Source organism: Aotus nancymaae, unplaced genomic scaffold (assembly GCF_030222135.1).
Source record: "Aotus nancymaae isolate 86718 unplaced genomic scaffold, 86718_ANA_hifiasm-v0.15.2.pri h1tg000006l, whole genome shotgun sequence".
NCBI classification, from domain to species: domain Eukaryota; kingdom Metazoa; phylum Chordata; class Mammalia; order Primates; family Aotidae; genus Aotus; species Aotus nancymaae.
In genome coordinates this window covers 95,320,589-95,392,677 of record NW_026988417.1, presented here as the reverse complement: position 1 = coordinate 95,392,677, position 72,089 = coordinate 95,320,589, and the positions used below count along the sequence as shown (strand labels likewise).

Genomic DNA, 72,089 nt, shown 5'->3' with positions numbered 1-72,089 from the left:
CTGCCTGCACCTCAAAGTGCAGGAAGCAAAGTAACCTCTTTTCTTCACATTTAGGAACAATTGCCTATTAAAGCACAGTCCCGGAGGAACACCTACCAGTATAAAGGTGCTGGATAACGTGGAATCTGGATTCTCACTGAAGCCTTGTGCACTTTCAGAGATTGGTAATTGTAGGACGACTTCACTTTGTGATTGTAGCAGGCAGAATAAGAGCCCCCAGAGATGTCCCTGCTCTAAGCCTTGGAACCTGCACCTGTGTCCCTACAGTTAGCAAAAGGGCTTCTGTCAATGTGATTCAGTTAAGGACTGTGAGATGGGGAGATTACTCTGGATTTCTGGATGGGCCCCATGTACTCACAAGGGTTGAGTACTAACAAGGCTTATAAGAGAAAGAGAGAGGCAGAAGGGTCAGAGCCAGAGAGAGAGGTTTGAAAGTGTTACACTGCTGACTTTGAAGATTGTTATATGTAAATTTTTGATGCCACAAAAGAAGTAGAACTCAAATATTAATTTTCTCAGCAAGGCAATTTACTTCTATAGAAGGGTGCATCTCACAGATGGAGCAATGGTGAGCACACAACTGAACAGGGGAGGGGAAGAGGTTCTTATCCTTGATGCAGCCCCTACTGCTGTGTCATTCCCTTATTGGCTAGAGTTAGACCGCATAGTCAAAGCTAATTCCAATTGGCTATTTTAAAGAGAGCAGGGGGATGAGCCAGATTGGCTGGGTGAGTGGTTTAGTGGGAAAAACAGTTATGGCAGAGCAGGTGACCGGGGGTGATTCAGGTCAAAGCAGGTGACTGGAGCAGGTGACCAGAATGAGTCAGGACGGAGCAGGGGACTGGGGGAACAGATGTGAGAACTACTGATTAGAACTGGTGGGAAAGTTGTTTACCAAAACTGGAGTCAAGTGAGCACAGAGTACCAGGAAATTAAACTTTAAAATGGAGAATTAAAGAAAAAGAGAGCTGAACATACTGACATACTGATTCTTTGAAGAGAAACTTGGAGTTCACTATATCTAACAATCCCCCATATTGAATATTTATGGTTTTTATTTTCTCTTCAAAATTCCTTCACATGTCTTGGCTTAGTTGTTCTTCTATCTCTTTGACAGCATCCCTGGTGTAATTAATAAACAGCTGCTAGTCATAATACATGTAATTTATTTAATTTACATTTTTATTAATTGTCACCTACAAAAATATTGACTCAAATCCTGCAGCTATTTGATCTCTGGCTTTAAATTTATCTGGTAACTCCAATAGTGTTTATATAAACATGGGGGTTAAAGGACCCATTTGATGCACTTCTTTTTTTTCAATTTTTCTTTTTTTCTCTCTCTTTTTTTTAAATCATGTTGATGGAATGCTAGGGTGAAAGGGATGGCCAATTGGACTAGGGCACAAGTACTGCTCTAATTACCTGGCAGAGTACACAGCAATAGTCCCCTGCAGTACCACCACACATCTGCTCAGGGAAGAACAAGGGCAGACTGGTAAGCTCTTGAAAAGGCTCGGTTTCACTGCACCCTGTTCAGCTGGCATTCCTTGAATGCCAACTTTCCCCCCACCCACATCGTGAAAGGCACGAGGTGAATTAACATTGGGGGCTGGAGGCCAGATGGCCCTCGGGGGCTGACCCACAGGGCTCTTAACCTTAGGGAACAGCAGTGAAAGAGTCTTGCATGAGTCATCACCTCAGGCGGTGGGGTTCTGAAAAAGGGCTACCATAGAGCTCATGCCCTGTCGTGAGAGAACCACCCAAGTGGAAAGGACAATCTGGGTCTCTGCCTGCCTGTCACACAAGCATAACAGTCACTCTTGTTTAGCATATGAACAGAATATCGAATCCATTCCAGCCAGCCGTTTGTATCCTGATACCCTGTTTCGATTGCTATAGCTTGTTTTAAATCTTTAATCTCTACAACAACTACTTAGGTTTTATCATTGGGTAGATAACTAGAGATGCTTTGGTTAGTGGAGAACTTAGGAGAGAGAGAAGTGGGTGCAGGATGTGAGGAGGCAATAAAGCACATTTCAAGGGGTCCTGTGGGGTTATTCCCTGAGACTTCTGCTCCTATACCAAAGAAATGGCTCAATGAAGAGGAAGATCTCTACTGAGTAGCGATGGTGATCTGTGCTGGATACATTGGTTTAGCTGACAATGGGGAGGGGTAACTCCTTTAGCAAAATGAGTGCATGGTTTTAAGAAATGGCAGGTACTGGTTGGGGTGGTCCATCCTTGCTCTTTAACATTTTATAGAGTGTTGGACCAACTTTGGCAGAGAAGCTCTGTTCTAAAAAGGACACGATTTTCAGTTTATACTGGAATCTTTGTCAAACTCTTCTCAAAGTAACTTATTCCACTTAACAGATCTTTTTTTTTTTTTTTTTTTTTTTTGTCTGAGAAAAGTTAGATAGGGTAAAGATACTTTTCTGAAGTGGAGAGTTGCCTCTGACTTGGCAAGTCTCCGCAGAGTATAACAAGGCAAGCATCAAATGTAATAGTTTGAGGTGAAATTGACTTGGTTATATGAAGAATTAGATGGTCAGCAATAGAGCAAGCAAAGAAGAAGGAGTAATAGAATGGATGAAAGAGAGTTAGATTTTCCTTCGCTTTAGATTGATAGGATTTTCCCCTGGGACTATGGCTCATGACTCTGGAGGGCTTTCTTGACTTGGCTTTCTTGACTTGGGTGTGATGGGTCCATCCTTTTTCTGCTGCCTGGACTGCAGTTTCAGTAGTTAGGGACACTAGGTAACATCCTACCCAGGCTGGTTCCAGCTTTTCCTTCTCTCCAACTTTTGACAAGGACGTGGTCCCCAGGCTGATGTCGCTGTGCTGGAAACTCTAGGGGCGGCACCTGTGCTAAAAGACCTCTAGTTCTGAGGGAAGGGAAAGTGGAAGATAAACCAAGTACATAATTTCTGAGAAACTGATTTTTTTTATTTCAAGTGTAGAAACATTGGTAGTAGCATGTAGATAAGGCAATTCATGAAGCATCTCATAAGGAGATGGGCCGATGTCTTTTTGGGGAGCAGTTTGGACTCTTAACAGGGTAATAGGTCTTCCTGCTTTTCCTGATGAAGGTAGGTGCCAGGGAGGATGATATTTCCATGGTATATCCAGTACCTGAGCTAATTTCTTAATGACATGTGCAGTGAAATGAGTCCTATTATCTGAATGAATGTTCTCTGTTAATCTAAACTTGGGTATAATATTTTCAACATATGCCTTGACAACATTATTAGCAGTTAGTTGTACTTAAAAAGGAAATAGCTCCTACCCAATGAGTAAGGTAATCTCTTATTACTAATAAATACGACCAATTAGAGGCATCTTTGCGTAATCAATCTGGATATTTTGGAATGGCCTTAAGCCTGAATTACTGCCCCCAAGGGTTAATTTTTTATAGCTTATTTATTACTTTTCTTACATACTAAGCAACTGTCTGTAACCCATTTGACCAGGGTATAAATTCCTATGCACCCATAAACTCTGAGGACTGTGTCACACCGGCTTGGTGCCCCCAATAGGGGGGATGTTCCTGTTCCTCAGCTCCCATAGCAGCTCTATGGATCATGCCTCTTTCTTCCCCTGAGAAGAGGGGAAAGGGAAGTTCTGAATATCCATTTTACATTGCTCTATTTTACGTTGGAGTCCTTTTAGGGAAGGGTGCTCAGGCTGGTAATGAGTGGGCTCTTGGAACGATTCCCAAGAGGCAGAGTTATAAGGAGGAGGGACAACAGGGATAGGAAAAGGGTTTGGGACAGCAGCTGCTTTTTCTTGTTTTTGGTCCTTTCATTACTCTTCTGGTATTTTAACATTAAGGCAAGGGGATTATTAGCGGGAATATTACTGTTGCTAGCTTTATCCTTTTCATCCCTTACCTTACTTGGGGTATTTCCCATTTTTGGGGTAAGGCTTACCCCGTTTTGGGTTAAGCAGGAGACCAGAGCAGGTGATCGGGATGAGTCAGGATGGAGCAGGGGACTGGGAGAACAGATGTGAACTACTGATTAGAACTGGCGGGAAAGTTGTTTACCGAAACTAGAGGCAAGGTGGTGCAGAGAACCAGCAAGTTAAATTTTAAAATGGAGAATTAAAGAAAAAGAGAGCTGAACATGCTGACATGCTGGTTCTTTGAAGAGAAACTTGGAGTTCACTCTATCTAACAAGATGAAGGTCCATGAGCCAAGGAACGCAGGTGGCCTCTAGAATCTGGAAAGGGCAAGGGAACAGTTTCCTTATGTAGCATCCTGGAGGAACAAAGCCCTGCTGATGTCTTGATTTTAGCCCAGTAAGACCCATGTCATACTTCTAATCTCTACAATAGTAAGATGACAAATCTGTGTTGTTTGTAACCACTAAGTTTGTGGCTATGCACCTGTAACAGCAGTTACAGGAAACTAGTACATTGATATTGTAGCGAAACTGTAAGGTCATTCCTTGGTCGTGTCCCTATCTAGTGAAATGACTCTACCATGGGGAGGGAATAAAGCTGTCATTTCACACATAAAGGTAATTTCAGTGGAATTACCCAGAAAACTGCCATGACATTCCACCTGATTTAGCATATCAGGATGTTAATGACAAGATGTTACCGAAACCAAATCCCTTCTAGTCAGTTCTCCGCAGTACTGGGTGCTGGCTCTGTGCTTGGCACTGTATTGGGTGCTGGGCTAGGATTTCCCTGTGTAAGATTGGGAAGGTTGGTTACAAGGCATCTGTTTGCCTGTCTTCTCTTTGCCACAGCACACCTTCCCCATAGTGTGTGCCAGGTTGATGGTTCACATGAACTGATGATTTAACTTTAACATTCATTTTATTTTTTTCTGGGAGAGTTTTTAAAGGATGCCAGGAGGCAGGACTCTATGCCCAGCTGATTTTTGAGTTTTTAGTAGAGATGGGGTTTCACCATGCTGGTTAGTCTGGTTTTTAACTCCTGACCTTGTGATCTGGCCTCTGGGCCTCCCGGAGTGCTGGGATTACAGGCGTGAGCCACTGTGCCTGGCTACAGCCAGGATTTTTATCATTGTGTAAAGGCTATTTGACCAGATTAAATCATATGGGAACTCACTGCAGTTTAACAAGAAAGCAAGTACAGAGATTAGACATCCACGGTGCTCTCCCGGGTGTGGACAGCAGAAATGACAGCCCAGAGCTGTGGCCTGAGCTTGCCTGTTCCACCGAGGGCTTCAATCTCTCTACAACCTTAACAACACTTGTTATTGCCTTTTTCATTACTGCCTTTCTAGGGAGTGTGAAGTGGTTTCTCATGGTGGTTTTGATATGCATTTCCCTAATGACTAATAATGTGGAATATTTTCTCATGTGCTTATTAGCAATTTGAATGAATTCTTTGGGGAAATCTCTGTTTAAATCTTTTAGCCATTAAAAATAATTGGGTTATTTTGTTTTCATTGTTGAGTTGTATGAGCTCTTTATATACTCTGGATACTACACTCTTAGACCATATATTATTCGCAAAAATTTTCTGTGCACCTGCAGGTCATCTTTTCACTTTATTTATGGAGTTCTTTGAAGCACAGAAGTTTTTAAACTTGATGAAATCCAGTCTGGCTCATGCTTTACCTAAAACGCCAAAACGTAATTCATGGTTATGAAGACTTTTGCTTATAATTTGTTCTTAGAGGTTTATAGTTTTAGCTCTTACGCTTAGGCATTTGATGCATTTTGAATTAAATTTTGTATATGGTGTAAAGTAGGAATCTAACTTAATTCTTGCATGTGGATATTCAGCTATTCCAGCACCATTTGTTGAAAAGACAGTTCTTTCTCCATTGAGTTGTCCTGAAATCCTTTTCAAAAATCGATCACCTATAATGTGAGTTTATTTCTGGATCATCAGTTCTAACCCATTGACCTATATGTCTACCTTAACTCCAGTTACACACAGTCTTGATTACCATAACGCTGTAGTAAGTTTCGAACTCAGACAGTCTGAGTGCTTTAATTTTGTTCTTTTGCAAGATGAATTTGGTTATTCTGGATCTTTTGCATTTCCATATGAATTTTATGAAGGTTGTCAGTTTCTGCAACAAAAGGGAGCAGGATTTTGATAGAGTGCATTGAATCTGTAAACCAATGAGTACCAATAGAATTATCTGTTATCAAATTTAGTAAACTGCATAAATGATGTGAACACAAATAAAACAAAACAGGATATAAGATCATATGAATATAATGATAATAAAAGTGGATTGTCTGTTCTAATTTTGATGGGCACAAGGCATTTTGTTAATCTCTTCTTATTAAATAACTTTTTATAATGTATTCAGGAAAATACAACAAAAAAACCTTACATTCCTAAGTCCTCAGAGTCAGAGTAATATAAAGGAAACATAAACACACACTGAGTAATGTAAACATTTGGCATTGGTGGATAATGGAGCTAGGAGCACAGCTTTTATTTCTCTGACACAGGAATTTGCCCCTTAGAATTAGACTAACTTTGCCTTCCTCTAAATGGCAAACAAGTTTGAAGATACTTTAACAGACATTTTTTAACTTAAGATGTTTAATACTGTGAATAATAGTCACAATTTCCTTAATTATGATGACAAAATATAAAGAAATTTAGCATCGTGTCATTTCCTAAGGAACATCTTCTCTCTGAGTTCACAGGTTGCCACATGGACATCTTCCAACACCTTGCGTTCTCAGATGTGGATGTTGCCAGGGTCCTCACTCCAGATGCTTTTGTGTGTAGGACCATCTGCACCTATCATCCCAACTGCTTCTTCTTTACATTCTATACGAACTCATGGAAAACAGAGTCACAAAGGTGAGTATGCATGGGGAGCGCTTGCTGCTGTACCTTCATCGCTCTTATTTTATCGTCTGAGTTTTAAAAAGTTTCATTCATTTCCCTCAAAACACTTGAACCTGCAGTTGAAGTAGGTACTTTTCTGCCAGGTGCAGATCAGTTAAGAGATTAGCAGACTTCTCTGCCTACCTTCTCTCACTTTCAAACAAATGTTACCATTGAACCAGTGAAGCATAGCCATGAGAAAAAAGAAGGAACTGATGCCTTTGAATGAAGATTCAAAACATGATCTTGATGTTTTGTATTAGCTTGGAGTAAAAGCCACTCACTGGCAGTATATTCCTTAGGCTTGTTGGCTCTTCTCTTTGTTTCAGACACTAGAGCTCTGTTTATTCTGATCAAGGCTCTGGCCCACTCTCCTTATCTCAGATAACCCACCCTCTTCTACACACAGCCTGGAGCTAAGAGAAGGGTGTCTAGTTATGAAATATCATCGGCAGCATAAACTCCCCGAATTTGTTCTTTGATGCTTTTTGTTGTTGTTGTTGTTTCCAGTTAGAAGGTGGAACTTCACTATTGTCCTCTTTGCAGGTTGTCTGTGCCTATTCGTTTTCTCCAGAGGGAGATGAGGCTTGATTTACATTTAATCTCTGCAATTTATTAGAGTCCTGTAGTCTGATTTACTTTGAAGACAGTTTCCCAGAAGAATGAAATTTGCTGAGTTGCTTTTTGAGTGTAAGCTGCTTTTGTATTTGTTTAATGCCTCTAATGCAAATTTCTTTCTTTCTCTCTTGCTTTTTTTTAAAAAAAAAAATAGAAATGTTTGTTTTCTTAAAACATCTGAAAACGGCACACCAAGTTCCTCTACTCCTCAAGAAAACACCATATCTGGATATAGCCTTTTAACCTGCAAAAGAACTTTACCTGGTAATGTGATTCGATAATAATATAACATAAAATGTAACATATTTCATGACTTTTAACAGCAACAATGAAGAAAGAATCCTCAAGGTAACAGAAACTTGTGTAAGTGTTGTTCATTGCTTTTCTCATTTGATATGTTTTTATGTTTATAATTGACCACAGAGCCCTGCCATTCTAAAATTTACCCAGGAGTTGACTTTGGAGGAGAAGAATTGAATGTGACTTTCGTTAAAGGAGTGAATGTTTGCCAAGAGACTTGTACACAGATGATTCGCTGTCAGTTTTTCACTTATTCTTTACTCCCAGAAGACTGTAAGGAAGAGAAGTGAGGGAAATTTTATTTTTCAAAGACAGTTGAGATGATCACTTGATATTCTTTCTCCCTCTGTGAAGGCTTACTCTTTCTACTGTTCATTTCATCTAGGTGTAAGTGTTTCTTAAGATTATCTTTGGATGGTTCTCCAACTAGGATTACGTATGGGACACAAAGGAGCTCTGGTTACTCTTTGAGATTGTGTACAACTGGGGACAGCTCTGGTGAGTAACCTTGCTTTTTCGTGGAATTTTAAGGATGTCTGTCATGTTGATAGCTTGCTTAGTCTTATGGAATTATATGTCTTGTTCTTTTTGGTTGGAAGGGACTTTGATTCACTTTTAATTCCAACCATTATCATTAACACTCTCTTTTCAGTCTGCACAACAAGAACAAACGCACGCATTGTTGGAGGAACCAACTCTTCTTTGGGAGAGTGGCCCTGGCAGGTGAGCCTGCAGGTGAAGCTGACAGCTCAGAGGCACCTGTGTGGAGGATCACTCATAGGGCACCAGTGGGTCCTCACCGCTGCCCACTGCTTTGATGGGTAAGTGTTGGATACACCTCATCCAGAGTCTTATCTTGACTTTTCATTTTCAAGGATCTATGATCAGCTGCTCCATCGTCCTGTAACTTTGCAAATAGAGACGTGTTAAAGCAGGGATGGTATTCACACCATTTAATTAGTAGGGTCCAAGCACTGACCAGTCTGACCCATCAGAAAAGCGTGTGGTCTCTGTACAGGACTGATGCCCCTGGGTGGGTATTCTTCCAAAGAAAGAGAAGCAAAGTCAATACCCAGCTTCTCCAACCCATCACCCACCACCAATCCCTGGTGTGTTCTTCAAAGACTTATTTGTCAGGCCCATAGAAATTTTACTTTTTGCTCTTTGATTCATAAATATACTAAGTAATAATAATTTTTAAAAGTGAGAGTTTTGTACTCTGTGTATTTCAATGTATATAATTTGATATATTTCTATTTTATTGGTCAAAGAGATATGTTAGGGTTTTTACGTGTTAAAACACTGAAGCTTTGGAGTTAGACAGAGCTTGGCTTGAGTGACAGCTTTGCTGCTTATTAGAGTTGTAGGAGATTTTCTCAAAAATAAACACAAACTATCTTTGTTTTAGCTAAATTCATGCTTAGATGCTGTGTACTGGGATTGAACACACTGTCGCCAAAACATCAACGCAAAGTATCTTTGTTTTAGTGAAATTCATGCTTAGGTGCTATGTACTAGCATTGAAAATATTGCCGCCCAAATCTAGCAGTCAGTGGTACACGTGGTGGAGCCAGACCCCGCCACCTTGTCATCACAGGAAGGGGCTCTGCCGCACGGGAGCTGGCATGTGGTTTTGTGGTCGTTGACCTGGAAGAAAAGGCCCAAGATGGGAAATAGAAGGTCTCTTTTTTAGTAAGTGCACTACAGTTTGGGACCAATAATCTTCATTCTTGAAGGCTCAGCATTGTGAGTTTATTAGAGATTTCACTGAAAACAAAAAGGCCCCTTTGCACCTGATACCGGCATTATTCGTTTCTAAATTTTGTGCCCGCCTGTCTTGCATCACTTGGTGATGATAAAGATTTCCAGATCTTTGTACAGAGTGAGGCTTTGCTTTAGGTCATAATTTTGGATATACTTAGTATACGTTCATCTTTTAAACAATCAATTTAAATTTTCATACTTTCCAAAATATAGATTTATTTTATTTTATTTATTTATTTATTTTGAGCTGGAGTCTCACTCAGTCACCCAGGCTGGAGTGCAGTGGCAGGATCTTGGCTCACTGCAGCCTCTGCCTCCCAGGTTCAAGCGATTCTCCTGCCTCAGCCTCCTGAGTGGCTGAGATTATAGATACGCACTACCACACCCGGCTAATTTCTGTATTTTTAGTAGAGATAGGATTTCACCACCATGTTGGTCAGGCTGGTCTCGAACTCCTGACCTCAAGTGATCCACCCACCTCTGCCTCCCAAAGTGCTGGGATTACAGGTGTAAGCTACCACACCCAGCCATATAGAAATATTTTAAACAACACTAAAGTCCTTCTACTTTACCCAATTAGAAGGGCATTAGAAGATCAGTCTGATTTCTTGATAGTTCTGAATTTTTTTTCTTTTTGTTTGTTTGTTTCTTTCTTTTTTTTCTTTTTTTTTTGAGGCAGAGTCTCGCTCTGTCACCAGGCACTGGGCTGGAGTGTGATGGCGCAATCTCAGCTCACTGCAAACTCTGCCTCCCGGGTTCAAGCAATTCTCCTGCCTCAGCCTCCCAAGTAGCTGGGACTTCAGGCACGCACCACCACACCCAGCTAATTTTAGCATGTTTTAGGAAAGACGGGGTTTCGCCATGGATAGTTCTGAATTTTAATGAAGCCATTAGGTTCAGTTTTGTTGAACTGAGCTTAATTTTCCCATGATAAATTGCTCGTCTCTTCCCACTACAGTGGCTCTCAAAAATGAGGCAACAACATTCTTGTGTTGCCACTTGCAGTAAGCATGATATAATTACATAAATGTACACTTTTCCATTTTTTAAATAGAATCTTCAGAGATTCTCTGCTGCTGCTATTGGTGATGACAAATTACTGGAAGGCGGAATTAGGTAGAAAAAAATATGTCCTATGTAGCATTTCCTTCCCAATTCTCTTTGAAAGAGAGTGCTGGGAGAACAATATAGAAGGAAGGACTTCCCAGTGTCAAATAGGTATTTATTCTTCTCTCCTAGGCTGCCCTTACCGGACATTTGGCGCATTTATAGTGGCATTTTAAATCTGTCAGACATTACAAAAGAAACACCTTTTTCGCAAATAAAAGAGATTATTGTTCACCAAAACTATAAAATCTCAGAAGAGCATCACGATATTGCCTTAATAAAACTCCAGGCTCCTTTGAATTACACTGGTAGGTAGCATGTGTAAGAAGAAGGTGGATGGCAGAATGGTACTGGTTTACCCTTTCATATCAGTTTGAACAAGAGGACAGATCTGGAGAGACTGTTGTTATTTTCTGACTGGTGGAGTTGAGGGAAAGGTGAGGGTTGCATGGGAAGCGAAGACCCTGCGGCTGGCCATGAAATCTCTTCTACTTAAAGAGCAAGAAATGTGAATCCGTTCTTTCAGGGAAGAATACAACTGCATGCAGGTTATTGAAATAATGGATGTAGGAAATCTGGGCTTCCTTTGATAAGAGTAGCATAACCGTCACTGCTTTGGGCTTAGGGATATTAGAGGTGTGTGAGGGCAGTGGGACCAGATATCAACTTCCAGGTGTAATTTGGGTAGGAAAGAGACTGATGCAGAAAGAAGCCCAGGAAAGGCGAGAGCATCGTAATCAGAGGTGCTGCCTTTGGAGGTTCATTGCTCCCAGGAGCTGAATGCCCACCGTATCTAACAACGTTAATGGCCGGGCATGGCGGCCCACACCTGTAATCCCAACACTTTGGGATGCCCACGTGGGAGGAATGCTTGAGGCCAGGAGTTTGAGACCAGCCTGGGCAACACAGTGAGGCCCCATCTCTACATAAAATTAGAAAAAAAACAATTAACTGGGTATGGTCGTGTGCACCTGTAGTCCCCGCCAGTCAAGAGGCTGAGGCAAGAGGATCACTTGAGTCCAGGAGGTCGAGACTGCAGTGAGCCAAGATCGCGCCACTACACGCAAACAATTATGTGACAGCTTGGGCAAGTTGCTTTATCTCTTCACACCTCTAATTTCCCCGTCAGTAAAAAGAGGATGATAATTTCTTCCTGGATTTGTTATAATAATTAATACATTAAAGCACTTAATGCCTGTAGCAGTGAAGACACTCTGCTATGACTGTTAAGGATAGCACACACGGAGTAAGATTCAGGGACTTCTACATGCTTTCGACTGTAGATTTAGGTTCTGAGTTTTAAAAATTGAATTCAGGAAGTTGTAACACCAAAAATGTCATGTGAGAAATGGTGGTGACAAATTTTCTTGAGTCATTAGCCTTAGAAGTTCAGCAGAAAGCAAAAGAGTTCTTCTTGGTGCTACTCTATAGAAAGAGAAGACAGAAAAAGAAAAAGATGTGTTTTTTAAAGTCTGTATCCATAACTTTATTTGACCAAATTCTAATTTAAAAATTATGTTTCAGAATTCCAAAAACCAATATGCCTACCTTCCAAAGGTGACACAAATACAGTTTATAGTAACTGCTGGATAACCGGATGGGGCTTCTCGAAGGAGAAAGGTACAGCAGGTCTTACCTGTTGAAATACACGGAGTGGGTCGTTTTAATCGGCTTCTGTCTAAAATTATATCTAAACTCTTAATCTTTCCTACCTATTTATTCCCAAATATTTACTGTTAATTTAAAAAAAAATTTTTTTTTGCTTTGGCTTGCAAAACATTTTTTAGGGAGACTTTTAAGCATCTTACTTCATTATAAAGACCATGTGCTAGACTTTGCATGAAGGGTTGGTCCATCTAGGGCTGACAAGCCTGGGCAAGCCCATTCGGTCCTCAGTGTTAATAGCGTTCCCATCTCCCAAAACCACGTTCTCCCCTGATGCTAAGGGCCAGGAGCACAGGCAGCTGTACCATCTCTCTTTGTGGCCAGTTCTCCATCTTTTTGTTTCCATGCGCCCTTCCTGCCATCTGAGGAAGCCTGTGAACTACTTCCCTAGTAATGGTTCTAAACATTTAAATAAAATATGCAGGATCACAGAGGAAACCAAGGGAAGTGCAAGATAGTTATCAAAATACTTTTAAAAAGTGATACAGTAATGTATATATATGCCTCTCTATTAATCTATTACATAGCAAGTTATTCTAATACCAGCCATATTTTTGAAATAGTGGTGAGCATAAATGTCATTTTTACTCATCTGCCACAACTGAAATGTGATCTGAAATGATCTGTAATTTGTTGATTTGTCATCTGCTGATGGCAAAGTCACAGGTACCACTAATACTGCTCTGTCTGTCATCTACATTCCTAACTGAAGGGAAAGGCAGGCTTCCTTTGGTGGTTAGTGAAAGTAAATAATTTTTCTCTACTCAAATTTACAAACCATGTGAATTCTGTCTGTAAACCTTAGGTTTACAATTCCTGTTTATGGGTGTTTGGAGTGTTCCAATTGCCCTTGAACTTTTTAGGAAACAGACCAGTCTCCCTTTCCAAAATTATGTTCACAATAGACACTATGGAGAGTAATATTTGTGAAGAGAGTCATTCTTTACAAAAGAGGGTAGATTGCCAAACTCCATCTTTCCTGATTCAGTCCTTTTTCAAGTAAGTCACATTTTTAGATTTTTTACAGGTAATTTGAGACAAGAAGAAATTAAAAGTAATCTTAACTAAGCAATGAAAGCTCCCAACATATATCCAAGGGAAACCTGAACATGGGTAGCATTTAAATGATCTGTAAATTAATGGTTCTCCAAGGGAAATGCTCACGTGCATTTACTCAAAAAACAAAATACCCCTCAGTTGCCAAAGGCTTGAGGGCTTTTTCAGAAATGATATAGTCTTAAATTATAATTTTGAATATATAAAACAAAAAAATGAAAAGTAAGAACTTCTAGAGTTTTGGATTGTTGTAGGTGATAAATATAAAATGGGATTTCTGGGGGACTGCTACTGAGAGGAGGGGGCTGCGGAAAACATGGAAGGAGGCTTTCTGGTAGCCCAGGGTGCTGGGCTTGTCCCAGTATCACATAGGCAATAAGAGAACAGCACAGGATGCCCTTTCTCTCTCTCTCTCTTCGTGTGTGTGTGTGTGTGTGTGTGTGTGTAAAATACTACCTTCCCAATTTTTACTAATTGTATTAAAAGATATAGCCCTTATGAAAAGTGCACCACTCTGATTCACTTTAAAACTTATTTCCATATTTACTATTTATTGTGTTTCCTCCTTCTGAAGTTGTATATTGGTTACTTCACAGGTGAAATCCAAAATATTCTACAAAAGGTAAATATTCCTTTGGTGACAAATGAAGAATGTCAGAAAAGATATCAAGATTATAAAATAACCAAACAGATGGTCTGCGCTGGCTATAAAGAAGGGGGGAAAGATGCTTGTAAGGTAATGCATGAGATTATAAAAACACAATAGGCTGCCTGAGAAAATTCATTTCAAAATATATTTTCCAATAGCATAATTTATTATAGTTTTTAAAAAATTCAGAGACAAATGATTGGATAAATTATAAGCAACATTTAACAAATGGGATATATATAATACATTTCATATTTATATTATTTATCATAGGTGTCACAATCTATGCATGCACTAATTTAAGAGGGACAAATACACATGCAATAATTGTACTAAAATATAAAAATGCTAGATTTCTTTGTTGGAGGATATACAAATTTCTTTGTTAGATTTTTTTCAGAATAGAAGAGGGGATACAAAAAATGCAGGCACATGAGATACTTTAAGAAAGTGTGGTGGGGGTTGTGCGCGCATGTGGGGGGTTCTGTGTGCGTGTGGGGGGTTGTGTGTGGGGGGGGTTTGTGTGCATGTGGGAGGGTTTGTGTGCGTGTATGTGGGGGTTTGTGTGCGTGTGTGTGGGGGTTTGTGTGCGTGTGTGTGGGGTTTGTGTGCGTGTAGGGGGGTTTGTGTGCGTGTGGGGGGGTTTGTGTGCGTGTGTGTGGGGGTTTGTGTGTGTGTATGTGTGTGGAGGGAGTTTGTGTGTGTGTGTGTGGAGGGGGTTTGTGTGCGTGTGTGGTGGGGGCTTTGTGTGCATGTGGGGGGGTTTGCGTGCGTGTGGGGGGGTTGTGTGTGTGTGGAGGGGGTTTGTGTGCGTGTGTGGGGTATTTGTGCGCGTGTGTGGGGGGAGGTTGTGTAGTGGGCTACAGAATTTTAGAGGTGGTCACTTATTTGAATCTGTTCTGTCGTAACATTTTATTCTTCCACTGTGACTCAGGGAGATTCAGGTGGTCCCTTAGTTTGCAAACACAACGGAATGTGGCATTTGGTGGGCATCACCAGCTGGGGTGAAGGCTGTGCCCGCAGGGAGCAACCTGGTGTCTACACCAAAGTCGCTGAGTACATGGACTGGATTTTAGAGAAAACGCAGGGCAGTGATGGAAAAGCTCGGATGCAGTCACCAGCATGAGCAACAGCCCAGAGTAGAGGCGATTTTTACAACCTGGGTTCAAGTAAAATTCTGAGCCTGGGGGTCATCTGCAAAGCATGGAGAGTGGCATCTACTTTGCATCCTGTCATAAGGACAAAGGCGACAGTACACTCAGCTGCTGAGGACGGCGTCTTGCTGAGGCCAGCTCTCAGCATTCAGTAACTGGGAGCTGGTACTGCGAGGTTGCAACTGAACGTCTCCATGATTGCTGAAATAAATGGTAAAAGATCATGATTAGCAAGTGTTTTCTTCTGGTTGTGCAACAGAACTGAAAGTAAGTGGTTGCAGACTCCAGCACGGTGCCTGGGATCACTAATTGCACTGCTTCCTCTGGAACTCAGTATATCTCAGAGATGTAATTTCCGTTCTGTGCTGCACCTGCTTGGCCACTGAACCCCACTGGGGCAAAGAGCTAGCAGGCTTGGGTTTTGTTCTGCTGAGTGGAAGGGAGGACACCTGTGTCACACCCACTTTTATAAGAAAGAGACCGGTTAACCTGAACATGGGAGAATTGGGCGCCTTTGCGTCTTGGCCTCCTAACTTGGCTACCGGGGCATGCCGAGGAGCTCGAGGGGCTGCAGCATTGCACAGCCTTCGTGGTAGGCAAGGAATCTGCTTTGCAAAGGGCATTAACCCTGGAAGCTCAGTGGATCTGGGCTATTACAATAGTAATTCAAGGAGCATTTTTAGGCCTGGCACAGTGGCTCACGCCTGTAATTCCAGCAGTTTGGGAGACTTGAGTCTAGGAGTTTGAGACCAGCCTGGGAAATGTGATGAAACCCCATCTCTACAAAAATGTACAAAAATTGGCTGGGCTTGGTGGTGCACACCTGTAATCCCAGCTCCCCAAGAAGGATCACTTGAGCCCAGGGAGGTCAAGGCTGCAGTGAGCTGAGATCGCACCACTGCATTCCAGCCTGGGTGACAGAGTGAGACTCTGTCTCAAAAAAAGAAAAAGAAAAAAGGAAGCATTGTTAGGTATAAATTATTTCATAAAATATAAAGTTCAGACTTGTAAATTTATAGTAGCCTTTGGAATGGATGATAGAAATCCTTATGCAGCACAAATACACAAATTCCTCATCTAAGGCTTACCATAACTGATACCAGCTCGCTTGATTCAGCTCAGTTAAACCGGATAACATGGACACAGAATTGGCCATTTACAAAATTTTATGTAAGTTAAGTAGAAAAATAGAAAAGTGAGGTTTTCTGAAAGAGTTTGGGGTTTTCCTTCAATGCTCAAAAACAGAGGTCCCCAGGCTTTTTGGCACCAGGACTGGTTTTGTGGAGCCAATTTTCCACAGACTGCGGATGATTCAAGTGTGTGACGTGTATTGTGCACTTTATTTCTACTATTACTACATTGAAATATATAATGAAATAGTTATGCAACTCACTATCATGTAGAATCAGTGGGAGTCCTGAGCTTGTTTTCCTGCAAGTAGACAGTTCCGTCTGAGGGTGACGGGACACAGTGACAGATCATCCGGCATTAGATTCTCATAAGGAGCCTGGATCCCCCGCATGCGCAGTTCACAATAGGGTTCCAGCTCCTGTGAGCATCTCATCTATCCATTGACTGACAGGAGGCGGAGCTCAGGCGGTAATGCCTGCTGGCCTGCTACTCACCTCCTGCTGTGCGGCCTGCTTCCTAACAGGCCAAAGACGGGTACTGGTCTGTGCCCCAGGCATTGGGAACCCCTGCTCAAAGTCACACTGGGTGGTAGGAGGGGCTAAAGGTGGAGAGGCTGAAGGAAAGCACGAGGTCTGGGCTAGCCATAAACCAGATAGTAGGAAAGTGAAGAGTTAGGAATTTACTTGAGAATTGAATGGGTCTTGTAAAATCTGGCTGGATTCCATGAAATGATTTTAAAAATGCATTTTTTCAACTTTTGCCTTTGCCTGCAGTGAAGACATTAGTCTTTGTTTCGTGTGGATGCTTTTTATGTTTAAAAGGGAAAAAATGGTTTGCAATGAAACTCTTTTGTCTCAGTCTTGGAGCATTGATCGTTCTACATGGTGTTGGAACAGGACTTTGGAATGCTTGCAGGGTGAACCTTTGGCCTGTGTTGGTTAGGCAATGACCTAGTTTGCCAAAACAGAGGAGAGTTTTGAAATATGGAACTTTCCCCAGGCATAAATTATCATTTTAAAGTTGTCAATCAAAGCCCAGTAGGAGTGGGATGGTATCTTGATGACTCGCTATGTGTTGATACACGGAGTAACTGAGGAGCCCTCACACAGTTGTAGCCTTGTGGGACTAAAAAGTGTGAAATGGACTAAGAAGATGAGAAGCTGGGATGACTTCTCTACTGAGGAAGTGTGCTGGGAGGAGGCCTGGGTTACTGGCAGCTCTGCCCCACAAAGGCTGGTGGCAGTGCCAATCCTGAAAGCTGGCCCTGCCCTCCTGCGGCGGCAGTGTACCCGTGGAATGCAAGCGTGTGCACGAGCCACCTGGGTCCAAGGTCAGCCACGGGCTCCCATATCTGCCACAGTCCCTGCCAAAGCATGGGAACCCCTCATGTCAACTTGGAACTTTTCCTTTCAATTATTGTTCACGTCTGTCTGCTTTACTTGACTGTGAGCCACTCCTAGGAAGACTCTCTCGTTCATATTGCATTAATGGGCATTCAGTAAATGGCTAATGGTGATACGTCTTTATTATAAAAATATGGTAATGGAGACTTGAAGAGGTAACATGATGAGCTCAGGGTCACTGGCAAGGACAGAGCTGGGATGAAGCTCGTCATTCCTCTTCTGGACGGTGTCCTCTTGTCAATATCCCATTGCCTCTCAGTAGGAGAAGCATGAAAGATGACAGAACATTTATAACTGTCATTCGTTACTTTCGTTATCATCTGACACTGGTGGTTCTTCGCTGGGAGCGTGTGCCCTCCTTCCACCTCGGGAAACATTTGGCAATGCCTAGAGACAATTCTGGTGGCCCTAACGGGAGAGGGGGTGCAACTGGCTGTAGTGGACAGAGGCCAGGGGTGCTGTTAAACATCCTATGATGTGTGGGACAGCCCCTCGCAAAACAGTTATCCCTCCTCAATATCAATAACGCCAGAGTTGAGAAACCCCGATCTCATGTCAGCATTAAAACCTTGTAATGAAAAGATGACATTTCAGGAGCAGCAAGAGAGGGGTTGTAGGACACGGCAGGCTGTGCCCTTTCTCTTCCTTTATTTTTTACTTTTTGATAATTATGTTTGTACATATTTATGGGGTATGTGAAATTTTGTTATCTGCATGGAATGTGTAATGATGAAGTCAGGGTATTTAGGATATCCATCACTCAGCCATTTCTATGTGTTGAGTACATTTCAAGTCCTTTTCTAGCTATTTAGAAAACTACAATACATTGTTGTTAACTATAGTCACCATACTCCTCTATCAAACGTTAGAACATATTTCTTCTATCTAACTCTATGTTTGCACCCATTCACCAACCTCTCTTGGTCCCCACTCCCCACCTACACACCCTTCCCAGCCTCCGGTAACCACCATTCTACTCTCTACTGCCATGAAATCATCTTTTGTGGGATTATGCAATATTTGTCTTTCTATGCTTGGCTTATTTTCCTTAACATAACGACCTCCAGTTCCATCCATGTTGCTGCAAATGGAATCATTTCCTTCTTTTTTATTATGTCTGTTTTCAAAGCAAGTTTTGATGGGAGAGAGAAGGAGCTCTGAGAGTTGATTGGCCATGCCTGAGAAGGGGTCTCCGTGAGCTGATGCTGTCGTGGCCGTCCCTGTCCCACACAGAAGGCTTTAGGTCACAAAAGGTCTAATACATCTCTCACCCATGATCCATTGAAAAGAAAATAAACCTTGGACCCCCCGAATCACTAAGTCACATGGAAAAGTCAAGATGCGAACTGCATCCGGCAAACCTCCCTCCCATTCTATTCCCAAATAAGATAGCTACGAAGATTTTAAAAACCTACAATCCTCACAATCTGCCCACAAGGAAATTCCTTGTGGAAAAAGGATGGGCAGAAGTCAAAGTCATCCCTCTGCTCACATGAGACAAGTACCTCCTTTGCTGTATTGTTTCACTGAGCCAGAATAAGTGACTGTTCTTGAAAATTGCATATTTGGTGAAAGGCTAATCAGAAACTCAAAGGAATGCACCCCTTTGTCTCTTATCTACCTATGACCTAGAAGTCCCCTTCCCTTCTTCAAGTTGTCCCACCTTTTCAGACCAAACCAATGTACATCTTGCATAGATTAATTGGTGTCTCATGTTTCCCTAAAATGTATAAAATCCGACTGGGTCTAATCACCTTGGACACATGTCCTTAGGACCTCATGAGACTACATCATAGGCACATCCATATTCTTGGCAAAATAAACCTTCTAAATTGACTGAGACTTATTTCACATAATTTTTGGTTTACAATCCCAACTTCTGACTTGTACTTGGGTGTCTGCAGATTAACTTCTAGATTCTTCCTAAGACTTTGTCTAGTTATTCTTGATTTTCATCAGGCTTCAAATGTTCAAAAACATTTTATTTCACTGAAAAAAATTAAGATAAAAGTAGTCGATATCAGAATTTTAAACTGCAATGCATTAGTTGAAAGTAATTTTTTAAGAATATCTATGGTTGAGCTGGGCACAGTTGGTTCACGCCTGTAATCCCAGCACTTTGGTAGGCTGAGGCAGGCAGATCACCAGGGGTCAGGAGTTCGAGACCAGGCTGACCAACATGGAGAACCCCAGCCTCTACTAAAAATACAAAAAAGTAGCCAGGTGTGGTGGTGAGTGCCTATAATCTCAGCTACTCGGGAGACTGAGGCAGGACAATCGGTTGAACCTGGGAGGCAGAGATTGTGGTGAGCCAAGATCACACCATTGCCCTCCAGCCTGGGCAACAAGAGCGAAACTCCATCTCAAAAAAGACAAGAAAAGAAAAGAATATGTATCGTCAGTTTAAAAGAAAAGTCTATTTAATCTCAAAGAGTTTCTATGTAGTTAAGACTTTTATTCTACACCTGGCACGGTGGCTTATGCTCCAGAACTTGGGAGGCTGAGGCAGGTGGATCGCTTGTTCCCAGGAGTTCCAGACCAGCTTGGGCAACATGGTGAAACCCTGTCTCTACAAAAAATACAAATACTAGCCATGCAGAGTGACGTGCAGCGGTAGTCCTAGCTACTCAGGAGGCTGCTGTGGGAGGGTCACCCGGTGGCTGCAGTGAGTTGAGATCACACCACTGCACTCCCTCCCATCTGGGCAACAAAAGTGAGACCTTGTCTCAAAAAAAAATTCTTCTTTTATTTGAAAAGACAAAATTTTTTTGAATCACGATGCTATTTCAAAGACTTTAAAGATTTCACTAACTAGCTAAATCAAATTTAGGAAAATATTATTTGGTTTTCCAGTGAAGCATTTCTCTTATTTAGAGCCTTTCTGTTTCTCTCAGTAGGGTTGGAGAGTTATTCTTATCTTCTTTTAATTGGGACTTAAGAAGAGAGATGGGGTTTCATGGAGTAAACAATGCAAGATACAAGGACCTCATATAATCTTACATATCCATTTTCTGTGAAAGCCGTTCTTGGCAATAATTTGCCATTCTATGTTTGAGCCTCATAAAAGGCAATGCATCATAAATATGCACTTTTTGGGTAGCTGGAGTGTATTTAACTTTAAATGGGAAACTCTACAGCTAAGAACTCTTTATGCCAAGATAGGTCAAATGCACTGGCAATAGATCAAATAAAAATATCTGAATAGATACCTTCCAGATCGAAATCAGCATAGTTCTTCAGCACTTCACAAAGAGACCTGTTCTCAGTTCACATTCCCTTATTTCCCTGTCATTTCTCCCCTGATCTTCCAATTTTTTTAAAACATTATGATTCCATTTATAAACACAAGAGCTTATTTTGCTTTTCTATGAAAGATTGAGAGCCTTCTCTGAACCATAAAATTATCTTTCTCCAAAATGTATTCAAATCAGGCATACTGAAAACCATTGTTAGGTTTTTTTTAGGGGACCGCACAGAAATCCTCAGCACTAGTATGTGTCTTATGTTCTAAATGAGGAAACTGCAGCCCAGAGAGGTGCAGCAGCTTGACCAAAGACCTGCAGATGGCTGGTAACAGTGCACAGACTGGTTCTGCTCAAGTCACATGATGTATCAACCCAGGAGTAGGTCTGGGTGGCAGCAGACGTGGATCAATATGCCCTCCGTACGCTTTCAGACCTTCTTCAAGGCCAAAGGGAAGGCCTTCATGGAAATATAATTATGTGAAACCTCCAAAAATTATTTCACAAACTTTCCTGCCTATAAAGGACAGGTCCTACCACCGGAAGGCTCCCTCCCGGACAAAACCACCCTTTCCTTCAGGGATGCGACCGGCTTTGCTTTTGTTGACTGTCTTGCAGCCTCTAGACTTGTTACTTCCTAGCTCTCCATTCGGATTTGTGTCCCAGGATCTCTTTTCGGATCTGTGCCACAGACTGGAGTTTTATCTTTACTCAGATCAGTCTCCCCCAACATCTGGGGAGCAGAGTTTTTACGAACAACTTGATAGGTGGGGGAATTAAGTCATCCCAGCATTTTGGGAGGCCAAGGCTGGCAGATCATTTGAGGTCAGGAGTTCGAGACCAGTCTGATCAACATGGTGAAACCCTGTCTCTACTAAAAACACAAAAAACAAACCAAAAACAAAAAAATAGCCAGGCGTGGTGGCACATGCCTGTAGTCCCAGCTATATGGGAGAATGAGGCAGGAGAATCGCTTAAACTGGGAGGAGGAGGTTGCAGTGAGCTGAGATTGCACCACTGCACTCCAGTCTGTGCAACAAGAGAGAGACTCGGTCTCAATAAAAAAGAAAGTTAAAAAGAGCTTCTTATTTTTCTGTTTTTTAAAAATAGACTTTTACTGTTCACAAGTGAAAATAAATTAAAAAAAAAAAAAAAAAAAAGTTTGGCCTTAGAAGAAATCCTATCTGCATAACCTCTGAGAGTCAGTGTTACCTGGCAGGAAACTGACCTCACAAGAGCCAGGCACACAGGGGCAGTCTGCACTTTGCTTCGCACCCACCTCCCCTCCCCCAGCAGCCAAAGTCTCCTCCCTCCACTATATTGCAAATCCATGAGTCCATTAGACTTTCCATTAGACTTTGGGATTCAAGGTAAGCTAGAATTAATGGTTAACAGCTGACAGGTGAAAGTCTGGTTAAGTGCAGCTTTGGCTAGCAGACATATTGCACACACAAAATCAAGTTCTACAGCTATCTAAGGCACACAAGCAAATTCAAGTTCTACAGCTGTCTCTGTGTATGTCACGTGTTTAAATACGAAATAGAATTAAAAAAAAATAAATTCAATGTATTGAGAAAGCAAGCAATTTTCTCAAGGTACATTTCTGATATACTAAGATTTTAGGACTTTCACAAATATGTTGTACCGAGAAACAATGTTACATAACATTGAGAACCAGTACAAGTAAATATTACAGTTATGTGGCCATTTCCTACACAGGCTCATTCAGAGGAGGATGGAGATCATTTTGGAAGAAGAAAAACACCCTTATTAAGAATTACAGCAAATAAGCAAACAAGGTCCTTCAGGTACAGTTTCAGAACTTAACTATTTAACATTCCTCTCAAGCAAATATGCCTTGAAATGCCTTTTTTTAATCATAGGAATTTAAAAGCACTATAGAGGATGATTAATATTTAAAATGTGTCCAATTCAGCATTGCAGAGATATTCCTCTACTATCTGTAACTAATTCGAGAGGAGGGTGGGACAGAAGAAGAGGAGTAGTGTCTACGCAATAACAAGTATTTTGCGAGTTAAAAAGACATCCAGATGCAATACTGAGAAGTCAGAGGTCTTGATTTGCCTCACTGATGACTCCGTTTTTCCTAGAGTAGTCTGTTTAATGCTTAGTGGGAATAAAAGATTTCTAGGTGACCAAAATAATCTGTTAATGTATTAGCCACAGATTTTTTTAAACAGAAAATTTTCTAAGTAGGAAATCATTCATAGCTCTTTGATAGATATAGGGAGAGACCTCAAGGAAAGACAGAAAGGAAATAAACTGGGAAAGGAAACCATGATGAAAAATTGGGGTGGGGAGAGCGGTCAGATGGTGCATGAGAAGGATCTGATTCATGGTGAGCAGTGGGGCGGCGGGGAAAGGGGGAGGAGGGGAGAGGGCTGCTTCCCTGTGGGCTCTAGCACTGCAGAGCTGTAAGTGTGGAACACTACACACACAGCCACACTAAGGTATGCGCCAGGGTTTGGAAAGATAAAATTCAACATTATAATGAAAACCCTGTGAACGCTATTGAATTAACTACTTCCCTCTCTCCCTATTTCTTGTAAATCTTAGTGTCAGTAAACTAATTATAAATGTACATTTCATGTTCTAAAAACAGGTACCTTTTTCTCATTGTAGGATGATTTTCTTATATCAAATGGTACATTTCATTTTATTTACTTCAGTTTCTGGTGGTAAGTAGAGCATTTTCTTAACTATGGACTGGGAGAGGGAAATCACACTACAGTCTCCATGCATAGAGGAGAATCCCACACCATCTATGCCAGGGAAGGAAATAAAATGGTTTTATTTATTTTTTGCTTGAGGTTCCAGAGGTTTTCAAAGCAGGGTGGGAACTGAGATGAAAAAATTGTTCGTACTGGTAGGAATCTGTGTCTATATGTATACCATATCTACCTCCATGCCTAACTACATAACTCATTCAAATCATATTTAAAAGCAATATTAAAAGGAAGAAACCTTGATTTGCTTCACTGATTAGTTTTCCATAAAGCAGTCAGTTCAATGGAACATACACACACACACATAAAATGGGAATTTTGGACTAACAAATAATATGCAGATATTCATGCATAGTTTATACATTCAAATAATTTAACTACCCTATTAATTCTCCACCCTACATCATGTCTGCTAAATTTGTTTATAGATTACTTAGCCAATATTAAGTAAGATATCTCAGTACAAGTATTGTTTAGCTCCATAAACATTCTTTATTTAAAATTAAAGCTGAAGCATTCCTTTAGAAAAATAACTTATGTATACATATTATATTTAATTTCTGATAACTATTGCTAGCACTTTAAGCACAGTAAACTCTTTTTTTCTGGCATATGTGAAAAAAGGCAAATCTAGGTGAAGATATTAAAAATAAATTCCACTTAATATATCAAATTACACAGTTCATAATTTCAGTTTTCCCTGTGACAAGATTACTGCTCAGGTTATAATATTCCTTTGTTATAATTATTTGGAAATTGTATTGTTATTTCATTGATAAATATGTCAGTGCTAAATAATTTGATATATTTTGAACGCTGGACCCAATAATGGCATAAACAACTGACCCCCTGATTCATGGATTCTACATCCATGGATTCAACCAATCTTAAAGTGAAAATATTTTTTTAAAAATTGCATCTGTACTGAAGACTTTTTTCTTGTCATTACTCCCTAAACAACATAGCACAACAACTATTTACATAGCATTTACGTTGTATTAGGTATTATGAGTAATCTCAAGATGATTTAAAGTACACAGGAGGATGTGAAGAGGTTATATGTAAATGCTATGCCATTTTATATTGGGACTTGAGGATTCATGGATTTTGGTATCTGCAGGAGGTCTTGCAACCAATGCCCTACAGGTATCAAGGAATGACAATGTACATATATAAGTCCTTTATACATGCATATGGAACATTTACAAAACTTCACCACACACAAGCCTCTGACACAAGTCTCAACACATTTTAAAGGGTTAAAATTATGCTGAACATGTTATTCAATCATTGTGAATGGGAGCTAAAAAAATAATAAAAAGAGAACTGAAAATCCCCAAATGTTTTAAAATTGAGTATAGCTTTTTAAATTAATATGAGTCAAAGATGAAATCAAAATGCTAATTAGAAAATTAAATCTACAATAATGAAAATATAGTATGTCAAAACTTTGAGATGTAACTGAATCAGTGCTGAGATCAAATGTATAGATTTGCATGTATACATTAGAATACAGAAAAGGTAAAATTTAGTAATATAAGATGACAAGAAGATAGAGAATAGCAAATTAAGTGCAAAGAAACTAGAAGGCAGAAAAAATCAATTGCAGAAATTAATTAAATGGAAGACAAACATATTTGAGAGGGCAAGATAATCGTTTCCAACCCATTTTATAAGGTCAGTGTAATCCTGACATCAAAATCTGATAGGAAAATTCTGAGGAAAAAAGAAGTTACAGGTCTTTTATCTCATGACCATATGTACAAATATCCTAACAAAACATTTTCCAACTGAATCCAGTAGAATGTTAAAAGACATTAAAGGATGATTAAATTGTGATATTGTGACAAAGTTGGGTTTATTCCAGGAATGAAAAGTTGATTTAACATTCAAAAATTAATAGATGCGTGACTTTGGGGTACATACCAAAAAGATAAGAGAAGGGAAAGCAGGAACTCAAACAGATAAACTAGTACACCCATCTTTATAGCAGCGCTATTCACACTAGCCAAAAGGCGGAAGCAGCCCGTGTGTTTATCAACAGGTGACTGGATAAACAGTATGGTGCATACATACAATGGAATCTTACTCAGCCTTAAAAACAAAGGAAATTCTGACACATGCTAAACACGCATGAACCTTGAGGACATTGTGCTAAGTGAAATGAGCCAGTCACAAAAGAACAAATACTGTGGGATCCCACTTATATGAGGTACCTAGGGTAGTCAATTTCATGAAGATGGTAATTAGAACAGAGGTTTCCAGCAGCTGAGGGGTGAGGGGAAGGGGTGAGAGCTGGTGTTTAAGGGGCACAGAGCATCAGCTGGGGAAGTTAAAAAGTTCTGGAGCGGATGGTGCTGATGGTTGCACAGCAATGTAAATGCACTTACTGCCACAGAACCGTCCACTCAGAACGGCTAAATGGCACATGGTATGTTATATATCACAATAAAAAATAATTTTAAAAATTAATACGTGCAGAAAAATGCTTGATAAAATTCTGTTAATGATCAAAACTCTTAGTAAACTGGAAACGGAAGAGAACTTTCATCAGCCATGAAAGCCTATTTTAAATAAAAACAAACAAAAATCCAAACCAGAATTCTTCAAGAAACATAATACATAATAGAAGAATATTGAAAGCTTTCCCAAGGGATTGAGAATAAGAAAAGAATTCTTCCCATTATTTCCACTTAGTATTATATGGAGGTACTAGTCGGTGCAGTGAGAAAAGGAAGTAAAAGGAAAATGATTCGGAGGAATATAAGCTCTCATTTTTCATGGATGACATGATTGTGTACCTAGAAAAATCCAAAATTAAGCATCGTGTTAATTATTTGAGTCAATTAAATTGATAAGAAGTCTGGATACTACGTCAATATACAATAGCAAGACTTGCTAGTTCGCAAAAACAGATGGAAAAAACTAGTTTTGGTACTGGTTGGTACTGGTTGCTTAGACTCCCACACAATAATAGTGGGAGACTTTAACACACCATTGTCAATATTAGACAGATCAACGAGACAGAAAATTAACAAGGATATCCAGGACTTGAACTCAGATCTGGAACGAGCAAACCTGATAGACATTTACAGAACTCTTTACCCCAAATCCACAGAATATACATTCTTCTCAGCACCACATCACACCTACTCTAAAATCGACCACATAATTGGAAGTAAATCACTCCTCAGCAAATGCAAAAGAATGGAAACCATAACAAACAGTCTCTCAGACGACAGTGCAATCAAGTTAGAACTCAGAATTCAGAAACCAACCCAGAACCGCACAGCTTCATGGAAACTAATGTTGACTAGATAAACAATGAAATGAAGGCAGAAATAAAGATGTTCTTCGAAACCAACGAGAACGAAGACACCACATACCAGAATCTCTGGGACACATTTAAAGCAGTCTCTAGAGGAAAATATATAGCAATAAGTGCCCACATGAGAAGCAAGGAGAGATCTAAAATTGACACCCTATCATCAAAAATGAAAGAGCTAGAGGAGCAAGATAAAAAAAAAAAAAACTCAAAAGCTAGCAGAAAACAAGAAATAACTAAGATCAGAGCAGAACTGAAGGAGACAGAGACACCAAAAACCCTTCAAAAAATCAATAACTCCAGGAGCTGGTTTTTTGAAAAGATCAACAAAATAGACAGACCACTAGCCAGATTAATAAAAAAGAAAAGAGAGAATAACCAAATAGATGCAATAAAAAATGATAAAGGGGATATCACCACAGATTCCACAGAAATTCAAACCATCATCAGAGATTATTACAAACAAATCTATGCACATAAACTAGAAAACTTGGAAGAAATGGATAAATTCCTGGACAGTAGCCTCCTCCCATGCCTAAACCAGGAAGAAGTCGAAACCCTGAATAGACCAATAACAAGGTCTGAAGTCGAGGCAGCAATTAAGAGCCTACCACCCAAAAAAAACCCAGGTCCAGATGGGTTCACAGCCAAATTCTACCAGACATACAAAGAGGAACTGGTACCATTCCTTCTGAAACTATTCCAAATAATCCAAAAAGAGGGAATCCTTCCCAAATCATTTTATGAGACCAATATCATCCTGATACCAAAACCCGGCAGAGACTCAAAAAGAAAAGGAAACTACAGGCCAATATCCATGATGAACATAGATGCAAAAATCTTCAATAAAATACTGGCAAGCCGATTGCAACAGCACATCAAAAAGCTTATCCACCATGATCAAGTAGGATTCATCCCAGGGATGCAAGGCTGGTTCAACATACGCAAGTCTATAAACATAATTCACCACATAAACAGAACCAAAGACAAAAACCACATGATTATCTCAATTGATGCAGAGAAGTCCCTCAACAAAATTCAACAGCCCTTTATGCTAAAAACCCTCAATAAACTAGGTATCGACGGAATGTATCTCAAAACAATAAAAGCTATTTACGACAAACCAACAGCCAATATCATACTGAATGGGCAAAAACTGGAAGCATTCTCTTTGAAATCTGGCACTAGACAAGGATGCCCTCTTTCACCACTCCTATTCAATATAGTATTGGAAGTTCTAGCCAGAGCAATCAGGCAAGAAAAAGAAATAAAGGGTATTCAAATAGGAAAGAAGGAATTCAAATTGTCTCTATTTGCAGATGACATGATTGTATATCTAGAAGACCCCATCGTCTCAGCCCAAAATCTCCTGAAACTGATAAGCAACTTCAGCAAAGTCTCAGGATACAAAATCAATGTGCAAAAATCGCAAGCATTCCTATACACCAATAACAGACTTAAAGAGAGCCAAATCAAGAACGAACTGCCATTCCCAATTGCTAAAAAGAGAATAAAATACCTAGGAATACAACTAACAAGGAACGTAAAGGATCTCTTCAAGGAGAACTACAAACCACTGCTCAACGAAACAAGAGAGGACACAAACAGATGGAGAAACATTCCATGTTCATGGTTAGGAAGAATCAATATCATGAAAATGACCATACTGCCCAAAGTAATTTACAGATTCAATGTTATCCCCATCAAGCTACCAATGACCTTCTTCACAGAACTGGAAAAAACCACCTTAAACTTCATATGGAACCAAAAGAGAGCCTGCATAGCCAAGTCAATTCTAAGCAAAAAGAACAAAGCTGGAGGCATCACACTACCGGACATCAAACTATATTACAAGGCTACAGTAATCAAAACAGCATGGTACTGGTACCAAAACAGAGATATAGACCGATGAAACAGAACAGAGGCCTCAGAGGCAACACAACACATCTACAACCATCCGATCTTTGACAAACATGACAAAAACAAGCAATGGGGAAAGGATTCCCTGTTTAATAAGTGGTCTTGGGAAAACTGGCAACCCATATGCAGAAAGCAGAAACTGGACCCCTTCCTGACACCTTACACTAAAATTAACTCCAGATGGATTAAAGGCTTAAACATAAAACCTCACACAATAAAAACCCTAGAAGAAAACCTAGGCAAAACCATTCAGGACATAGGCATAGGCAAGGACTTCATGACCAAAACACCAAAAGCATTGGCAACAAAAGCCAAAATAGACAAATGGGACCTAATCAAACTCCACAGCTTCTGCATGGCAAAAGAAATAGTCATTAGAGTGAATCAGCAACCAACAGAATGGGAAAATATTTTTGCAGCTTACCCATCTGACAAAGGGCTGATATCCAGAATTTACAACAAACTAAAACAGATTTACAAGAAAAAAACAAACAAGCCCATTCAAAAGTGGGCGAAGGATATGAACAGATACTTTACAAAAGAAGACATACATGAGGCCATCAAACATATGAAAAAATGCTCATCATCACTGGTCATTAGAGAAATGCAAATCAAAACCACATTGAGATACCATCTCATGCCAGTTAGAATGGCAATCATTAAAAAATCTGGAGACAACAGATTCTGGAGAGGATGTGGAGAAATAGGAGTACTTTTACACTGTTGGTGGGAGTGTAAATTAGTTCAACCATTGTGGAAGACAGTGTGGCGATTCCTCAAGGACCTAGAAATAGAAATTCCATTTGACCCAGCAATCCCATTACTGGATATATATCCAAAGGATTATAAATCGTTCTGCTATAAGGACACATGCACACGAATGTTCATTGCAGCACAGTTTACAATAGCAAAGACTTGGAACCAACCCAAATGCCCATCAATGATAGACTGGACAGGGAAAATGTGGCACATATACACCATGGAATATTATGCAGCCATCAAAAACGATGAGTTTGCATCCTTTGTAGGGACATGGATGAACCTGGAAACCATCATTCTCAGCAAACTGACACAAGAACACAAAATCAAACACCGCATGTTCTCACTCATAGGCGGGTGTTGAACAATGAGAACACATGGACACAGGGAGGGGAGCACTACACACTGGGGTCTGTTGGGGAAACAGGGGAGGGACAGTGGGGTGTGGGGAGTTGGGGAGAGATAGCATGGGGAGAAATGCCAGATATAGGCAATGGGGAGGAAGGCAGCAAATCACACTGCCACGTATGCACCCATGCAACAATCTTGCATGTTCTTCACACGTACCCCAAAACCTAAAATGCAATAAAAAAAAAAAGTACTGAAAAAAAAAAAGAAAAAAACTAGTTTTTTACTGACACTGGAAGCTGCATGTGGATTTTCTGAAAATGTTTAAACGTTTATATGTTTAGGGGTGTGAGTGCAGATTTCTTATGTACATACATTATGCAGTGGTGAAGTGTTGGCTTTCAGTGTGCCCATCACCCAGGTAGTGAACACTGCCTCCAACAGGTGACCTTTCAACTTCCACCCCACTCCCATCCCCCCACCTAGTGGCATATTGAAAATCAAATTGTCTTGTAAAATTAAATGATCCAATTAGAAGGGGGATATATTCCAAGAAAATTAGCGCATGGTGCACACACACACACACACACACACACACACACAGAGAGAGCGAGAGAGAGAGAGAGAGAGAAACTGGATCTTGCTCTGTCGCCCAGGCTGGAGTGCAGTAGTGCAATCACCTCTCACTGCAGCCTCAAACTCCCAGGCTCAGGAGATCCTCCCACCTCAGCCTTCCAAGTAGCTGGGATTACAGGTGGACATAGCCATGCCCAGCTATTTTTTTATTTTGTAGAGACAGGGTCTTGCCATGTTGCCCAGGCTGGTCTTGAACTCCTGAGCTCAAGCGATCTGCCTGCCTCAGCCTCCCAAAGTGCTGAGATTACAAGCATGAGCCACCACGACCAGTTTGCATCATTAAATATAGAAAATCTATTTGATTCACCAAGTAACATTCTTCTTTATTCTTCTTAAAAGTAATATTTTAATGTAGTAAGATTGCTTTGCCCCAAAAGGTGGGGTTTCCAAATTATTCTCAATGGGATGAGGATGTTACCACACCCCAGGCCATCAGATGCTATCAGAAAGTGATCACTCTGGAGCCTTTGTTTCAAATAGTACAGGGTTTGGACAAAGAGACTCATTTAGGACAGGAAAAAGCAGAAGGCTCATTCCAAACCTGGATGAGATTCTGAAAAGCAGCAGTTTTGCCAGTAAAGATCCTTGAAATTATTCAGTTACCCTCAAAGCACTCTTGTCTCCAAGACAAGCATGGGCACAATCCCATGGGAGCCAATGTACCATTTTGTGATTTTCATTTCCATCTGAGGCCATTCATTCAATAAACTACGTCTCTTGCCTTTATGAGATTATTACCTAATTAGATATATGCCCACTAAAATCCAAAATAACATGTGCTATCTATTGCATCACAGAATGTGTGACTAAATTGTTTAAGGACACCTACTTTGAAGGCGGGGACATTGCTACAGTTTTCACACCAAGCGCCAAGTACTGCCAGGTAATCTGCACTTACCACCCAAGATGCTTACTCTTCACCTTCATGGCCGAATCACCGTCTGAGGATCCTACACAATGGTAAATGCTGATGTTTCTACATTGAGGAGACAGATTTTACAGGGAGATTGCTATTCATAACACATTTCCATCTATCATTTTATACGATTTAACATTAACAACTGGAAGATAAATTGTCTTTCAGTTGAAATATTATTACAGAAAGAAGCGATGGTGTTTAGGCAATTTAGAAAAGAATAAATATGCCTCCAGGTGTAGACTTTCCAGCCTCTCTTACGGTCTCAATATTAGTGGTATGTTTCCTCTTTTTGTCTCCATTTTTATGCTTCTTAAATGTTTCACACTTTGCTTTTCTATCGATTATTAATTTTTGATTTAAACTTGAACTTCTATTTTATTAGAAAAAATTAAATATTAAAAATTATTATTAAAATTAAATATTTTATTTTAAAGGATATTTTTAAAAGTAGTACAGTACAACGATCCCTTGCCGCTACCATGACTGCAATTTTTGCCTTTCTTATCTATATTTGTACACATGCTTAATTCTAAAACATCATGACACTTCACCCCTGAATACTTCAGCATGCGTTATCCTGCATAAAAGACATACGTAATGTAACAAGAATTCCTTTATACTATTTCAGTTTTCCCTCAAATGTAACATATGGTAATTAACCAGAATCTTACCAAGTTTCACACACTGCACTGGGTCGTTTGTTAGATTTAAAACATTTTAAACATCCCGCCAACCCCTTGTGTTCCCATGCTGAGCTTGAACATTTACTAATAAGCCTTTCTGTAGAATTAAGTTTTCCACATCTTTGTGTATTATTGCTACATTCACGGGCATTTATATAGCACCTTGAACTTATAAAATTTACTGTTCCAGAATGTAGAACAGGGATCAGCAAATATCTTCTTAATAAAGCAGAGTAAGTATGTTAGGCTTTGTGGACAAAACCCATAGTGAAGCCAAGGACATTATATGAGTACTTATGTATACATGTCACCACTTCAAATGTAACCATTTGAAAACATAAAAATTGTTTTATATCGCTAACGGGCTGTACAGAAACACACAGAGTTTTGGTTGCATTTTACCAACAGCCCATAGTTTCCCCGTTACTGTTGGCTCCTATGAGGAAGGAGTATTTACACGTAGTCTCTTAAGTGCAGGGATGCTGGAGTGAAAAAACAAACTCATAATCTTGCTGAGAAAATACTTGTTTTGGCGTGAGATAAGGTAGCTTGTTTTACTCTCTTTGTCTTTCTGTGTGCTGACTTTTAAGATCCATTATTTTAAAACATAAATTCCTATTCAGTAATACATATTTTTTAAAAAACAGGTTTACTTGTGTCCTGAAAGACAGTGTTACAGAAACACTGCCAAGAGTGAACAGGACAGGAGCAATTTCTGGGTATTCTTTCAAGCAATGCCCACACCAAATAAGCGGTAAGATATGTCATTAGAATTAACAAACACTAGGTGTGACGTATACATATAGTCACATCAGATATGGCTTTGTGACTATGAAATAAAACACTGCTCTGTGGAAATAAACCCCCTTAATGAAGTTCTTTCAATGTAGAGTATGAACTAGCATACATGTGTGCCTGCGCATCCAACACACTATAAACATTTCTTTACATCATAGAAACACATATCTTACAGGCTGGGCGCAGTGGCTCATGCTTGTAATCCCAGCACTTTGGGAGGCCGAGGCAGGCAGGTTGCGAGGTCAGGAGTTCAAGACCAGCCTGACCAACATGGTGAAACCCCATCTCTAGGAAAAATTAACAAATTAGCTAGGAATGGTGGTTCATGCCTCTGGCACCAACTACCCCAGAAGCCAAGGCGGGATGATGGCTTGAACCTGGGAGGAGGTCACAGTGATCCAAGATCACCGAGAGTGATACTCTGTCTCAAAGAAAAAAAGACATGTCTTACTACCTTACTTTTCATCATTCATTTATATTTTTTCTACTTCCCAGACTAAAAATCTTAAATGGAAGTCCCTTTTCTGAGACTGGGTCTCACTCTGGAGTGCAGTGGTGCAATCACAGCTCACTGCAGCCTTGACCACTGGGGTTCAAGTGATCCTCTCGCCTTAGCTTCTAGAGTAGCTGGGACCAAAGGCATGCACCACCATTCCCAGCTAATTTGTTAGTTTTTCCTAGAGACAGGATCTCACTGTATTGCCCAGGCTGGTGTCAAACTCCTGGCCTCCAGTGATCTGCCCGCCCTGGCCTTCCAAAGTGCCAGGATCACGTGGTGCCCAGGAGGAATTCCTTATTAAACATATTAATCCAAATCAAAAGGAGCAGATATAAAGGTTAAAGTGACAGTTGTCTTAATAGTGAATAGATACGTGAATCAATTAATTCGTGAAATGATCAGTGCAATTAGGGAGAATAGAGGCTAGGTCAGAAAATCAACATGTGAATTTACAAATCTAAAATTGTTACAATATAAGAAGGATACTGGCATTCTTTTACTGCTTCCATTCAAGAACAAGAATTTTGCAGATTAATATAGGAAAAGACTTCTGAGGAAAGGTGAGTGGAAAAGTTAAAAGAGTGAGTCAGGGCTGGGCATGGTGGCTCACACCTGTAATCCCAATACTTTGGGAGGCCGAGGCAGGTGGATCATGAGGTTGGGAGATCGAGACCATCCTGGCCAACACGGTGAAACCCTGTCTCTACTAAAAATACAAAAATTAGCTGGGCATGGTGGCGCATGCCTGGATTCCCAGCTACTCAGGAGGCTGAGTCAGAAGAATCACTTGAACCCAGGAGGCAGAGGTTGTAGTGAGCTGAGATCACGCCACTGAACTCCAGCTTGGGCAACAGAGCAAGACCCCATCTCAAAAAAAAAAAAGTGAGTCAGGAGAGACAGTTGCTTAGGTCATTGCCCCTGGAATCTGGAAGGGACTCATGTTTTCTGCTTTTATTTCCAGCTTGCAACAAAGACATTTATGTGGACCTGGACATAAAGGGTGTGAACTATAAGAGCTCAGTTGCCAGGAGTGTTCAAGAATGCCAAGAAAGATGCACGGATGACATCCACTGCCACTTTTTCACGTATGCCACAAGGCGGTTTCCCAGCCTGCAGCATCGGTGAGTGAGCCCCAGGACATCAGAGTAGCCAGTGAAACCAGAATGGTGATGTACTAAAAAAATGTTTTCATCGACTTGGTGCCAGAATTTATTTTAAACCCCTAAAGACATTTCTACAAAAGTACTCTTAGGTTTCTTCATGAAAAATACACTTAAAGCCTAATTTGGATGCATTTCATTTATGATAAGAAGTCTACCTTTTAATAACACTTTCAGAAAAATATATACACCTAAACCATATCCTAGCTAATTTCAAAAGTGCTACACTATTAAACTGGCAATTTTAAAACGCTACAATTGGTCTGATTGGCCGCGCCCTTCCCAGTCTAAAAAATGTTACAATCTAAGAGAATAAAAATAAAAACCTACTCCTCTCTCTCTCTCTCTCTCTCTCTCTCTCTTTCTCTCTGTCTCTCTTGCTAAATAACAATTCCTTACCTAAGACAAAATACTCATGTAAAAAGTTTTATCCTGTTTCATACAAGATTTTGAAATATTTCAAGGACAAATCTATTATGTAAGAATTTAAAAATGATCTTTTATCTAATGACCAAATCTGTGTTCTCATCTTTAAAAATTTCTAGGGAAATATATTATTAATTTGTATATTCAGAAATATTTGAGATGGTTTAGATTTTCATAGTAAACTGCATTTATCTGGAATCAACAGAAAAGTGAAAATCATTCAAATTTCTAATATTTGTGTTTCAACATTGGATTTTAACATTCTGTTCTCCACATTCACAAAGAGGAATACACAGAAAGCAGACAAAGCATCAACCAGCTATTTCAGAAATTATAATCAGGCCTGTAATCCCAGGCCTGGGACTTTGAGAGGTGGAGGCGGGTGGATTATTTGAGGTCAGGAGTTCAAGACCAGCCTGGCCAACACGGTGAAACCCCATCTCTACTAAAAATACAAAAATTAGCCAGGCGTGATGCCACACACCTGTAATTCAAGCTGCTCAGGAGGCTGAGGCAGGAGAATCGCTTAAATCCAGGAGGCCGAGGTTTCAGTGAGCCAAGATTGCGCCACTGCACTCCAGCCTGATGACAGAGTGAGAATTCATCTCAAACAAACAAAACAACAGTGGTTCACACACACATACACACACACACATACACACACACACACACTCCAAACCCCCTAATTAGCCATTTGACTTGCAGGCCATTTGACTTTTTAGCTCAGCTCAGACGACAGCTTTTATGTCTAAGACTTAACACAATGTGAACTGCAAACCAAAGCAAGATTTTTAAAAAAGTGAAATCATTAGAAGTGAGAAGGTTTGAGAAGTCATCCATTCACGCACTCTTTTTCTTCATGCGGTCGCTCTCTCAAGCTGTCACTGTACCAAGGAAGAAGTAAAGTTCCGCAGTTCACAGGTGCTTAGCAGCACTACTGGGGCCATGCCCAGTCCGTCACGCCCTCCCAGATGGAGGCTTCGGGGTCTTCCAGGTCCTATCTCCAAAGCGGAATTTCTTACCATCTCATGTTTTTTCCTCCTTGCAGTTGGACAAATAAGACTCTTTCCCTTTTTCTTTTTATTCAGTAACATGTGTCTACTGAAGCACACCCAAACAGGGACACCAACCAGAATAACGAAGCTCCACAGAGTGGTGTCTGGATTTTCACTGAAATCCTGTGCCCTTTCTAATCTGGGTAACTATTGACTTCTTGATGACGTAGTTTAACCACGAAACATGTTGATGATCGGTACAATAGACCTAACTCAGGATACCAGCTTATGCTCACTGATGAAACGGACCCAAAGATCTTTACCTTCACGTGAGAGATCATCTTGTCCTATACAGTTAGATCCTATATTTAAATTTCAAGTTTAAAATAATCGTGTCATTTTCTTCTAAGTAAAACAATTAAAAGATCTTGGGATACGTTTAAATTTTTAAATATGGAATATGCAAATACTGTGACTGGAATTTTCCTGACAGCTGGCGAACGGATTTCCTAACATAGTTCTTCTCTCGTGCAGCTTGTATTCGGGACATTTTCCCTGATACAGCGTTTGCAGACAGCAACATTGCTAGCGTCATGACTCCAGATGCCTTTGTCTGTCGCCGAATCTGCACTCATCATCCCGGTTGCTTGTTTTTTACCTTCTTTTCCCAGGAATGGCCCAGAGAATCTCAAAGGTAAGGAATTAACAAGTAAGGATAATTTGTTATCTTTTAAAAATAGCTGATGAAAATTCATCATTAAAAATTCCAAATTACTAAAAATTTACTCTAAATGTCATTATAGGATAAAAGATGTAAAGAATTTCTAGTTTCTCTCCCTTTCTATTCCCTACTTACTTACCACAAATCCAGCATTACCGAGGGCTCATTTTTTAAAATAAATTTAAAAATAAATATTATTTTACCTAAATAAATTTTAGGCACAGGTACAGTTTTGTTACATGGATATACGGTGTAGAGGAAAGTCTGGACTTTCAGTGTAGCCAAATAGCACACATTGTACCTATTATTAGGTCATTTCTCATGCCTCACCCTCCTCTCTCCTCCCAATTCTGAGTCTCCAATATCTTTCATTCCACTCTTTCTGTGCCTGGGTATACTTTATTTAGCTCCCACTTAACAAGTGAGAACACGCAGTATTCGACTTTCTGTTTCCGAGTTGCTTCACTTGAGATAATGGCCTCCATTTCTCTCCGTGTGGCTGCAGAAGACATGGTTTTATTATTTTTATGACTGAATAACATTCTATAGTATATTATACACACCGCATTTTCTTCATCTGTTCATTTGTTGATAGACTTTTAGGTTGATTCCATGTCTTTGCTACTGTAAATAGTGCTGCAGTAACATGTGAGTGTAGGTATCTTTTTGATATAATGCTTTTTTTTTCTTTCTTTTCCTTTGGATATACACCCAGTAGTGAGATTGCTGGAAGTCTCCACCTTTGGCAAAGGGAGAGTTGCCTAGTTCTAAATGGAATGAAGAGATTCAATTTCCATCTCATGACCACTATTAGGCAACGCAGTCCCATCCTTTGTTTAATTGAATCAGGAGCAGAAAGAGCTGAAAATGTCAGTAAAATGTCAAACCCAAAGTGGTGAAAAAGAGGTGGAAATGAATGTCTCCACCAAGTGGGTTGGGGTGATGGCGGAGGGGGATTTGAGAATTGAGTCCCTGTTTCCTTACCAATGGAAATTGACACAGGACATCGGAAACAGCATGGACAATTTCTTTGATCATCAAAAGGACACTAGCTAAGGTTGGTGTCCCTCTGTTTTTTTTTCTTTGAGACAGGGTCTTGCTCTGTCACTCAGGCTTGGGTGCACTGGGTGCAATCTTGGCTCACTGCAGCCTCCACTTCCTGGGCTCAAGCAATCCACCCGTCTCATTCTCCCAAGTTGCTGTGACCACAGGTGTGTGCCACCACGCCCAGCTAATGTTTGTATTTTTGTAGAGACAGGGTTTCGCCATGTTGTCCAGGCTGGTCTAGAACTCCTGGACTCAAGCAATCCACTTACCCTGGCCTCCCGCAGTGCTGGGATTATAAGCCTGATCCACCATGCACAGCTTGCTGTTCCTCATTGACAACATTCACTTAAACAAACACACAAACAAACAAAAATCCATAAAATTCATCTGAATTGGAACTCTCGGAGCCCTCGGCACTTGCTTGATTGGCCTCCTGTTGATGAACAGGTGTCCTCCAGAAAATTCTGCCAATGGGGGACCTTCTGTGCCTTGCCCATCACACGAGCCTCACTTTCCACTGAGTGAGGCTATTTCAGAAGTGCCAGGTCTGTCACGTCAAAATGAATCTGCTACCTGCATTTACTAAACACATTTAGTAGAATTTATTTGGTGCCTATTATATATCAGGCATTGTTCTGAACACTGGTTATACCATTTAGTGAACTAAATAGATAAAAAACCTTGCTTACTTGGACCAGAGTGGAGATGAGAGAGAAGTGATCAGATTGATGTGTATTATCAACAGAGAGCCAATAAGATTTGCTGATGGATTGGACCGTGGATTGTGAAGGAGTCAGTGATAGCACCACGACTCTTGGTCCAAAGAACTGGAAAGACGGAAATGCTGATGACAGAGCTGTAGAAGCTTTAATAAGAATCAGAGCCTAGGAGAAGCAACGGCCATGAGACATCTAGGGGAAAAGGTTGAATCGACTACTGGAAATAGAAGTCAAATTCAGGAGAGAGTTTTATGCTGTGGGTGTGCGTTTAGGTGTTGCCAATATACAGCTGATACTTTTTTTTTTTTTTTTTTTTGAGACGGAGTCTTGCTCTGTCACCCAGGCTGAAGTGCAGTGCATGATCTCAGCTCACTACAACCTCTGCCTCCCAGGTTCAAGCGATTCTCCTGCCTCTGGGACTACAGGCACATGCCACTAAGCCCAGCTAATTTTTGTATTTTTAGTAGAGACTGGGTTTCACCGTGTTAGCCAGGATGGTCTCAATCTCCTGACCTCATGATCTGCCCTCCTCTGCCTCCCAAAGTGCTGGGATTACACGTGTGAGCTACCGTGCCCGGCCTACTTTTTGAAAATCTAGTGAAATTATCAAAGGATTGAATGCAGACAGAGAAGAAAGTAGGTCCAAAGATTGAGCCTTGGGGCATTATAAAGTTCAGAAATAAGAAAGATACCATTGTCACTTGTAATCTTGTGTTAGTCCCTGCTCTTTTCTTTGTCTTATTCCCTTACTGAGCAATTCCTATAATAGGAATAACACATTTGATCTTTAATACAGAATGTGATAAAACATGGCTTCTATAAGCCAAAACTTGACAATTTAAATGGCAATTGATTAAAATTAAATAAAACTAACAATTCACCTCCCCAGCTGTATTAGCCACATTTCAAGTGCCCCGTAGCCACATGCGGTTGGTGGTTACTGTACTGGATGGCAGAGACACAGAATATTTCCATCACCGCAGGAAGTTCTATGGGCAGCCTTGCTCCAGGCCATGATCTTGTCTACTTAGGAAAAGTCAGTCTTTTCCAGGAAGATGCTCCCAGGGTGTGGAGTTGCGGCCCTGGATAGGAGATTTCTAGGCAGCATGAAGACTCTTGAATCTTTAAGATAGGCTGGGAGTGTTGAAAGGAAGGAAATGAAAAGGGAAGATACTAGGAAGGCTGACAATAGAGCAAGCTCAGAAAAGTTTTTACAAGCCAGGTGATCTAGTTAGAAAATTTTTCTGCAACCTAAGGGTCATGGAGTGTGATTCCGTGGTTTGTGAGTGTGACTCCGCGGTTTATGAGTGTGACTCCGTGGTTTATGAAGAGTACTTTCAGTGCCAGCATGAACCGACTTTACCTTCTCTATGTGCTGTAAAAATGTTTTTATGTGTTTGAAATGATATATTTCTATTCCCCTTTTGTTTTCCTTAGAAATCTTTGTCTCCTTAAAACATCTGAGAGTGGATTACCCAGTACACGCATTAAAAAGAACAAAGCTCTTTCCGGTTTCAGTCTACAGACCTGCCGGCACAGCATCCCAGGTAAACAGTGAGCGTTCTGCGTTCTGGCTGAGAGTGACCAGCCCTGAGGAGGCTGATGAATGCTGAGGGTGTGTCTCGCTCTGACATGTGGTCTGCTGTCTAGTGTTCTGCCATTCTTCATTTTACCATGACACTGACTTCTTGGGAGAGGAACTGGATATTGTCGCTGTGAAAGGTCACGAGGCCTGCCAGAAACTGTGCACCGATGCCGTCCGCTGCCAGTTTTTTACCTACACCCCAGCTCAAGCATCTTGCAACGAAGGGACGTAAGCCGTGTGAAGGGTTTTACGGATCCCCTTCTCCCATCTGCCTGTGAGATGCCTTATGTTTATACCGTTTTGTTTCCAACTGTAGGGGCAAATGTTACTTAAAGCTTTCTTCAGATGGATCTCCGACTAAAATACTGCACGGGAGAGGAGGTATCTCTGGCTACACATTAAGGTTGTGTAAAATGGATAATGGTGAGTATGTCACTTGAAAAAAATATAGCTGAAGGAATTACTCCATACTGAATATATCACAACCAAGGCTGTCATGTATAGCCACAGAGGGGAGAACATTCATGAAATAACAAATTTTGCAGTTTTCTGTCATTTTCACTCCTATCACCCAAGCTGACCATGTTTTAAAGGTAAATATTGGGGCTTGACGAAACTGTACACTGCCTGGTATTAACTAATTATGAGTTTCAATTTGACACCTTTATACACCTGGCATGCATCTCTCTCTCTCTTTCTTTCTTTCTCTCTTTCTTTCCTTCCTTCCTTTTCCTTCCTTCCTTTCCCTCTTTCTCTCTCTCTTTCCCTCCTTCCTTCCTTCCTTTGTTTCTTTGTCTCTCTTTTCCTTCCTTCTTCCCTTCTCTTCCCTTTCCCTCCCTCCCTCCCTTCCCCCCTTTTTTCCTTCCTTCCTTCCTTCCTTTTTTCTTTCTCAGACTCTCACTCTATTGCTCAGGCTGGAGTGCAGCAATGCAATCAATGTTCACTGCAGCCTCTGCCTTGAACTCCTGGACTCCAGCAATCCTCCCACCTTACTCCCTGAGTAACTGGGACTACAGGTGTGCACCACAACACCCAGCTAATTTTTTGTAGAGATGGGGTCTTGCCATGTTGCCCAGGCTGGTCTTGAACTTCCGGGCTCAAGCAATCCTCCTGTTTTGCCCTCCCAAAGTTCCGGGATTACAGACTTGAGTCACTGCACCCAGCTACAACTGGCATTTCATAATGAGACCCAGACTCAGCCAACACTCCTATTATCAAGGCCAGTAATCTTTCCCATTATCCTTTATAACTATCAATCAGCGCCTTGGTTAGTCAAATTATTCATTTTCTTCTAAAAATGTGTATCTATTCAAGAAGCACTGGAGCACCTCCTTTTTAGGGGTCTTTATTCAGATTCCATGCAGGATTCTGCAGACTTATGAACTGGCAAAGGTTAAGGTAAAACTTTACTAATAACAACGAGTGTGGTAGGGTGGAAATAGGGGTGTTTAGATTATACAAGACCTGTAATAACATAAAAGTTACAATAAAAATCACACCAGCAGTGTTTCCATCCCAGTGGCCAATTTCTGAGCATAGTCACTAGAGATGGTTTGTAGGCAAACAGAATTGTCCTAAGGGACAAATCCCCAACAGGAAAGAACACACCACAAACACTCCTGCCTAAATTCCCATAGTAACGGAGGATGGCTTTAGTATACACTGATTTACATAAAGCTGTATGTTCTTAGTCTGTTTACTGCTAAGTGTTCAATATTACAATACACTATAAGATGTAACTGAGATTTTATGAATAAAATGAAAGTGATAATCATGCTTTGTAGTGTTTTAGAAACATACAAATCTTTTGTGTCAGATTATCTGCTGTACTGAAAAGGCAAATCAATCCTTAATTTCTGAGAATTTGTTTTGTAGAACATAAAGATGTTAAACCGCCTCCAACACTAATATCCTAACTAGCAAACGATGCCTTCCTAGAGCTAAGAGGTGCTCTGATGAAAATCTTTGGGTGGCTCAAGTCTCCTTAGAAAGCCCGTCAATTAAGTTGTATCTCTTACATTCTGTTTGCCTCACAATAAATTTCCCTAAGTCAAGGAGGAGCATCCAGAATCATTCTGTTGTCTTCCTTCTACTTCTAAGCATTGGAAGGAACCCTTAACAAATGTTGTTGTTAAGTGATACTGACGTGGTTTAAAAAATGGGGATGAGCACTTATACTTCCGTAAATTGCAGATTGCATTTTCCCGCTTCCTTCTTCATTACGTTTTTCTCTGTTGGATTTACAGACTCTGGCCTGTAGAGGTTACGGTGTATACCAGGTGTAGATTGATAGCTACAGGAGAAAATGTAAGATAAAGGAAAATAAACTCATCTGTCTTTCAGTGCACCTTCGAAGGGAGTGAATTAGGTAACTCGGTTTTTACTGCAGTGTGTTAGATGAAATAATCCCTGATGTGAAAGGGAATGTCTACCTGAGATGTTTATGGTGTGTTGCACTGTCGTTGGTCTGCAATGAAACTTAACTTTCTGAAGATAGATAGCAGAAGCATTGAAAGAAATACTTCTTAACACAAAATATGATTCTAAACACATATTTTCATCATTTCGTTTAAACTGAGTAACAAAATAGGATGAACATCAAGGCCTCTCACCTGCACCTAATAGGGTCTTTACTGAGTTATTTCTAACGTACCTTAGTTACTACTTACCTATTAATTTTCCAAAAATTTACCTTTATGACACTTTCCACCTTGCAAACTATAAAGGCTTCCCAGAAATTCCAGAATAGAGTTAAGACCGTCAAAATGGCCCTCCAAAACAAATGTTCACCCTGCCAGCTCTAAAGTGAGAGCCTCTGCTCAGGCTTCCTAGGACACATCGTGCTTGTTCTCACCTCGGTTGCTGTTAGCTGCTGCTTCCTTCCAAACTCCTTTTCCATCCTCTCCTTCTATTTGAAATCGGCCCAGAATTATACACTCATTTTCCTACCAAGTAAAAAAAAGGCCTAGAAAGGTTGTTTTACACCCACAAAACTAGTGATTGCGCCTTCTAGGATCCGACTTCTCATCAGCGATTCTTCTGCTAACTTAGACTCCTTCCTTAGCTCAGGACACGGAGCCTCTCTGAGCATCCGAGCCTCGTTATTCTAAGTGTGATCTGGGCACAGAACATTGGCATCACCCGGGAGCTTGTTAGAAAGAATTTCAGGATGCACACAAACATTACTGAGTCAGAATCTGCATTTTAAAAGCTACCCAGGCGACCCAAAGGTGCATGAAAGTTTGAATCTCACTGCTCTAGAAGACTGCTATCTACAAGCACCCCACTCCCATGCCATCTGTGTTCCGTGAATGACTGGGTTCCAAGGCTCCAACTGGAAGGGTGGGCTTTTGTTGGGCATCCCAGTAAGTAGAAATAGAGGGAACTGTCCTGTCTAGGGAACCACAAGATAAAAGAAACACACGGATGAGTCTGTGTTAAAGTCCCTGAAAAGTACCAAGGACCCCAGAGAATCCCAAACAGTCAACAAGGCCAAAGGTCAGAGGAAATTCGCAGCAGATCAGCCTTAGTTTGGATGTGGATGGAGCAGGAGTGACTGGGAGTCATGGTCAGCAGAGTCACAGGGACAGGGGAGAAACGACCACGCTGAGTCCAGTCCACACCTGAGAGCAAGGTGCTCGTCTTTTCTTTCTAATGGTAGTTCACAAACTTCAGCAGGGCTGGTTCAAACACAGATGGCTGAACTTCCAGGCTGGAGTTTCTCATTCACTGGATCTGAGGTGGGGCTGAAGAATATGCATTTTTTTTTTTTTTTTAGATGGAGTCTCACTCTGTGGCCCAGGCTGGAGTGCAGTGACGAGACCTAGGCTCACTGCAACCTCCGCCTCCTGGGTTCAAGCAATTCCCTGCCTCGGCCTCCCAAGTAGCTGGGACTACAGGTCCCTGCCACCATGGCCAGCCAATTTTTGTATTTTTAGTAGAGACAGGGTTTTACCATCTTGGCCAGGCTGGTCTTGAACTCCTGACCTCATGATCCACCCACCTCAGGCTCCCAAAGTGCTGGGATTACAGGTGTGAGCCACAGTGCCTGACCAAGAATGTTCATTTTTAACAAGTTCCCAGGTGACACTGTTGGTCTGGGGACTGCACTTGACAACCACTGGCTTAAAAGAACCATTCATGTTATCATTTGAAAAAGGATAAGACTTGTAGGACCACACAGGGAGGGCTGCATCCTTTGGGGTGTGTGATTACAAGATGACTTAGTCAATTCCATTTCTTATGTGTATGGTCTGCTTTGGCAACTTGATCATAAAGTCTCTGCAACTCAAGGTCATGGTAATCTATTGACTTGAGGGAAAGTTTTCTTCTTCTTGCTCCTGAAGGAGCAGAATGACTGGTGGAAAGGAAGACGCAGGAAGCTGCTCATCGCAATGCTTCTGTTGCAGAGTGTACCACCAAAATCAAGCCGAGGATCGTTGGAGGAACTGCGTCTGTTCGTGGCGAGTGGCCGTGGCAGGTGACTCTGCACGTCACCTCACCCACTCAGAGACACCTGTGTGGAGGCTCCATCATTGGAAACCGGTGGATATTAACAGCTGCTCACTGTTTCTATGGGTCAGTACCATGCCTGTTTGTACTAGTTCATCATCTTCACATATTTATAAAAACTATTGCTAGCATATTAGGAAATAAACACTTTAACCAATTAAATTGTCTTATTCGCAAAATTAATTAATTCCTTCAGTGGAAAAAAGGCAGAAAGGAAGAGCCCTTCGTGGTCTACCGGCATCAGAACAGGCGCAGGTACCTGGCTGCTTCACTGCATGTGATTCCGCTTCCCATTTAAGCGTATCCACACCACGAGGGGTCTTCATGTTATTCCCTGCAAGAGCATAACTTCTTCTGCACCTCGCTCTGTGCACTGCATATATATTGGCAGAAAATATTAGTAACAGCTGTGCTCAAGTGCACTGGGAACTAAACTCACAGAGAATTTACCATTCTCTGAATCAAATTTCTAATATATGTGTGTGTGCATGTGTGTGTGTGTGTGTTTAAATACAGAAAGAGGTCAGGCATGGTGGTTCATTCCTGTAATCCCGGCACTTTGGGCAGCTGAGGTGGGAGGATCCCTGGATGCCAGGAGTTTGAGGTCAGACCAAGCAACATAGTGAGACCCTGTCTCTAAAAAATATACAAAAACTAGCTGGGCATGGTGGTGTGCACCTGCAGCGCCAGCTGCTCAGGAGGCTGAGGTAGAAGGATCGCTTGAGCCCAAGAGTTCAAGGATGCAGTGAGCTACTACAGTGCCACTGCAGTCCAGCTTGAGCAACAGAGGAAGGCCCTATCTCTAAGTAAATAAATAAAATACACAAAGAGTTCAGTATACATCCTCAAATTGGATTCCATACTTAGGTCACTTTCAGCATTGGCCAAACATAAAGCCTCCAGCTGGAAGGATACATATTCCAGGGAAGTGAAGTCAGACAAGCTTCTTCTTTGCTCCTTCTGTAACATCCGAGTTGTTTCCAGACACAGTTTTATGTGTTTTTCCGTACTGGGGTTTCTTTTTGTTTTGTTTTAAATCAATCTGCAGCACACGCATATTAAACTCAAGAACACATGTGAGGTGAAGAGTCCCCTTTACCTGTCACAACATATGTGAATGGAGTACCAGAAAGGCTATGTGAGTTTCTCAGCGTCACAGCTAGTCACTGGCAAAGTTGAGATGAAGCCCAGTGGTTTTGTGTGTGTGTGTGTGTGTGTGTGTGTGTGTGTGTGTGTGTGTTGGAGTGTGGAATGAGTACTCATTCATTTTTTGTGTATAATGTATTTTCTTTATAGGGCAAATTTTTTTTTATCCTGAAAAATCTTAGGATAAAATCCCTGTTATCCACCTGAATGTCCATCACTGTTAGAAAATACTAGTAATAGTTAAATAGTCACACACTTAAAAAATGTTTGGGATTGGTTTTGGTAAAGGAAATTTCTTTCCCTCTGCTGTTTGCTCCTTAGGGTAGAGTCACCTAAGATTTTGCGCGTCTACAGTGGCATTTTAAATCAATCTGAAATAAAAGAGGATACATCTTTCTTTGGGGTTCAAGAAATAATAATACATGATCAATATAAAATGGCGGAAAGTGGGTATGATATTGCCTTGTTGAAATTGGAAACAACAGTGAACTACACAGGTACGGAGAATTTTATTTGGAACGTTGTCTCCAATGGTGAACTGGATAAAATGTTTAACACTACTAGACTTACAGCCTGACCCTGCCAATCTCTCCATGCATTATCACCATGAAAGGGAGAGGCCTGGGACACTAGTCATTCATTCTGTTAAGGCTGACACGCTTTCCTGGTTATTGAAACTTATTTGGGGACTGTGTGTGAAGAGATACATTTTCCTCAGGCTTCTCCAGGTGCGTAGAATGACATCACTTCACAATACATCGGAAGAGTGAAGATAAGGTAGTCTAAAGATAATTCAGTAAAGATAATTTACGGCTGAAGGATGAAGGTCAGAACAATTAAGCAACTTGTGCAGGATCAGAAACTGAGTTGGATGGAGGAGTCTCTGGGGAGGGTGAGGCTTGTCTCTTGTCCTCTCACCCTGGCATGGGTGAGATATCACGCTGAACCTGAGGGAGGCGAATGTATAACAACAAGGCAAAAAAAACGAATATAATCAATACACAAAATGCAAATGATGGGCAGTGAAGGAAGAGAGTCTCTTCTGAAAAAGAGGATATATTTGGCTTCTGATATTTAAACCATGATTTTTTAAATTTAGATTCTCAACGACCCATATGCCTGCCTTCAAAAGGAGATAGACATGTAATATACACTGATTGCTGGGTGACTGGATGGGGGTACCAAAAATTAAGAGGTAAAAATGATGTTTTTATATGTGCTCTATCCTAAAAATAAAGAATGTAACCTTTTCTGCCCTATCAAGTCGTGTAGCTACAGTGCGAGTCAAGTCACATTATTCAACTGCAGGAAGAGGATTAATAGAGATGGGGAGGCAGAAGTCACCCGAGCGAGGCTGATGCCTCATCTGTTTGACTGGAAATTTTAAATATGACTAAACCTCTTTAAAGACTAATTATATTTAATGAAGTTTAATGTGAAGCCTAGCACTTTTCAGTAAATGTTCTAGCCTGCTATCCAATTACTTTCTCTGGGAAGTCATTCCAGTTAGAGTCATAATTAATTTTTGAACTTAATTAACATTAACAAAATGGTACATGCAATAGTGGGAATAACATCTTCTTCATACTGGTAATTATAAAAGGTCTGTGAAATAAACCTAACGTTTTTTCTTTCTAGATTTTTATATAGGCATGATTTTTTTTTTTTGAGACGTAGTCTCACTCTTTTACCCAGGCTGGAGTACAGTGGCACGATCTCAGCTCACTGCAACCTCCACCTCCCGGGTTCAAGCAATTCTCCTGCCTCAGCCTCCCAAGTAGCTGTGACTACAGGCTTGCGCCACCACGCCGGCCATGATTTTTATTTTAAATATATGCGGCTGGGCATGGTGGCTCATGCCTGTAATCTCAGCACTTTGGGAGGCCAAGGCAGGTAGATCACCTGCATCAGGAGTTCAAGACCAGCCTGGCTAACATGCTGAAACCTTGTCTCTTCAGAAATACAAAAATTAGCCAGGCATGATGGCAGGTGCCTGTAATCCCAGCTACTCCAGTGGCTGAGGTGGGAGAATTGCTTGAACCTGGGAGACAGAGGTTGCAGTGAGCCAAGATCGCACCACTGCACTCCAGCCTGGGTGACAGAGTGAGACTCTGTTGCTCTCTCTCTCTAATACACACACACACACACACACACACACACACACACACACATGTTTATATGTATTATGATATGGCTAGTCCACAAACAAACCAAACATTTTTTTTCAGGCAAAATACAAAATACTCTCCAGAAAGCGAAGATACCCTTAGTGACCAATGAAGAGTGTCAGGGGAGATACAGAGGACATAAAATAACCCACAAGATGATCTGCGCGGGCTACCAGGAAGGAGGGAAGGACGCTTGCAAGGTAACAGAGTGTTCTTAGGCAATGGAATATTTGCAAATTAAAATGCTTAATGTATTTTAAAAAGCAGCCTTCTGCCAGTGAGCAGGGAACACAGTGTATTCGTTTGACTTAGACTGAAATCTAAAACGAGGAGACTGATGAACGCAAGCACCCAGGCTCTTTGCAGTATATTAAAGGGCCAAGACAACATTTTAGGCAAAATCGGCCTGAGTACGATGTACGGAAGATGGGAAGCGTCTGAGTTGATCTGTGTGCCTTTTCTTGCCTCCCCTTGTTCTAGGGAGATTCGGGCGGCCCCCTGTCCTGCAAACATGACGAGGTGTGGCACCTGGTAGGCATCACGAGCTGGGGCGAAGGCTGCGCTCAGAGGGAGCGGCCAGGCGTTTACACCAACGTGGTCGAGTACGTGGACTGGATTCTGGAGAAAACTCAAGCAGCGTGAACGCGTTCGCAGGTGCCATTTGAGTCCATGGAGCACAGAGGATTTGCTGGGAGAGGGTGCTGATGTCACTGAGCAAGACTGTGCCAGCCTGCTTCCTCCACAGTAACACCCAGAAGGGGCTTGGTGTTTGTAGGAAAATGCCAAGAGAAAACCAGCTGTCACAAGCTGTTGTTTCCAAAACTGCCGCTCTATACTCATTGTAGCTTGTTTCAGCATCCGGTCTCCTTGTTTTTGATCACATTTCTACGGAGCCCAGGAATTACCATAGGCACTGTTTTCGAAGATTAACATATAGGGAGATATACCAGAAAATAGCCAAGTGGTGGCAGCAGGGATCAGATAGAAGAACTGATCAAAGAAGCCACCATAAGTAGATTTGGTCAATGGAAAATGAAAATGGGACGAAAGGAGAACAGAGACAGTCGTCATGATTTTGCAGAATCTACGCTCTGCCTGTGTGAACACGTCTTCTGTAAAGAAAGAATTTGATTGCATTTAATGGCAGATTTTCAGAATAGTCAAGAATTCTTGTCATTTCCGTTTTAAAATATATGTATTTTTAAAAATCAGTTTGGGTAGACACAAGAGTGAATGTGAAGACACCAGAATTTCTGTATGGAAGAGGATTATGAGCAGCAATTTACTTGGAAGTGGTACCTTAGGACCAATCCTGAAGATACCCTTTCCTGAAAAATGATTTGTGATGGATTGTATATTTATTTAAAATATTTTGGGAGGGGGAGGCTGACGCAGATGGGGAAGCATGGTCAAGCCTCCCTAAGACAAGCTGCTACGGTGACTGTGGGCTCCCAAAGGCTAGACCATATGTTTATTGGACAAAAATCTCCACAGACTGCATCCATACTACAGAGAAAAAACAATTTGGGAACAAATGGATGGTTACAGTCAAGTCTTCAGCAAGCAGCAACCTGTATTCTAAGTACTGGGATTTTCTGTTTAGTGCAACTATTTATCTGATTATTGTTGTGAGCTAGTGCAATAACCTAGAATTTGAACTGTCACCACATAGCTTTCAACCTGTGCCAACAATTCATCCAGTGTAAAAAAAAAAAAAAAAAAAATTTTTTTTTGAGATGAAGTCTCACTCTGTTGCTTAAGATGGAGTGCAGTGGCACGATCTCAGCTCACTGCAACCTCCACCTCCCAGGTTCAAGCGATTCTCCTGCCTCAGCCTTCCAAGTAGCTGAGACTACAGGCACGCACCACCATGCCTGACGAATTTTTGTGTTTTTAGTAGAGACAGGGTTTCACTGTGTTGGCCAGGCTGGTCTTGAACTCCTGACCTTGTGATCTGCCCACCTCGGCCTCCCAAAGTGCTAGGATTACAGGTGTGAGCCACTGCACTGGCTGTGAAAAATATTTATTGAGCACAATTATGCAATAGCATCGTGGAGAGCAAACAGATATGTCCTGGCTTCATGAAGCTTACACTCTAGTTAACATGAGCAACAAAATAAAATCATCACACAAAATCTATATGTTCAAGCTGAAATGAGCGGCTGCACCAGATTCCATGAGATGAGAAAGGAAGAAGGACATTTTTCACCAAGTTCAAAGACTGGGATACAAGAGAATTTGTCCTGAAGAAGAGAAAACAAAAACAACAACAAACAAATGAAAAACCCAAAAGAGCAAAATGACGGTCGGGCGTGACGGGGCATATCAGATCCAAAATGCTGACAGCTTCGAACGAAACTGGAATTGAAAATCAGAGTGCCTTCAAGACAATACTGTCTTATTAATATTACCTTATTACCTTAGTAGACTGGAAGCAACGCTGGACACAAAAAACGGTTTGGATGTAATTTTTGATAAGAAGAAATCTTTCTGTAAAGTCTTTCCTGGGAAGCTTATTAATTGAGAAAAACACATATTTTTGATTTTAGTGTTTTACTTTGTATAATGTCTTAATTTTTGAAGAGCTAGTATATGCCTATGATTCATTAATGGAAATACTATGAGATATAAAATATACAATGAGAAGATCTCTTCTGTACAAGAAGAGTGCACGTTCTACACATCACGTAGCACCTTCTCACTTCCATTCTGTCTGGGCTCATTTCTGATCGATTGTCTATGGTTGTTTCTGATGGGTACAGAGAGAGCTTTCTCTGTCTGGGGGTATTTCTGATGTGTACAGAAGGCCTCTGTCCATGAGGGAAGCCTGGTCTTTGCAGCGGGGATTCCACACTTCATGTAACCAGTCCCCATGGAAGGACACTCGGGTTGTTTTCAGTCTTTCTCTCTTTCACACATAGGATAAAGTCCAGATGTAGAATTGCTGAAGGCAAAACAAAATGAAAACAGCAGATGCATCTGTAATGTTGACTATTGCCAAATTCCTCTTCAAAACTTGGTAGCAATTTTCTCTCCCGCTAGCAATGTAAGAGAGGGCCATGTTCCAGCTACCATAGTACCACACTTAGGAGGTTTTGACAATCTGGTAGGTGAAAAAAGGTATCTCACTGTAGTTTATTCTGCAATTCTCTTACTATGATAAATTAATATGAATGGCATTATGTTAATTTGGTATATAAGATCACCAAATTATTCACCACTTCAGTTTTTACTTAAATACTAATTTGGTAGATACCACATAGACAAAAATAGAGTATGCGCCTTGCATTCATGTAAACATGGTAAGAATTATTGCCACAGGAACAAAACAAACGTTCCAGAGCTTATGTTGTTCAGCCTCGGAGTGGCCCAGTGTCACAGACATACCGGCTGTCCAGCCTTCTCCCTGTGTGTTATGGACATAAATCTGGGGTGCAAGTGGCCTCATCTCCAGTTCCAGGGTGGATCCTGATTCACACACATTCCTCTGATGGAATCCCACCCTCGTTGCCCTGGGAATCGGCTCCTGGCAGTACAGGCCAAGGCAGTGGACACCTGCCTTCACCCCCCACAGTGACAGGCTCAGAGTCAGCAACCTGGGCAAAGGTTAAGAATTTGGACGTCCTGTCAGAGTAAATGCTTTCTCTTTCCCCTCCACATGAATGAGGAAGCGCTGGCCTTGGGGGTGGTGGCACTAATGATGAAAAGCTAACCAGGGCCACTGATGCCCGGATAGAGTGTCTGAGGTTCCCACCAGCTCTGGGCTTTCCTCTTCCCTGGCAACGGCCCCTTTCACGTGCAAGCTGGCACGCAGTGGGTTTTCATGACCTTCATTGGAAACATCCTGTGTGCCAGGACTCAGGTTACTGATCACAACCCCGATTCAACGAAATGCAATTGACATTCACTAGGCACATGTTACCATACTATTCTATGGGACACAGTTTTGGTTTTTTCCAATTTTGAAAGTTGGAAATTTTCTGGAGTACTTTTGATCCTAAACCCTCAGAGAAAGGCTGTCTGGGAGTCCCTCCAGGGCTGCCTCACTTTCTGACATGAGCGGTGCTCGTGGTCAGCCGGCAATGAGGCCACGCTTGTGATGAACGCTGTGGTTCTCACCTGCGGTACCCGGGGCACCAGGAGGTAGCCATCGCTCTATGCTCTAAAGAGGGAAACTCAACTTTGGAATGAGAATCATACATTTAATACAGGCTTCTGAAATCATCAATTGACACTATACATGACCCACTTAGGGCCTTAGCTGTTGTTCTGCCTCATGAAAGTGTCGAAGGAGATGTCCCTCGTTTGGCTAAGGGGCACGTCTGCATCTCGCCTGCTCAGGTCTCCTTCTCCCTTCATCACCCTTTGTTCTGTGATTTTCCGCTTCCGTCACCAGGCTCCATCAGAATGGGTCTTTCCCTTTGCTCCTGCGACAGGATTTTCAGCATTCTGGCCGGCAGTGTCCCAGAGCTCACATGTAGAGAATTTCCCGACGGCACAGAGGCTCCCACGGCAGTTAACGTGGGGTCAGGGCAATCTTCTCTTTGAATGTCTTTTCCACAAGATGTCTGTGAGACCACCTGTCACCCAGGATGGCTGCCTTTTGTCCAGGCAGAGGTGGTGGCCACAGGATCACTGCTTCCCAGCGTGTGTCGTGAGCCCACCCCAACTCTCCGACCTGCTTCTCACGTGTTGTATACACGCGTAATCATTGATCACGGCAGGCCAGGCTTCCTTTAGGAGAACATTTCTTCCTTTTCCAAGGCAATCCCACGAACCAAAAATAACCATTTAGAGCAATTCTTCAATTAGGAATGTCTGTGTGTGTGTGTGTGTGTGTGTGTGTGTGTGTGTGTGTGTGTGTGGTGTGTGTTTGAGAGACAGAGAATGAAAATGAAAATGACCACTTCTGATACCTGTAACACTCATGCCCTCCAGCTTCACTGCCTCTCGGGTTCCCGGGTTTCCTCATCTTTAGATGCTGTGTTACTTTCCGGTGGATTCTGTACATATTACCACAGCCCACCAGGGTGGCTGAATAGCACAGATTTGTCCCCCACGGCCCTGAAGGCTGTAATGCTGGAACCGCGGTGTTGGCAGGGGACCCTGCCTCACCTCCTCCTCGACCCTCAGCTGCCTCCTTCTCCACTCAGCCCTGTCCCACATTTCTTCTCCCTTTCTCATAAGGAAACGAGTAATATTGGTTAAGAGCCCTGTGTGGCACATAGTATACAGCTTACTGTCATTTCCCATTCAAGTCTAACTTTCAGAGGAGAGATTCTATTCTAAATCCCACCCACAGTAACTGGCACAAGATAGTTTTTAACAAACGAGTTCCCACTCTGCTGCCCTTGGCACCAGGCGATTGTCTTACAAATAGAACAGCGTACGCTAGACTCGCTGACGGAGACAACTGTTCGCATATGTGTTTGTCTTACCTCATCTACCCAGAGAGGTGTCAAAATTTATCTTATATGTATGGATGCAGCTTTTCTACTGCACCCAGCACTCCCCAGGAAACATGGGCGCGCTTTGGAACCACCAGTAAGTTTCAAAGGACAGCGCTGTGCGCAGGTGGAAATTTTCATACCCTGTGATGACTATGTGGATCCCTTCAATGCTCAGACATTGTCAAAGCGGCAGTCAGAACGGCTCCCACGAGCTTGGATGGGAAGGCACCTTAACAAACAATAAAGACCAGAAAACCTTTGTCATTCCATGGAAAACACTATCAAACACAGCATAGAAGTATGGCTTTTGGGGGATTTTTTGGTAAGTTTCTGCTGCCACCATTTGAAATAATTATCTGCACTATTAGAACTGGAAAGTAGTAAAGAAAAAATCAAGACAAAAAGTGACTTGCTCAGAAACATTTATGTAATTGAGCAAATTAATATTTTATCATAGTGAGCCCTCATCTCAAAACAACCACCACCAAAAAAATAAAAATAAAAATCTCATGTAAAGAGAGTTGCTACCCCTGCAGATCAGAATAACATGACAAGTTCAAAGTTGCCCTGGTCTCCAGTCAAATCTACTGCTTCGATTTTTGGCATTGACCAAAGTCCTCATAGTAAGAAGTAACAGGACCAATGGAAGATGCTATTTGGTACGTTAATTGTTGGACACCATAAGCTGTTAGAGCTGAAAGAGACTTTAGCCATCATTCCACAGAAAAGAAGCTCCAGGTGGGGATGTGACCTCTCCCAGTTCACACAGCCAGTTAGGGCAGACGCTGAGCCCAGAAAATGTGGGTCTTCTGGGCCTCAGTTCTTCAGGGGCCAGTTTAAATGTGAAGGGAAGTTGTGAAGGGAGGTTGGGCAGTAGAGCTCATGGAATAGCAGTTCTTCTGTCAGGCCTCTGTCTCTTTGCTGCTACTTACGTGTGAGAAAGAATCATGTTTCTGGCCGGGCGCGGTGGCTCAAGCCTGTAATCCCAGCACTTTGGGAGGCCGAGGCGGGTGGATCACGAGGTCAAGAGATCGAGACCATCCTGGTCAACATGGTGAAACCCCGTCTCTACTAATACAAAAAATTAGCTGGGCATGGTGGCGTGTGCCTGTAATCCCAGCTACTCAGGAGGCTGAGGCAGGAGAATTGCCTGAACCCAGGAGGCGGAGGTTGCGGTGAGCCGAGATCGCGCCATTGCACTCCAGCCTGGGTAACGAGCGAAACTCCGTCTCAAAAAAAAAAAAAAAAAAAAAAAAAAAGAGAAAGAATCATGTTTCTGAGACGCCACACTTACCACTCAAAGGCACTTTTTGTTGTGTTGCTGTCGGTCTGAGCTCACTGCTGACAGCGAAGGGAGGCTGCCATCCTCACAGCCATGACCTATGGTTCTCCTTCCTGCTTCCTCTGACCCTCAGCAGCTTCCAGCACAGCATCTAGGAATAGTGAATGTGGACATATTAACAATTATGTGAATATGAAGCCAAATTAACAAACCCACAGAAGGCATGATCATAAGAACATCACTTACATCATTATCATTTAATTCTATCCAAAAAGAGTTAAAATGGACATTCTATAGTTAAGTGAACGGCCTGTTAAATGAATCACATTGACATAAAATGCAGTGGGTCCAACCAGCAGTGATTGCTATAGTTAATAATAACATCTTGATTAACAAGAATAAGAACTAGAATACAGATGAGACTATCACCATACTCATGTCTCTCGGGGTCCTGCTGTGTGCTGTGCACCATGCAGTGGGCCGTCCTTCTCCCCTGCACGGTGAAAGTAAGATATTATTATTATTCCCTTTATAACAGTGCATGTGACTGTGTTTTACAGGTGGGAAAGACAAGACAAATCTGCTAGTAATATTTTCAACCCAATTCTCCATTTCCCCACTAGGTGGCACTTTTATACCTCTCTTTGTTCCATTTTTAAACCACAGCAGATGGGCAGAACCACTTAATTTATAGTATGTTTAAACAAATCCTATGTATATACAATATCTGGGAACATTAAATCCAATAAACTGCTTCCATTCAATTATGCTTTCCTTTTCAAATGTAACTGTTGTAAATATCTGGTCCCTGGACAGCAGGTTCGCCCTTCCACCAGATGCTCTGGGCCCAGCTCTGGGCCCTTGTTCCTGCACTGACCGCCCAGCTTGAGCCCCAGGGCCAGGTCCACGGTGCCTGGGGCACGGCGTTCTGCTGGGCTCCCGGCTGCTTGGGCCCTCTGCGGCTTCCTCTGCACTGCTGCTGCCGTCCCCACAGCCCCACCCCTGCTCACTCAGCTCCTTCACCTCTTCCCTCATGAACTGGAAAACAGCATCTCCACTCTTGAGCCCACAATGCCTAAAGGCTGTGTTGTATTTTTAAAACAAAGAAACATAAACATTTGAATACTGAAGGCTTAGTGATAACAAAAATAAATAAATCTACCCACTACCCCCACACACATCACAACACACACACAAGCACATATAAAACATACATTCACACACATGAAACACACAGAACACAGCATACACATACACACATGAAACATGAACACAAAACACAACACATGAAACACACACAAAACACACACATGAAACGCACACAAAACACACACATACGCAAATGAAACACACAACACATATACACATACATGAAACACAAAACACAGCACACATACATGAAACAAAACACACACACAGGAAACACATACAGAAAACAGCACACACACACGAAACACACAAAACACAACACACACATACACACATGTGAAACATGCACACAAAACAACACACATGAAATACATAAACACTCTAAAACACACATGAAAGACACACAAAACACATACACACACATGAAAGAGAAAACACAACACACACGTGAAACATGCACACAAAACAACACACACATGAAATACACACAAAAATACAAAAACATGCATAAAACACACATGAAAGACACACGAAACACACACATACACACACATGAAACAGAAAACAACACACACACATGAAACATGCACACAAAACAACACACACATGAAATACACACAACACATAAACACTCATAAAAGACACATGAAAGATGCACGAAACACGCACACACACACAGGAAGCACACGCACGCACACACCGGGAAGTGGAGATGGACACGCTCACTCCCAGATCCCAGCTCCCCGCGGGCCCCATGGGGCACCTCCAGGTTCTGTGCGGCTGAAGCTTGCACCGTTTTGTGACTGCGACTCTGGAAGCGTCCTAGGGACAAGCTTCGGTCGGCATTTGGCCGTCCCCTTCCTGTGCACAGAGGGACAGGCTGAGGCACGAACCCGCCCTGACGGGGGCGCAGTGTCTCATCAATCGGCCGGCCAGTGGCTTGGGAGAAGAAGGCGAAACGGGGGAGCCGGCCTGCGGGATGGAGCCGAGCGGCTCGTGCTCCCCAGAGGGCGCCGTGCTCCCGCGAGCAGAACGGAGCGAACATTCACACAGAAGTGTTATTTTGGAATGAATTTCTGTCCAGGAGCTCCCTTTTAAAGTCACCCTAAGCATACCTGTTGCTACACAGGGCAGAATTAAAAGATGCAAATATCAAAAACACTTAAAACTCTCAGAGACAAACCAGTGAAATTCACTGTCCTACCCATTACCCAATTTATCCAACAGTCATCATTACAATTGATACCGAGGCCCGAAACTGCCTATTTTCATGACCTGTAGAGTGGGGAGAGGAGGATAGGGTGCAGGCAGGGGTGTCTGCAGGCATAGAAGTCTCTGCCTGGGCATTAACAAGATGACTGGAAAAATCAGACAGTTGCATTTGGGGGCATTGATATCTTTAATCTGCACGTTAGACTTAGTCTTATGAGGAACAAAATTGAGACGAGACTCCTAACTGATGTTCACTGCCAGCGCTCCTCACCCATGCCAGGAAACGCCCTGTGTTCCAGCAGGCAGACCCATGCAAGGCCGCTCCCCAAAGCCTGGGGATGCAGAAAGGCCAAGGGAAGAGGCTGACAATCCAGACGCTCAGAAAGGAGCACTGAATAGGGACTCACGAACAGAAGTGACGTCTGGTGGTGGAGAGACGGTGGATTCCCACAGCTGTCCTCAGAAAGCACTGTCTCTATAGCGCAAGCTGTCATAAGACTGGTGCACCAGACCCTGTTGCGAAACTGCTGACCAGTGGGGAGGTTAAATAAGCGTCTTTATAGGGGTTGTCTATGCCACAGGTATTGTTTCTGAGGAACTAATTGGTGTGCAGGGGTCAAACAGTCACTTCAAGATGGCCTTACTCTTGCCAGGCACTGATCTCACCACTCAGAAAATCCTCAAAGGCCACTTTCTGGTGTGTACATGAGAGGTCTCTTCTCTTCAGCTGAATCAAAACATTTGAAATTGGCTGTGTTTGTTTTCAAATCTGTTCAGGTCAGTTTTATCTGTTATTGTAAAGAAATAATTTATTTATAATTACATAAGCCCCAACCTGAAAGAATTCCCAATAACCAAAGCTGGAATAATTTGAGGGACAGAAAGAATAATCTACTGTTGAATTATATCTAAGAATAAAAAATAAATATCCATGAGTTCATACTCATACAAAATTATTGAATGAAGAAAATAATGAGAGAGAAATCTCCCATACAGGATTCCAAGTAACTTACACCATTACTCTTCTCTCAAGGAAGTGGAGCTTAACTCTCTACCACTTGCTTAGGGAATTGCTTCCCAAGAGTAGAGCATGCATAGGAGTGAACAGGTAATTTACAGAGGAGACACAGGCTAGCTGATGGGTTAACATCATCAGTGATAAGTCCTGTTGACAGTATGCACTGTTTAAACAACAGATTTATTGATATATAATTCACCTATACCCAAACTTCCATTTAAAATTACGATTTGGTGACTTTTAGTATATTCTCAGAGTAGTGTGATCATTAATCTAATTTTCTAACAACTTCATCACTCCCCAAAAGAAGCCTCATACGTATTAACAGTCATTTACCCATCTATCCCAGCCCCAGGCAATCACTACTCTACTTTTGGTCTCTATAGATTTGCCTATTCTGAACATTTTATGTAAATGCAATCATACAACATGGAGTCTTTGTGACCTGTTTCTTTCACCTTGCTTTCAAGGAGCAACCATATTGTAAAGCCTGTACTTCCTTCCTTTTTATAATTGCCATATAATAAAAAGAAATTGCCCTTGTATAATTATATGCATTTTATTTATCCATTCATCAGATGGCAATGTGGGTTTTCTCACTTTTTGGCCATCAGGAATAATGCTGCTGTAAGTATTCATGCACGGGTTTTTGTGTGGACACGTGTTTACCTTTCTGTTGAGTATATACCCAGGAGTGGAATTTCTGGGTCATATGGGAACACTGTGTTTAACATTTTGAAGAATGATGTTTTTGAAAGCAGCTGCACCATTTTACATTTCCACCAGCAATGTCTGAGGGCTCCAATTTCACCACATCCTTGCCCACATGGATTATTCTCTGCCTCTGAATCTACGCTTTTCTCCACCACCTAAGGAATCAGCCAGTGATGGCTTCTGAATCAAACCTTGCCAGCTGTCTGTCTTTGCAAATAAAGTTTTATTGGAACACAGCCATAACCATTCATTGACACATCAGGTATGGTTGCTTTTGCTCTGTAACAGAGTTGAGTCATTGAAAGGGAGATCCTATGGCTCACAAAACGTAAAATACTTAATACCTGGTGCTTTCCCAGAAAAGTGCTCTGATCCCAGCGCTGTGCTATACAGACTTTCATTATAATCATATGTGCCTCAAAGTCATTTTGAAAACAAATCATGCCACTGATTAAATGTGCCTAGAAGAGTGTGTAGCACACACATAGACACATGTGTGTATATATATATAACATATATATGCATAAATGTGTGTGTGTGTGTGTGTATCAAGGTCCTTTTTCTGACAGTCTGCCTGTGCGTAATTAGTTGTATCGTAAATTATTTCTCTATTTTGGTCTTAGAGGTTAGTCTGCTTTCCTTCCTCATTTTGGGTCTCATTTGAGCCCCACTCAGCTTTTCCATCACTAACACACAGAAATGTCTGCCTAGGTTGTGAAGGATGAGGTAATGGTCCACACTGGAAGAAGAAAGGAAAGGCTGATTTCTAGAGAGCGAGACTGCTTTTTGGCAGAGCCAGTGACCTGACCAGAATGAAATAACACTGTGAATTTTCATCCCAGCAAAGGAGAAAGAAATCCAATTTAAAACTAGCTTTGACTAGATTTCACTGCAAAACAGAAGAGGATATTGAGCTAAATAATTCAAATTCTTACTGAGAACATAGAGAATGTGGGGGCATTCACTTTCTACTGTCAAGAGCCTGGTGATGTGATTTCAGCTGCCCCACGTTCCCCTTGCTTCCAGTCTCCCACGTGGCCAGCCTGGAAAACTGCCAGCACCTCCACACCCCACGCAGATCTCACCTGCTAGAGCATGGGCGGCAGGGATCCTCTCCCCAGCACGTCATTTTTGGTCCATCAGAAAAAGAACATTAGAGAAGACTCTCAAGACTGCTCATGTTAGAATAGAGCCAGCTTCTTTTCTATTAAAAAAAAAATGATTGTCCAACTCGCTTGAGATTTGTCAGAGATGCAGAGGAGGGGCTTTTGTCATTGCAGGGGTAATACCTTTCAGTTTGTTTTTCTTCACGGAGTTTCTCCAGCTCTTCCGCTGAACACTACATACCCCGCCCCAGCCCTGCCCTATGCAATGCTGCGCTGCTCCAGGGTTGCTGGTGTTCCTGCAGGGTCTGCAGTCACACAGGTCTCTCTGTGGGAGGCGTGGGGTCCTTGTGTGTCTCAGCCATGTTCTTCTCCCAGTATTTGGTCAAATGCAGAAGTGAAAATAATGCATTTCAATATTTATCGAATTACCCTATTTGCTAGCCTGCCCTTTCATTTTCAATTTGTTTTTACACATATTTGATACCTATGATGTGCAGGGTACAGAGCTAGGTTCTGAGAGGCAAACAACAAAGAGAAAGCACTCCTGTTCCTGATAAGTAGTATTCTCTAATGAGACAGTGGAATGAGGACAGAAAGAAATTCACAAATAATTGTAATACAAGCAGAATCACATTGCTCCCAACTCTGTCCACAGAAGGGTTGCTGGGTACTCGAGGGCTTCTAGCTGGGTCATGGGATGTTACTGGAATAGACATGCACCATTCATTCATTCATTCATTCATTCCCTCACTCCTATCCTCACCTGCTTCTTCTGCCCTAGCCAAGTCAAATCTCCCTCTTTCTCTTAAAAGTGTCACACTGCTTCAGTCTCTGGGGCACAGCACTTGTCATTTCTTCTGCCTACCCCTTTACGACCAGATCCACCTGCTTATATTTTTTAACTGAGTCATCAGTCACCTCCTCTGCGAAACCGTTGCCAGCTTTCTCAGGACAACACCCTTCTTCCGTGCTGCATTGCTGCCTGGCCTGTGCCACCATGTAGAACTTACCACGCTGCATTATGGCCAGAGGCTTGTGTGTGTCCCAGTAACCCTAAGTTCATTATTCTACCAACTCCCTGCACTTAACACAGTGTTTGGCTCCCTATAAAGACTGAATCGAGGTTTGCTGATTATTGCATACAAGAATTGATTCAAAAATCTGCAGCATCAGATATTAATGCAACCGAAGCAATAAGATCTTGGCTGTTTTGCAGAGTCCATAGCTCTGAGAGTCAGGGAAGAATAACATACATTGAATTTCTGTGTGTTTTATTTGTTTTATGTATTGATGCAGGTGTGTACATGTTTCAGAGAATAGCGGGGGTATAAAATTAGACATACCCTCAGCTAGACCAAAGGAAGCTAACTATCAGCCAGGCAATTCTGGGGTAAATGTATATGGCCTTTGATTTAGAGGCTTCTAGAAATTCATTTGGCACTCCATAGACTAGACATTAGCACCAATTCTCAGCATTTTATCTTGTCTCAGACAATATTGCTTTAATTACATCTAGAGTGGCGTTGTCCAGTAGAACCTTCTGCAGTTATGGAAATATTATTTAATCATGCTGTCCAATGTCACTAGCCTCATGTGTCAGTTGAACACTTGTAAAGTGACTACTGCAACCAAGGAACTGAATTTGATTTAATTAAATTTAAATGTAAACAGCCTCTTGTGTCTAGCTGCTCTTGTATTGCACAGCACAGCTCTAGAGATTTGGGCATAGTATACCATCCTATCTATGTACGCTAAACTTCGTGACTGTGGATGCTTGTGATGGAATAAGCTGGGCCCTGCAAACAAAAATTATTTTTGACATGGAGGTGGCGTGTGATTAAGTGCATTGCTGGTGGCTAGGGCTGCATTAAAACTTTAGAGGCACTGAAACCCTCATGCCCACTCCCTGCCCCCATGCTGTGTAGAATGAAGTAGATTTTTAAAGTTTTATGCACACAGACACACACACACACACACACACACACACACAAACACGTTTAACAACATCCCGTAAAGTATAACAAAGTCCTATAAAGTTTTAGATTTTCCTGTGTTTTAGCTTTTTCCATTTCAATGCATTTTAAACTTATCAAATACAAAATTCTTTAAGAGGTGAAGTGTTCCTGCTTTGCTAGTGCTCAAATCACCTGTGCCTGCCAGGCTAGACTGGCACTCTGGCACGGATACTGCTCAAGGCAGAGCAGAGAGCTGTGAAGTGAAATTCACCAGACCGGGAAAGACTCCATCTGAAAATGTCTCTGGGGCCGGGGGTGGAGCGATGAAGGGGGTTATAGAAAGCCAAGGTTCTGATTAAAATGGAAGTGATTTTTAGAGAGGCTAATACAAACATCCATTTATCATCTCTCGAACGCACACAACTCCAAGGAACCACAGTTGTTCTCTCAAGTGGATTTCTTGTCTGCCAAAACTTTTTTTGGACAAACTTTACACAGAAGCCTGCCATAGAAATGAGAGGCAGACAGGCTGCTGAGGAGGGCTGGAAGGGAGCTCCAGCTTCATGCATGTTCCTGGGAGCAGAGGCCATTTGAGGAGATAAATTTCAAACCAATGAAATTCACTACTTGTTGGATAACAAATCCAGAAAGTTTCCCTAGTCAGCTATGGCAGGGCTTAGCTTAGATTGAGGTACTTGTGGCTTCAGTGCTAAGTGCACCTCCTGCTGCACTCAAGCCTTCAGCACTGCAGTGTTCTAGCCCGAGACTGGCCTGGGCAGTGTCTAGCTGGGGCCTGAGGAGCCCACCCCATCAGGCCAGCTTGCAGCCCTGGGGGAAAGTTAAAAAGAGCTCAGCGGCCATCACAGCTCAGCATAAACCACAGCTTCGATTCTGTTCAAGATGTAATGGGAATGAGGGCAACTTGCTCCAACGAAGTCAGCCTGTTAAGGGTAGGGAAGAGAAGAGAGTGTTCAGAGAAAGAGGGGGGATGAGAGGAGAAAGAAAAACTTCATTACACAATTTAACTATGTTCTGTGCAGATATCCAAAAGCATTCGTTACAATATTTCAATCTGTTGTAGCCAAATCTGAGTTATTCATCATTGCTATAGAAGATCATTTGGGCAAAGTTTATGTTTCATGGATTCCAGTTTAGACTTAGTCAAATCCTGTCCCTGACCTCATCCCAGCACACTGTATCAGTTATGCATACAAACCATTTAAAACGTTATCCCCCAGGCCAGGCCCCCCAGATGCACTGTTAAGATGGAGATTTGCCTGCAGGAGATTTGGGGACATGCAGTGGTGATCAACACCTGCAAAGGCATGTGCTGCAAGAGATGGACTTGGGACAGAGCCCCAGACAACCCCACAGGGTGCTCTGGAAACCAAAACTCTTCCTAGCAGAAAAGGGCACTCAGGGGGCCACATAGGATGGGCTGAGGAACTCCTAGATATTGATGCTGCACATGCTATTCTTTTATTCTCTATATATTCCACTAATTATCAATAACGGTATCATATATAATCCACTAGTTACCAGTAACAGTCTGTTGTCTGTTAAAGTAATAATATCATCATCATCATCGTCATCATGGCTGTGACAATGGAGCAGTCTGCCCTCTCTTTCCCCAACTCCACTATCATCTATATTTACAGAACATACATCTAAATGCATTATTATTCTTTTCATTCTGAACATCAATATGAGGGGTGTGTATTCCACTGCCTATCTCTGGTGTGTGCCTTGTCCTGAACTGCGCAAGGGTTCAAGGACCTAAGAGGGAACGGTGGGGGATAAGAAAAGACACAGACACAGACACGGAAAGCTGGGCCAGGCGGTCCAGGAGGTGCGGATGTCACTCTCTCCGGCCCCGACCTGTCTCTGTACTTTATTTGTTCACAAAGCACATAGCAGAGGGAGGGTGCAGTTACTTAGAACAGTCTGTGGTTATAATTCTCATACTTCAGTTAACATACTTCAGCTAAAAACTATCTTTCAGCAAGGTCAGTGAAAGCTGATTATCTCTCTAGGCCCGTCTGTCCTTCTCTGAGACATACACATCCTCTTAATGCAGTTTCACTTCCCTGAAGCTCAACCAAAGTCCACAGCAGCCTTGCTGCTGATCCCCCAGAGCAGGTGGGCTACTCCAGCTCCCTACACTTATCGATGTACCAGGTGCTGGGCATTGAGAGGTTTACAGACCTTGGTTCTACCTTTTATGATCTAAAACAGCTGGAAGTACTGATATAAGGATACTAAAAACTAAATAGAGGCTGAGTGCAGTGGCTCATGCCTGTAATCCCAGCACTTTGGGAGGCCGAGGTGGGTGGATCACCTGAGGTCAGGAGTTTGAGACCAGCCCGGCCAATACAGCAAAACTCCATTTCTACTAAAATTATAAAAATTAGCCTGACATGGTGGCACATGCTTGTAGTCCCAGCTACTCAGGAGGCTGAGGCATAAGAATCGCTTGAACCTGGGAGGCGGAGGCTACAGTGAGCCAAGATTGTGCCACTGCACTCCAGCCTGGGTGACAGAGTGAGACTCTGTCTCAAAAAAAAGAAAAAGAAGAAAAAAAACGAAATAGATATAATTTATTGACATTACAAATATAATTTAATTTTAATTACTAAGAGCACGATCAGGACAATTCTATGTTTTCCAAATCCATTTCATGTCCCTCCTGGCACCCTGAAAGATCGCATGTTCCAGTTATGTGGGGCCATGCACTCAGTTTGTGGTCAGTGGAATGAGGACAGAAATACCACTACATGGTGGAAAAGGCAAGCCTCACCTCTGCTGAGGCTATTCTGAGATCTCAGGGTGCCCAGCTCTTAAGCGGAGCAGGAATAAATGCATGCTGCTGGACATGATATATATTTCATGTAAGTCTCATTGACAATGAAGGCTGTGTGTTCATTTGATTTAAAAGTTACAGAAAAATCCAACCTTCAATTGTCTTCAAACAAAGGAATGACTCTAACTGCACATCTGACTGGAAAATTGTAATGCTGTATTATGGCCCTCTTACTGCCGTGTAGAGACAGGCATCCTGGAGCTGGTTCTCTGCTCTGCAGTTACCTGGCTCTCTTTTGATTCTACTCAGCATGGAAGAAGTTGTGCTCGAGCAAATACTTTACATTTACTAGTGAAGATAGCTGCACGGGCTGGCACTTTTCTGACAACGGTAATGATCTCATTAGTTATTTTAATAGTTTAAATAGTGCCTTGGAGAGTAAGAAGATCTACTGTTAAGGGAAGAAGAAACACAGCTGAGTTGTCTTATTAATGAATTGAGCTGCTCATTAGCTAATCTTTTCCAAAGTCTTTAATGATGTCCTGGTTAGTAACTGCTAGAAATACAGAAATGCTTTAATAGAGGGTTCTCAGTCTAAAACCTTTGCAGCTGTAACATTGATTACTTTGTACATAATAATAATAACAACTCAGCCAACTTTTCCTGTGTGCTTACTATGTGTCAGACACATGTAGGAACAGAGAATACCTGAAAAGACAAACAGCCTTAATTCATCTGGCTAGCTAATGGGTTTCTAGCTCAAGTTACACAGAAATTTATTACATCGGGTCAGTTGATGTAATTAGCCAACTGTTAAAAATTGTACAGATGGAGAGAGCCGGGGTATCCCAATGGTCATAATTTATGAGAAGGAATACATCACACCTTGCCTCTATGGGGAAGAAAATTCATTTTTCACAGTCAGCATAAATCTCCACCCTGAGGTCATAGAGAAGAGAGTTTGTGTTGTTTTCTCGTTACTGTTGTTTCTCCCCTTAATCTTCCCACCTTGCATTTAAAACTCAAGAATAAAAAAAAAAAAAAACAGTGAATGTAAGTCACCATGTTCTTTGTTATGAAAGAAAGAGACAATGTTTCACAATCCCTTAAAGCTGAAGTCTCTGATGCCTTCAGCAGCTGATTCAGGATACCTGGCCACTGTCATCTCCTAACCAGGACACAGAGTAGGTCAGAGAGGTCGCCCCTGTAGCGTCAGGTAGCAGCCAACAGTGCAGACGTGGGAAGTCAGACAGCACTGAAACGCGGTGTTTGCTTGTTAGAAACCGCGACTTTGCTCAGGTTAATATGTTTTCCAACATTTCACTTTCCTCATCTCTAAAAACGGAGACTAGTAACCACCTCACTGGACTGCTGTGAGGACTAAATTCCAACGCGATGGCACATGTGATGTACGGGTATGCAGCAGCTTATCCAATGGACGGCAGCTAAGGTTTTGTGTTTATCATTAATAATGGGAGTATCACTTGGGCCAGTTCATCTCAGTGATATTTTTCTTCAGTTTCCTCTGCCTAAGATTTAGTGACCCTCCCGCCAACCAGGATTTGAACCCTGCCCAAATTTCTGTGCATCGTTTTTAAGCTTTGCCAAACTCCTCCCCCGCCCACCCATCCAGAGGCTGGACCTACCTTTTTACCCCTGACAATACCATTACCCACTCCCTCCTTCCCATCTGCCTGCCCCCACCACTGGCTGTATTTCCGTCACAGGCGAAATCATCAAAATAATGCTGATGCCACTTGCTTTTCAGTATGAGCAGACACAATGACTTCCTTCAGTATCCCTGCCCCACTTATCAGCTGAGCACCTCGGATCTCACAAATGGCCTCAGCGGGGGCTAGGCTTGCTTGTCGTACAATGAATCGCTGAGCTGCCACAGCTCGGGGCACCATTGTACTCTGTTGGTTTCCCAGGCTTCCTCCCCAGCTTCTGTCTCCTTCCTGTTGGCTTCGGTCCTGGCGTGCCTCACATATAAGCATTTTATGTTAGGCTATGCCAAGAAATTAAAACAGCAACTGCATCAAAGGAGGTTGCCATTTACTTTTCAACACAATCTTACGATCTACTCCTCATTTCCCTACTTGGGCAATTAACATAAAACTTATTATTTTACTACTTTTTATGTAGCAGTAGAATTCTATTAATAAATGCCACTATAGCATCCAATTCAGTAATACAAACCTTGTTTTATCCTGTCTTACATTGGCTGGCTGGTGTAGATCACACCACTGAACTCCAGCCTGGGCTAGCTGCAACCTCTGCCTTCTAGTTCAGGAGATTCTCATGCCTCAGCCTCGCAAGTAGCTGGGACGACACCACTATACCTGGCTATTTGTTGTGCGTTTTCTGTAGAGACGGGGTCTTGCTATGCTGCCCAGCCTGGTCTCAAACTCCTGGGCTCAAGCAATCCTCCCACCTCAGCAGCCATTGTTAATCATAATTTGTAATTATTAGAGAACTCCAGAAGTGTACATGAATTTGGTGATAATTTACTATGATAATATATAACATAAAGATAATACAAATCCTGCCAGAATACTCTGTGGTTCCTTCTGCTTCCCAAATGCCCTACATAAAACAATACTTACAAAAGACTTCAATGAAGAATGAATTTCCCCCAGCTGAGCAAGCGTAATTTGGCTATGGCCAGAAGAAGGAGCTTTCTGCAGCAATTCTTGACATGGAAGTAAATGGGAAGGCCTTATGCACAGGCAACCAAGAAAAAATAATCTGAACAATTTAAGAGGCAGTGACTTCCCAGGTGCGGGTGCATCAAGCACATACTCCATCTACTCTCGGCACTGCTTGCTTTTGTAACAAGAGTGTCTTTATATAATACAGGCAGTTGGTCTTGTACTCCGCCGGGCATTCAGCATGGCTCCTGTGTCAGCAAACAGAGTGGGAGGGGTTAGCTCTGGTGTAGGATGCTAATCCCTGTTGGATGGGTGAAAACAGATCATTATTAAAAAGTCTTTTTTTGTTGCCGTTTGTTTGTTTTTTGAGACTTGAGTCTCATTCTGTTGCCCAGGCTGGAGTGCAGTGGCACAATCTCGGCTCACTGCAACTTCCACCTCCCAGGTTCAAGCAATTTTCCTGCCTCAGCCTCCTGAGTAGCTGGGACTACAGGTGTGTACCACCATGCCCGGCTAATTTTTTTTTTTTTTTTGTATTTTAATACAGATGGGGTTTCACCATGTTGTCAGGATGGTCTCGATCTCTTGACCTCATGATCTGCCTGTCTTGGCCTCCCAAAGTACTGTAATTACAGGCGTGAGCTACTGTGCCCAGCCTAAAGTCTTGATCTGGCCTTAAAGATTCCCCTGTGTTTCCTGCTGGAGCTGATACCTAGGGCTCCTCAAGCTGTGCACGATTGCTTTCTGCACTGTGTGTATGTGTGGCTGCAGACTCTAGGTTAGTAAATGTATCTACTCACTGCAGAATGGTTTTTTCATAAAGAAAATCTGACTATGCTGAATCACTTCAAATCAACTTTGTCCAACTGTGGCCCAGGATGGCTTTTAATGTGGCCCAACACAAATTTGTAAACTTTCTTAACACATTGTAAGATTTTTTTGTGGTTTTTCTTTTTAGCTCATCAGTGAACATTAGTGTTCATGTATTTTATGTGTGGCCCAAGACAATTATTCTTCCAGTGTGACCCAGGGAAGCCAAAATATTGGACACCCCTGCTTCCTTTTTTTTAACTGTACTTTAAGTTCTGGGGTACATGTGCAGATCTCCCAGGGTTTTGGCATAGGTACACACATGCCATGGTGATTTGCTGTCTCCATCTCCCTGTCACCTACATCTGGCATTTCTCCCCATGTTATCCATACCCAACCCTCCAACCCCCACTGTCCCTCCCCTAGCTCCCCAACCCCCAACAGACCCCAGTGTGTGATGCTTCCCTCCCTATGTCCTTGTGTTCTCATTGTTCAACACCTGCCTATGAGTGAGAACATGTGGTGTTTGATTTTCTGTTCTTGTGTCAGTTTGCTGAGAATGATGGTTTCCAGATTCATCCATGTCCCTACAAAGGACACAAACTCATCCTTTTTTATGGCTGCATAGTATTCCATAGTGTATATGTGCCACATTTTCTTTGTCCAGTCTATCGTTGATGGGCATTTGGGTTGGTTCCAGGTCTTTGCTATTGTAAATAGTGCCACAATGAACATACGTGTTCATGGGACACCTCTGCTTTCAATGCTTCTTGGTGCTCTTAGGATAAAGACCCAGGGCCTTCCCATGGACTCTGCAGCTGACACAGACTGGCCCACATGCCCTCTCCAGCCCCTCTCCTACCACACGCTACTGCCCCTGGCCTTGTGTTCTCTAGCATAGTCACCTTTCAGTACCCGGGGTTCCTTACCCCCACGAGACCTTTTCCATCTCTTCCAGAACCCTGCTCTTCCTTCCAGCTATTCCCCCACCACCACTTCCTCAGGAAGCTGTTTCTGCTCTCTCAGACCAATGTCAGGTGAAATTGCTAGTGTGTGCTTTCTTTACCATGTATCACTCCTCTGTACCACTCGCCATTTTTTTTTTGAGACAAGGTCTGTCAAGCCATCCTCCAGCCTCAGTCTCCCAAATACCTGAGACTACAGGTGCACACCACCACGCCAGGCTAACTTTTGCATTTTTAGTAGAGACGGGGTTCCACCATGTTGTCCAGGCTGGTCTTGAGCTCCTAGGCTCAAGCGATCTACCCACCTTGACCTCCTAAAGTGTTGGGGTTGCAGGCATGAGCCATCATGCCCAGCCCATTCAGCATGTTTCAATATGACATGCATCTGTGCAATGATGCAGTTCACATTTGCCTCATCTCACAAACTAAGCTTCATCAAGCCAGGGTCAATGTTGACTTTATTCTTTATAGCGTTTCCAGGGCAAGCATGGCTCCCGGGATAAAGCAAGTCCCCAGCGACACATTTCATCAAAAGCGGAGAAGGATTAGAAGTTCATCAGGCTTGGCCAGGTGCAGTGGCTCACATCTGTAATTTCAGCACTTTCAGAGGCTAAGGCGGTGGATCACCTGAGGTCAGGAGTTTGTGACCAGCCTGGCCAATGTGGTGAAACCCTCTCTCTACTAAGAATACAAAAATTAGCTGGGCATGTTGGCACTCACCTACTAGTTACTACTCATTACCTACTCATTACTAGTAGTAATCCCAGATACCCGGGAGACTGAAGCAGGAGAATCACTTGAACCTGGGAGGTGGAGGTTGCAGTGAGCCGAGATCGCACCACTGCACATCAGTCTGGGTGACAGAGTGAGACTCTGTCTCAAAAAATAAATAAATAAAAGAAGTTCGTCATCAGGCTTAATTTAACAGAGGAGCCAGGCCATCCCCAGTCAGCACCTCCCAGGCCAGGTCCGATTACCCTAGTTGCTCAACTTTCTACAGCTGTGCCCCACAGTGGGCCACTCACCCTCAGAGCCCTCATGTCTCCAGCTGATTTTTGCTTGCAGTTGGCCCACTTGTGTTCATTATTCTGCCTGGAACCCTGCGAGTCATTGATCCCTCACTCAACCTGCTTGTGGGTGCTCATCACAGGCTCATTGGGGGGCTGGCTCCAGTCCAGGTTGCCCTCTGTAAGCACCAAGCTTGACACTTGATAATTAACGTTGTTGCCAGGAAGCTCTGATAAGGCCATTCACAGACCTAGATGATGGTGGAGAAAACGTCATTCTTTCTATAAATGCTTCCCACATCTCACTTATTTTCACTACAGGGAGCTTTTTGCTTTCAGGTTTTTGCCTCAGAGATTCATCGCTTTCAGGGAATTACCCCTGTATCAACTATTCTGTCAGTGTTGCTTTGCATTGCTCCATTAATAATAATAAAAAGGAACACATGTTAATCAAGAAAAAGCAAATCTTTAAACTTCAGAAGGATACATTGAAAAAAATGGTAAAAATGCTCAGAGATTGAGATTACTTCTTCAAAGCTCTGGGAAGACAAAAAACACATTGGCTATTTACATATAGACAGGTTATTTGGTAAGATCAAGAGCACATCATTTCAAACTAAATGTTCTAAGATATTAACTGGCGTTTTTACCCATGTGGGTGTCATAGGACCTCCAAGTGAGGCTCAAAGATATCCATTTATAGAAATGTATTTGTAGTGATAATCCTGGCACAGCACAAATGTATCCAGAACTTGAACTGAATTATAAATTAATTCTTAATGCATTTTGCAAGACGATTCACTGCTTTTGGGAGTTAAGAGAAACTTTTTACTTTCTACAGGGTAGATCCAGTTTACTGCCTCCTCCATCTCAGTACGCAGACAACTGACTACCTGTCATGATGACCATGCAGTAAATTCATGACCCTGTACCTCAAGGGAACAATTTGTACTATCAGGAAGCATTTCTGCACTTCCTTAGTCCACTCGCTCTCCCAACTGCTCACCTTCATCCTCCTCAAGTCCCCAAAATGCCTCCATTAATTCTCACAGATTATTTTTAGTTCAATGAGAAAACACAGTTATCTTCAGAAGACAGTATCCTTCCTCACTCACCATCACAATTCTAACCTGGCCACCCAAATACCCAAATAGCCTGCCTTGACTAGCGTGATCAATCACATCAACTCCTCTCCTTGATCATCACACCATCCTCTGTCCCCTACCGAAGGACAACATGACAGCAGTTGTCTCCTCTCTCCTCCATCGCCGTATCTTTAATATCTACTGGGTCATCCCATCAGCACACAAATACGTCGTTATTTCTTCTGTTTGAAACACCTTCTCGTGCACTCAGTTTCATCACAGTTAATGCCCCCCTTCTTTGTCATCCTTTATAGCAAAGTTTCTCAAAGTTCTTTCTAATCTTCTCATCCCAGTCTCCCTCAAGTCTACTTCAATCTGTCTTTCATTTCTACTCCTCCAAAACTGCACTTGTCAAGGTCACCAACAACCTTACGTGGAGAACAAATATTTGGTGCATGAATTAGTAAGGTAAATACTGCACACAAAGTAGTAAATGGATCTAAACAATCTTTGCCTATGTCATCATTTTGCTGGAGGCCAGGCATGATTAAATTTTAATGATTACTATCATTAGCACAATAACAATTAACAAAAAAACTATTTTGCTTAGCTGGGAGAAATTCTACTAAAAAAAAATCAAATTTCTTGGAAGTTAATAACTCCAATAATTTTTGCCAATCACCTTAATGAGTCTATCGTTGTGCTAATGAACTCATTCCTAATTTCCGACAGCTTCCAAAACATTTTTAATCACCAAAAAAGTGATTCATAGATTACTTTGCAGAGATGCATCAATATCAATCACCACGATACAGAATTTTTAAACAAACTATTGCTAGGGAAGC

At 41.9% G+C, this 72,089-nt stretch overlaps 2 protein-coding genes across 2 annotated transcripts in view; both read left to right on the top strand.

Annotated features, from left to right (window-relative positions):
• KLKB1 (kallikrein B1) overlaps positions 1-15,375 on the top strand; it is a 25,596-nt gene extending 10,221 nt beyond the window's left edge. The window contains exons 6-15 of the mRNA XM_012452814.2: positions 55-164; positions 6,652-6,811; positions 7,611-7,720; positions 7,880-8,042; positions 8,142-8,254; positions 8,409-8,577; positions 10,760-10,935; positions 12,152-12,247; positions 13,945-14,084; positions 14,932-15,375. Of these exons, the coding sequence (XP_012308237.1) occupies positions 55-164; positions 6,652-6,811; positions 7,611-7,720; positions 7,880-8,042; positions 8,142-8,254; positions 8,409-8,577; positions 10,760-10,935; positions 12,152-12,247; positions 13,945-14,084; positions 14,932-15,123 (1,429 nt within the window). The 3' untranslated portion in view covers positions 15,124-15,375. The remainder of the gene's footprint in view (positions 1-54; positions 165-6,651; positions 6,812-7,610; positions 7,721-7,879; positions 8,043-8,141; positions 8,255-8,408; positions 8,578-10,759; positions 10,936-12,151; positions 12,248-13,944; positions 14,085-14,931) is intronic.
• A 7,128-nt stretch (positions 15,376-22,503) lies between these two features.
• F11 (coagulation factor XI) lies at positions 22,504-50,745 on the top strand. Its single transcript, XM_012452813.3, has 16 exons — positions 22,504-22,522; positions 22,647-22,735; positions 23,571-23,626; positions 31,460-31,622; positions 32,912-33,018; positions 34,523-34,682; positions 36,236-36,345; positions 36,677-36,836; positions 40,067-40,176; positions 40,280-40,442; positions 40,531-40,637; positions 44,624-44,792; positions 46,194-46,369; positions 46,972-47,067; positions 48,101-48,240; positions 48,521-50,745. The coding sequence occupies exons 3-16, from the start codon at positions 23,572-23,574 to the stop codon at positions 48,680-48,682; spliced, it is 1,878 nt and encodes a 625-aa protein (XP_012308236.2). The 5' UTR covers positions 22,504-22,522; positions 22,647-22,735; position 23,571; the 3' UTR covers positions 48,683-50,745.
• The last annotated feature ends 21,344 nt before the right edge of the window (positions 50,746-72,089 follow it).

What these genes read in the sequence shown, in the direction of transcription:
- F11 (XM_012452813.3), top strand. Translation starts at nt 23,572, where the DNA reads ATGATTTTCTTATATCAAATGGTACATTTCATTTTATTTACTTCAGTT. An exon ending in TCTGAGGATCCTACACAATG is followed by an intron (nt 31,623 to 32,911) that starts GTAAATGCTGAT and finishes TTTAAAAAACAG; the next exon opens with GTTTACTTGTGTCCTGAAAG. An exon ending in CTGCCGGCACAGCATCCCAG is followed by an intron (nt 40,177 to 40,279) that starts GTAAACAGTGAG and finishes TCTGCTGTCTAG; the next exon opens with TGTTCTGCCATTCTTCATTT.